This window comes from Eleutherodactylus coqui, chromosome 1, assembly GCF_035609145.1.
Source record: "Eleutherodactylus coqui strain aEleCoq1 chromosome 1, aEleCoq1.hap1, whole genome shotgun sequence".
In the NCBI taxonomy this organism is placed as follows: Eukaryota; Metazoa; Chordata; class Amphibia; order Anura; family Eleutherodactylidae; genus Eleutherodactylus; species Eleutherodactylus coqui.
Window position 1 is genome coordinate 336239607 of NC_089837.1, and position 72089 is coordinate 336311695.

A 72089-nucleotide genomic window follows, 5' to 3' on the forward strand; every position below is an offset into this window, starting at 1 on the left:
AATATTGCTGCTTTTTTTTTAACGCAAATGTCAATAGGATTTTCTAATGTTAAAAATGCATTGCACAAAAATTGCAAGTTTGTGCTTTGTAATTTTTGTGCAATGCGTTTTTAACATTAGAAAGTCCTATTGACAGTCGTGTTAAAAAACACAGCAAAATCGCAAGTGTGAAGGCACCCTTAGGCCTCATGTCCACGGGCCCGCACAGTTTCCCTATGCAGAATCCCGCAGTGGATTCCACCCGGCCCGCTGACATGAGGCCAAAAAATACAGTATACTCACGTGTCTGGACGCTGCGGGGCTCTCCTACGTCACAGCCGGATCTTCTTTCTTCTGCACGGTGGATGCGCTCGGGACGCCGGCGGCGTGCCGTTCGCATGCACCACACCTTCTTTTTTTTTTTCTAAACTCCTGCTTTCCGGCGGTCCGTGGCATGGATGCAGTGATAGCTGTGGACGTGCTGCGAATCCAGACGGCTTCCATTGGGAGTCATCCCTGCAGGAAAACCACGTAAAAAGGGAGCATGCTGCGGTTGTTTTCCCGCGCGTGCGATCCGCACACCGGGGGAAGATGACATCCGCAGGTATTTAATTACCTGCGGGTGCCCAATGATTCCCTATGGGGCGCAGATCGCACGCGCGGGAGACCCGTGCGGATTCTGTAAATTGATTTATACCGTGGATATGAGGCCTTATACTGTGCGGGTGGCTGCTTAGTACTATGCTAGCATACAAAGGGTGTCAGGTTACATGGTACGTGTAGTGCACAATGTAAGCTTGCAGCCTATTAGTGACATCATATTTCAGTCCAGCGGTTTGCCCTGCACGTCATGGGTAAACTGCACTGGCACCAGGGGACACTTGTAATACACCGTTATTTTTAGGGGAAGCTGTCATGTACTTAAAGCTGTCAAGTCTATCACTACATTATGCTGCCATCACAGTGAGGACAGCATGAAACACATGATGGGTTCCCTTTAAAATAAAGGTGTATGACAAATATGTTTTACATTTCCTGGCTAACGATCCAAAAGTAGATAAAACTCATGAGTTATTTTTGGCACACGAAGATGTATCGGTAATAAATTACTGTGACTTGGGCTAACATCACATCAGATTTTTAGTTCATTGTTAAAGGGTGCAAGCCCTGGAACCAATTTGACCCAAATGTGCTATATAGAGGACATAACATCTAATTCACCTTCCTGGCACAGAGGTATTTAATGTTTGTATAATCTATAAAGCGTCATCATTATCACATGAAGTATTTTATGACTATCTAATATACTTTGTGATTCAACCCATTTGCTGTACTTTTTGCTAGCATTTAAGGGTTACAGCTAATTCTGCAGACAGTTTGTTAAAATATATCCATGTAGATGTTGCCTTATGTGATAGAACATCCCAGAAAGAAAATAGACCAGGGGTTACAGAAGGAGTACAAACTGGCCCCTTATCTGGAAATACTACCAAACCCCAGAGAGCGACAGATCCTGAGGCGGTATAGGCTGAGTGCCCACATCCTGGGCATCAAATCGGGGTGGTACAAACAGAACTCCAAGCTCAAGGAGAGCAAGCTACACCAACACAGCGATGGGGGGCATGGAGGATGAGGCCCAATTCCTGCCACTGTGCCCCAGAAACTCAGGAGACTCTCCTGTCTCTTCCTGGACTCGGCTCTGTGAAGGAGGAGAGAAATTCTACTTCCTGCTGGGGAAAAAGAAAACACAGTGGCCACAGCAGCACAATATGTTGGTACCTGCCATAGACTGAGAGGAGCATGATATGCAGTGGACGTATATATCCTCTTCCACATGTGTCCCTATCCCCCAAATCTCTCACCCCTATCTGTCAATCATTATTCTCTACTTGCTTTGGCAATGCTAATGTGTTTCATCCTGCCAATAAAACCTCATTGCATTGAATTCAGTTGAATTTCCTAGACCAACACCGCTATGAAATCTTTTATGCATGAAGGACGATGTGAAATGAGATCTGTACTTTCTGAATGTAAACCAACATTTTTCTTTCACTGAAGCAAGAAGAGGCCGTGGATGTGGCAAGGAATTGACACGGAAAACACTCCTTGTGAAAAAATAAAAAATCTATCCCCTAGAAGGATGGAAACAAATGAAATGTATATGTATGATTGTAATATTGATATAAGTATGTGATTACAATATTAGAGCAAAAGGATAATGTATGGGGGAAAACTGAACACTTTGACGCAGGTTCTAGTACCCTGTTGTACCGCTTCTCCTTTTGATGCAGCATGATACGGACGGGCATAGAGGCTCTAGCACCCTGTTGTAGTGTCTCTAGCTTGGATACAAGATGTGATACCGGTGGGCATAGAGGCTCTAGCACCCTGTTGTAGTGTCTCTAGCTTGGATACAAGATGTGATATGGGTGGGCATGGAGGCATACAGGTTCTGTATGGTATCCTGAGGCCTATCAGTCCACATTTCCTGTAGCTGAGCCTTCAGATTGTGCAAACTCGTAGGCTGTCAAAATTGGTGTCCAGATGGTCCCATACTTGTTCTATTGATGATAAATCTGTCACCTGGGCAGCCACAGAAGTGTGACAGTACTGTGGATGCATTACTGTGATACCCTTGTTTGTATAGCCAAGCACTGTCCAGCTGGAAAATGCCTTTTGGAGGTCCTGCCATAAGAGAAACACATGTGACTGTAGGATATCCTAAATACATCACTGAACTGTCATTGTCCCTCCTACCACTACTAGGGGTGACCGACTGTCGTTTGTGATGGCCCCCCTAGACCATCACACCAGCAGTGAGGGCAGTGTGTCGCTCCACAGCAAAGGCACATTCACCCCTACGTCTCCAGACATGAACACAGCAGTTGTCAGTGTGCAAACTAAACCTGGAGTCATTGCTGAAGACAATCCAATTTCACTCTCTATAAGTCTAGTTTCGTCGTTCATGATACCACAGCAAACAGAGGCGACAGGGGGTGTCAAAGGCATCCAACTATCATGTATGCGGCTGCAGCACACATAAAAGTCCTTATCATAGGGAGGGAGTAAATAGAGGGCAGTGATGCACGCTCACCAGTATGTGGACTGTTCAACCAAAACGTACCACCTTCAAAGGCAATACACGTAATGGGCACCATGAGACCAAATGTCTGTCAGCGAGTCACCTGGAAATGGTTCCGACAGACACAGGGACCTGTAACGATGGTGCCATGTGTCTCTGAATGGCGGATAAAGAAACAGTTGCAGCTGCCTGTGCTTGTCAGACAATCCTCTCTACTGGTGGTCTGTCAAGAACATCATGAGCACGGCCGCCTTGTGTGTGTGCCTTCACGAATCCACTGGTCCCAACATCTCCTAACAATCTGGTCAGAGCGGCCCAGGTGGCGGATAATTTGTCGATACGATCATTCAGCTTCTCACGTTCCAATGAAGCACCTCCTCTCAAACTCTGTTAACCAGGCATCATCTCTTCAATTGCATTGTATAGGCATGTCTAGTGGTCAACGAGCTCTACAGAAGCCTCTGTGAGCCTTTGTATAGGACAAGGGTGGAATCAATTTTAGGGCCTCGGATGGCAAGACTGTTTATCTAATCACACCGCAACTCTAATCATTTGCATATCGGTCTGATATGATAATCACAGATTTGTAAATTGGAATAATTTTGAAATTATTACTAACCTTCTAATAAGAGAAAATGTGTTTTATGTAAGAAATTATTTCTGTCCATTTCAGCTCATGCTAAATAGTTAAATGTATTTGCATTGCAGGAAACCTGATTTCGGGTGCTACATCTAAAAGAAGATCCTTTTTAGGAACCCAGCTAAAAAGCCCTCCTACTACTAATGAAAGGCGTTTTGCATCTTTGTCATCAAACAAAAATGTTTGCAGTAAAACCTCAGACTGCTTCTTGTCTGCAATGGTAACATGAAGTTTCTGCGCATTGTTTTTTAACTTTCTAAAAATAACTGGTGGAGGAATACGGTGGGCAGTAGACTTGTTCTACAGGCGGGCAATACCCAACGGCTGTGCACCAGTCTGTATAAGTGTTTCCCAGTGTGTCATGATTTCCGGTTTTAAGTCAGAATATTGATCCACTAGGGGTGGCTTCACACACTGCATTTTTTGGAAAAAGCATTTGTAGTTTCTGTTTCGCTTTTTTGAGCCAAAGCCATAAGTGGATTGAAAAAGATTAAGAGCTATAAAGGAAGGACTTCTACTACTTCCTCCTGCTAAATAAAATAAATGAGGCATAGCTTTAATGATGGCTTCAAGCTGTCACAGCAGCTCTTAGTCATAGCATATGTGATTGTATGGATGCTTGAACCTTTTCTTGCTGTCTTTCCAATTCCAGTATGGTCTGTGTACCTGCTAGTGAGCTGGTTAATTTTCTCTATGGTTTAGAAAGTCCACTGCCAAATTCCATAATGGGGTATTCTGACTTATTTAAGTTGGGTTACCCCTCGTCAGAGTCCTACATGAATCAGCTTGAGTGTCTCTCTAGGACCCAGCCTGCACATACATTACTTGGACAGTCCAATCATTTTAATGAGGTGGTGCTCTATGGAACTTTTCACACTGGAGGAATTAGCCTTCAAGACGCACCACAACACAAGGTAAATCCCGCAAAACAAAATCCACAGGGCTACCTGCTTCAATCTGCCTGTAATTTCACACCAAAATCCACAAATAGACCTGCGGATTCTGTTGCGGAATTCCACAGCGGCAGCTTACGCTTCGATTTGCATCCTGATGGAATAATTCCACCTGTGTGAATGGCCCCTAAGAGAATCGAGACTCACCGTCAGGTTCATCTTATGGTTGGGGGAAAAAACTAAAAAAAAGTGATTGTCAAAAAGCAGACCCTTCCTTTTGCTCAGCAGTGTGAAACCATTATTTTTTTACATCTGAGTAACATATTCTTCATCTCTTTCTACTACTCTTGTATAATTTCAGACTTTCTTCAAAAAAAGTCCTAATGTGTGTGTCACGTGTGAATGCTGTGCATTCATTACAACTAGAAGGGGACTGTGCTCCTTCCATTGCTAAAATAGGGTTGTTCACTACATCAGTCTAAGGGGGACTACCCACTACAGGTTTTTTTTACAGTGAAATTCGCAGCGTTTTTTTTCTGCAGGGGTTTATGGGACTTGTAATGTTAAAATTGCGATTGCGCAAAATCGCAATTCACCGCAAAATCGTGATTTTAACATTACAAGTCCCATAGACCCCTGCGGAAAAAAAAACGCTGCAAATTTCGCAGTGAAAAAAAACTGTAGTGGGTAGTCACCCTAAGGGCTCATTCACATGAGTGTATATATGCTGTGTATTCACACAAACGTAGTATTCATGTGTATAGAGCCCATTGATTTCAATAGGTTTATTTATATTTGCATATTTCAGTCGCGTAAAAAAAAGTTGCAGCATGTGCTATCCTTGTGGGTATTTACTTACCAAAATACTGTATTAAGTATATGGAGCGTGTGACTATTCTGCACAAAAACGCACGTACATGCGTATATTCGCTGCATTTTTGCGCAGCATATTTATGCTATCGAAATGGGGAATACATCCGTGTGACTACACCCTTCAATCCAAAAAGAGAAGCCACATAGAGAAGAGGGAGGATTGAGCAAGGGTTGTTTATTCCTGAGAAGAATCTCTTAAAAAAAGATAACTATTGAAAATGGCGCCTATTGGCTAGGTACCCCCGGAGCCCACTACAAGAGAAAAAAGAGACCCCTATATAAAAGTATAGGGGTGATTGAATCGTTTTTGTTCTTTACAAAGCCGTACTAGGAAATGTTTTTAGGGCTGTTTCTATGAAACACTGCGGTTGTGGTGCTGCCAACATTTTTACATGGGTTTTTATATCCTGCATTTACTTCCATTAAAGTCAGTGGGGTAAACGGCACACAAACAGAGGGAAGAGCATGCTGGGCTTGTAGTAAAAGCAGTATTCACTAAAAATGTGACGTTCCTAAGCATTTACTACAAGCCCAGCATGCTCTTCCCTCTGTTTGTGTGCCGTTTCCAGGGGAACCTGTCATCACCTTTGAGCCTCAAAAACTACATTCCGCACTCAAAGGTGAGGGATCAGTGTGCCTGGCAATCTGTGTTTCATACTAACCGAGTGCCCTTTTGCAGTGCTGTGTCCCCGTGAAGGTTGGCACACGCCCATAACATGACTCTTTTCAGATGGTTCTGTATATGCACTCTCCCATTCATCTCTATGGGAGAACATGTGTGCAGAGTCATGTCCAATAGTCATGCTTTGTGCACTTGTCAACTTCGCTGGAGCACAGTGCTAAAAAGGGCACCCGGTATAAAGAGCAGCTCCCTGGATCCCCATATCGTAATTTGTGGGGCTCAAAGGTGGTAGCAGGCTCCCTTTCAGGGCTCAGTGACACGGGCGCATCCGGGCGCCGATGCGCCCGTGTTCCTGCAGTATAAGATGGCCACACTGCAGCTCCATTACCGGTCATGTGTTCTTTTTTCCGGCGGTGCGGAGAGTCGTCCGCATCTGCAGTGTGGCTGTCTTCTTCGTGCAGTAACACGGGTGCATCGGTGTCCGGATGCGCCCGTGTGACTGAGCCCTTAAAGTGAATTACAGTGTGTTGTATAATTTAGTAAAATGCCAATTCCAATATGTTTCAGTGTGACGTAACAGACTATGTCAGTCCACATCAGGAAAAGTCACTGGCTGTGAAAGATCAGGATGCTAGTATCCCTCCCATCAAGGACCGAGAGTCAGGTGCAGTAAAACTATGTCTCATCTGTAAGAACTTTAATATTTCTTCAACGCAGCATCAATCACACCTGACAGATGGTTTTATATTCAGGGTGTAGAACCTTTAAGAGTAAAATGCCAATACAAATATGTTAATATCTCTGTGTTTTTAATAAGAGAATTTCCAGTTGTCTCAGCTCAGTCTACCTCTGCATTTTATTGCAAATCTGTGCTAGAAACAAGTGTCACACAAACAAAATGTTACAGTAGTTTTCATTAATGATAGCAAGCTTCTGATTATCTATGGTGGCAACTAGAGTTCATATCAGCCATGGCTGAACAAGAATGCCTGAATAGGGGTTCTTATACACAGGCAGATTACCTGCCCAAACGAGCGCCAATCAACAATATAAGTTAATCAGGGCTTGTTTAAAGGGCTTTTAACACTGGCTGATGCAGACTGGGGAGGAACAATCGTTAATACAGAGGTCCGTAAGGGCCCTTAACTCTGGGAGGAGGCGCTGTTGGCTTACTATATCTACAATGGATCCACACTTTGTCAAAGCATACATTAGTAAGTTAACAACTTGCCTTTTGTAGTTGATTGTAGCATACTTAATTTAATGTCCAACCCCATTAAGCACAGCTAGCAGTGTACATCTTATGCGCAGGCTGTAAGCCTTTTCACTGAAATTATTCCTGGAGACTGAATATAATAGCAGAAAACATCTAAAATATAATTACTGTAATTATGCTTTAAGTGTAATTACCTCTGTCACCACATTCTTTTGTCTGCAACTTGTATAATATGTATTAGGGAACCTGCGTTACCTACTGCAGACCTTCATTTTATGCAGCTGATAGAGGTGAGATATTGGTGAATTTAACACCTACACATCACCTGTTGTTTCTACCTCTTGAATTGGGTACCTGCTTTGCTTACAAACACTTCTATATCTTAGGCTACTTGTACACCGGGTGACAGTTGACCGAAAAATCGCTTTAACAAGTGATTTCAGCAATGGTCATCCGGGGTAAAGGGTACTGAATGGGGAGTCACTCATTAGTTGCTTATTTTAAGGTCAAGGACCAGGGATTAGTGTTTTCAGGGTAGAGTAGACATTATCCCGAGTAAAATACCAATACATGCATATGATATAGGGAACGATTAAGGTTCACAAGGTCCGGTTGGAAAAGGGTTAAATGGTGCCGTATACATATGGATAAGAGGAAATTAGCAATGTTAATAAATAAAGCTGGTTCCTCACTGCTAGTCAATTGCTTTCCTCCTTAGTTTTTCTCCAATTGAGCCTATAGATTTATTAGTCCAAGGAAGGAGAGTAAGGGTTAACTAGTGACTGATAAGTCCTTACACTCCATATACATGGGGCCCAATTCAGACCCACTGCTGTACATTTCAAAAGACCAAACAGGAAAGCAGTAACTGTCTATTAAATGCTCCAAGTCAGCACCTCGAGGGTTAATGTTGCCCGTGTGATTAAAGTGCTGCTGGCAGCTGTTCCTGTGGCTCAGGTTTCCCCTAAATCACTCTGGGATAAGAAATGCCTAAGTGAACATCCCTATTGTCTAACACAGCACCGCTGTGATAAGGTATAGGCTAAATCGGCATCGGTGCAGCTGCCCGACAGAAGGTATCGGGCCGCCGTCTAACACTACACTTGAACTGACTATCTGGAAAAACATGTACTGACTCCTAAACTATGTCATCGACGCGCTTCTGCAATGTTCTAACATATACACTGCTTCATCAGGATGAGTTAACACATATAAGTGGCAGCGGCCGTGATGTCTGGCGGCATCCCAATAGTGAGTGCCGCGCGTCTGATACAGTCAGCGCTTATATATGTAAAGCTCCTCCTTTCCTCTCTCATCCTAGCCAATCCCAAATTCTGGTTGGGATTACTCATTCCCCCTTGCCTTCTCGCTATACAAGCTGAGTAGCAGTCTCAGCTGAGACACTTCAGCACTGGACAGCTCCCTGCTGTCGTGATGCAGGGCATTAGTGTATAGGAGAGAGGATCAGCACTGGACAGCTCCCTCCTCCCTCCTGGAGCCCTGTAAAGCAGTGTTCCCCAACTCCAGTTCTCAGGGACCGCCAACAGGTCATGTTTTCAGGATTTCCTCAGTATTGCACAGGTGATGTAATTCTTGTGAATGCCTCAGACATTGCCACAGGTGTTCTTACTATAGGATATCCTGAAAACATGACCTGTTGGTGGTCCCTGAGGAGTGGAGCTGGGGACCCCTGCTGTAAAGGATTCTGAAGGCATTTGTGCAATAAGGGGGTTTGATCTATGGTAATTAAGACCCATATTCCAACCTGATTTGTCTCCGCCTTTCTTCCAGGGGGGGGGGGGGGGGGCGGGGGTGGATACCTTAGAGGGATAATTTCAGTTAGTTGAGTTGACTGAGCTATTAGGTTCAGTAGAACCAAATAGCTGCGTTATTCTGCCGCAGATTTACGCTGTGGGGAATGCGACATAAATTCATCCGCGGGCAGTAGCCCTTAAGGGCCTGAAGGTCGTCCTGTGTAGAAGTACCCTTACACCAGAGATGCCACAAATAACATTGGCTGCCTTAGCTTTCTAGTAAATATTCTTTTAGCGGATATGCAGTAAAAGTCTGATTGGTGGACGCTGCTTGTTTGCTTCATGTCTCCCAAAACGATAATGGTGTGTGTTTGTAATCCCACCCTCACCAATCAGACCATTATAGCTCATACTAACCATCAGACCCCCTGCCTCAACACATAATTGGAGTTGATAAGGCAAAACTGTGATACACTGTATATAATATTGCTGAATATCTTTATTATAGGCTTTGATGATGATGATGCACTGCCTGGACCTCAGTGTTCACTAAACCAAACTGGTAAGCAATCTGTATTTAAAGAGACATTCTGTGTTTCATTTACTATGTAACCCGTTTCCCCAGCTAGTATTACCTGGTTTATTAATCTATCCGAAGATTCCTGGAGTCCTTCTCTTCAGGTGGGTCATGTGATCTCATTCTGACCCCCTGAGAATTAGTTTGTTTTTTATGCTGTGCTATTAGTAGGAAGCTATTTGTTTGAGTACAGGTAATTGGCTTTAAAACTCTTGGGAAACACTGGGGCTGATCATCCTGCTGGAAGCTGGGAGCGGAAGTGGCAGTCCTAATATCATGCATTGTCTCCTTTTGCATGTCCGCTTGTAGTCTTTCATAATTGCTGTGAATGTCATTCTTTATTTTGTCGTGTGGTAAAGTTGCCCATTCTTATTGACAAAACAGTCCTTACATCCTGCTAACGGCACATCTAACACAAGCTGCTTGTTTGAGTTCTTCCCAAAATGACTCAATGATGTTGAGGGCTCCCCTTATGACAGATCCATGTCTCTCCTGACGCTTATACCTGTTACTTTCCACAAAGCTCCAGCACTGTGTAATATTGTGATGCTTCTGTAACAGAGGTGATCATACTAGGTCTACGTAAATACCAGCAGAGTGGTCACCCCTCTACTGATTCTGATCCTAGAATGTGTTCATTAACCCTTTGCAATCCAATTTCGGATTCAGGGTTTCCTATGGGGCTTTCTCTTTCTGTCATTTTACAATGGCGCTATCTGCTGGCTAGAGCCAGTACTGCAGTATGTGACATGCCAAAGAAGCCATCGACAACAGAGCGGCTAGTAATATAAAGTAAGAATACCCTGCTGGACCTCTTCCGACATCCGAGCTGTACAGCCTTCAATCAGAATGTCTGAAGACGTCAGACAGTGGATTGGAAACGGTTAAGACCCTTAATCCCCCCAGCAGTTCAGGACGGGCTCTGTCCCTTTTGCAGGAAAAGGACATTATAATTTTAAACGAACAGAGCTTGTTCTACTTTAACTGTCTGTAGCTCTGTTTCTATCAGGGCTACCAGATAGAATATTTGTAGCTCTTACAGAATTGGAGCTATAGCAGTTTGAAATGGGTTTGGAAATACTAAAATTATAGATGTCATTTTTTCATTTAGTGTGGTGAGGAGAGAGGGAGGGGGGGGTGGCATTAATTTTTGTGTATGGTATCACCCTCTACTCCCACCACTAACTCCACCTCTCCCATCAATCAGAGAGCATTGTCATATATGGGCTTTTTACAACAAAAGGAGTGAAATTACTTTACACTGTTTAATACTACAGATGCTGCAGTCATTGCTGACCGTGGCATCTAAATGTTTTTATAGAAAAAAAATACAACTTTTTACCCCTTACACAAGGCTTTAAATACTGAAAAAATAACAAAATAAACCCTACTCATGATTGGTATTGCCACATCCATAACAGCCCATACTATAAAATATTACTTTATATTTCAATCACAGCAAATTCAGCAAAAAAAAAGGAATATCCAAAAAAGCTGTTTTCTGATCATCTCGCTTCCCCTAAATAGATATAAAAAAAGGAATAAAAAAATTGTATATACCTGAAAATGTTACCCATTAAAACTACACATCTGACATAAACAGGCCTGGTACCGCTGTCAGCTGATAATGCTTTGGTCCTGGAATGTGGCGCCTCACAAGGTATTTGTGTAAAAGAAAAAAAAAGGTTTTATATCGTGCAAAAGTGGTAAACCAAAATAAAACCTGTATAAATTTGGTGTTGTCATAATCTTTAGGTCTGTTTCACAGGGGCTACAAAATCGCACCATTTTGTAGCAATGCGATGTCGCTACAAAACGTATGTATGTGAAGCCCATGGTTTCCAATGGGCTCATCCACATGAGATATTTTGTAGCCTGAAAGGACCCATTGGAGACCATGGGCTTCACAGACATGTGTTTTGTAGCGATGTTGCATGGCAACAAAATCGTGGGATTTTGTAGCCCGCGTGAAACAGGCATAATGGCTCATAGATGAAAGGTAATATAACAGTAACATAATATTTATACCATGTCATAAAAATAAATCACAAAAAACAATGGGGAAATAGCTTTTTTTCTATTGCTTCCAGCAAATAAAAATAATAATAAGTTTTTCAATACATTACGTGTACCCAAAGTTGTTTTGTATAAGGCTGCATTCAGACGACCGTATATCGGCTGGGTTTTCACGCCCAGCCGATATACGGCGTCTCACTCTGCTGGGGAGGAGGCTGGAAAAACCAGGAGCAGTGCTCTGAGCTCCCGCCTCCTCTCTGCCTCCTCTCCACTCCCCTGCACTATTTTCAATGAGGAGAGGCGGGACAGGGGTGGAGCTAATTCATTAAATGTAGCCCCGCCCCGTCCCTCCTCCTCTCATTGCAAACAGTGCAGAGGGGCGGGGAGGGGGTGGAGAGAAAGCAGAGGGGGGGTGGGAGCTCAGAGCACTGCTCCTTGCTCTTCCAGACTCCTTCCCCTGCAGAGAGAGACGCTGTGTATCGGCTGGGCGTGAAAACCCAGCCGATATATGGTCGTCTGAATGCACCCTCGTCCTGTCAAACGCAAGGTGAAAAACAGCTACATTGATGAAAAAATGAAAAAGTTTTGATCGCTGGAACACAAAAAGGGATTCGATTTACTGGCCCCTAATGATAAAATTACTTATTTCACCAAGGGGTTAAAAATGCACTTAAAGGGGTTGTCCCGCGCCGAAACGTTTTTTTTTTTTTTCAACAGCCCCCCCGTTCGGCGCGAGACAAACCCGATGCAGGGACTTTAAAAAAAAAACGCACAGCGCTTACCTGAATCCCCGCGCTCCGGTGACTTCTTTCTTACCCGGTGAAGATGGCCGCCGTGATCTTCTCCCTCGGTGGACCGCAGGGCTTCTGTGCGGTCCATTGCTGATTCCAGCCTCCTGATTGGCTGGAATCGGCACGTGACGGGGCGGAGCTACACGGAGCCGGCATTCTACACGAGCGGCCCCATAGAAGACTGCAGAAGACCCGGACTGCGCAAGCGCGGCTAATTTGGCCATCGGAGGGCGAAAATTAGTCGGCTCCATGGGAACGAGGACGCCAGCAACGGAGCAGGTAAGTATAAAACTTTTTATAACTTCTGTATGGCTCATAATTAATGCACAATGTACATTACAAAGTGCATTATTATGGCCATACAGAAGTGTATAGACCCACTTGCTGCCGCGGGACAACCCCTTTAAAGCATATATAACTACAACAAAAAGTAAATTCAGTCAGCACTTCCTACAAATGAATTAAATGCACAGATGAACTTCTGCCATGGCTGTGACAATACAGTACAAATAGAAATGTATGGCAGCAGCACTTATACACATTTAATATCTGAATTAAAATTGCATAACTTATTACTAACTGCATAAAAATGCTAATTTTCATCAAAATATGTGAGCCCACTTGCCATATCAAGGTGACCTTTTTATAGGTGGTGCCCAACACTGACTCATCCCTCATTGGGCCTAAGACTCCAAATTTAAGGAAAATGGGATGCAGCTACAAGCTCTAATCAAAAGGCTCTGGACAGATGCACAAATAAGGTGCACAATAGATAGTGGAGTTATCAAGGAAGTCTGAAAGCTAGAGATGCAGCTTTTAAAAGAGGAAAACTGGTGAAAATGCAGAATTCAAGTCATATAATGGCCAGAAATAGTTTTATTACTCATACACAAAATCTTATTCTGAAAAGTCACCTGAAAAGTTAGGCATGCTTTAATATATCTGACATATCTTTTTCTGTCCCTGCTCAAGAAATTGAAATATACATCTGTTATGAGTAGACTATCTACATGTGTTCCATCGACAACATCAAGGCCTTTGACTGCATCAACCATTACAAGCTATGGAACGCCCTACAAAACCAGGGTGGATTGGCACATCTAATTAAGCTGATAAAATCACTTTATACCAATCAAGAAACCACAGTGATAAGACAGTATGTGGACACAGATTGGTTTGGGATTGGCAAAGGTGGCCGACAGGGCTGCATCCTCTCACCCTTCTTGTTTAACCTATATGTATAAGTGATCATGTGGAAAATAGACCTAGACACGCAAACCGGGGTGAAAATAGGTGGCAGAAACATCAACAATCTCCATTACAAGGATGACACAACTCTATTTGCAGAAACAGAAGGTAGTCTGAACCAGCTGTAAGATTTTAACTGAAAGTGAAAAAATGGGCCTCTAGCTAAATTTAAAGACGACAAAAATGATAATGACTTCAAAAAATAGCAATTAGGCCATAGAATGCGTGCAAGACTCATCTTCCTTTGTTCGAAATTGACCAGAATAGAGAATCTATGCCAGAGATAAAACATAGTATTTTGAGGCTAAGCATATTTTAGGTTGAGGCTAAGCGCGATGCTAAATATGGACAAAATCTGGAAAAGTAGGGATATCGTCACAGCAACTAAATGCAGGATAGTGCAAACCATCATTTTCCCCATAGCCATATATGGGTGTGAAAGCTGGACTGCGAAAAAAGGTGAAAGAAGGAGGATTGATGCATTCAAGCTGTGGTGCTGGCTAAAGCTGCTGTGTATGTCCTGGAGAGCAAGAGTAACCAATAGAGAAGTCCTGAATCGTATAAGACCCGATATATTACTGGAGAGGAAGATGACCTGGCTCAGGCTCATGGATTTTGGCCATGTAATGTGAGCAGAGTCACTAGAAAAATGCTTGGACAGGATAATGGCAAAAGAAGACCTGGCCACTAAAGGCCACGATGGATGATACTGTCAAAGCTGATACATGGGTATCACACAGCTGTGTGAATGACTAAACGGCAAACAACATCAGTAGAAATAGATTTGCACTAAAATTTGCATCAATTCCGGGTTAAATTATAGTAAATTTGTCAGACCAACATGACCCCACTCCTTCCGGCCTGCCTCTGCTACTTTTCTTGATACTTTTTCATGGTGGCAAGAGAAGTAAAACAGTTACAAATTACAGCATAAATGTGGGGTGCAGCAACATTTCTGACCTTTTATGCCAAATACTGGAATCATTATTTTAATAAATTTCCCCCATTGTGTTTTTAGTCATAGTTTTTTGAGAACTTCAACCCATGAAATTTGTGTCGTACAAAGAATTGGAATGTCCATGATTGCTGTACCATTATCTGATTTTATTACTGTTTAGACTAAATTAATAGTTTTTTAAATTTTAGTTTATTTTTAGGTTTTATGTTTTGCATTGAAAAGAAACTGAATAAATGAGAAATTAACGTCAGCAAACATATAGCCATCGCAAGTAACTTCTGATATTCACGGGAGGCTCAGAGAAGAGGAAAACCACTTTTATCAGAGGACACTGATTTCTTATGTAAGCAAGATACATTTTCTATGGCTCGGCTTTTCAAGCCTTTTCTACTGAGGCATCACTAGCCAGAATATGATATATGGGTGTCACTATTGGTTGTAACCCATACTAACATTTCTAAATTTCAACTTGATTTAACTTAAAGGGGTTGTCCAGTTTTTGACTATTAGGATAGGCCACAAATAGTCTGCTACCTGTAATCCCTTCTGATTAGTTATTCTCTGGGCCGGTGTGCTCATGCACTGAGCTGATTTCTGCAGAAAGTAGATGGTTCATTTCCCTACAATGAAGCAAAACTTTGTATTATAGGCAAAATTTCCGATTGAAGTGAATGGGAACGTTATGTGTAATACCAAGCTGGGCCACTGCAGTGAGAACAAAGCTGTCTACATTCTCCAGAAATCAGCTCAGTGCATGAGCACACTGGCTTGGCAAATACCTAATTATTAGAGGACCCAGATAGTGGATGCTTCATCTATTTTCTACTATTGATGGCTTATCCTAAGCATAGGTCATCTATATTTTACAACTGAACATTCCCTTTAAAAAGTGTCTCCTAAACGAAGTAAAACATAAAAACATGGACAAAATAGTCAGTGATATTGCTAAACCAAAGATTGGTGCAGGCAGAGAAAGGCCCTCATAGCATATGATCACTTAGGTGAACTGAACCTCACCTACAAATAAGGCCCCCCCACATAGTTTAAGAGCATGTTCTAGGATGTTCTCAATCCATTGTGTCTTCATTGTAGTTTGGGGAATAATGAGAAATATGTAATGATTTACCTTTTCTTGTTCTTTATGAAGAAAATGAGAAACTTTGTATGGTTTATAATGGAGCATTTTGTGGACAAACCAAATCAGCCCATATAACATTATCGGTATACATAGCATATATTGGAGGAGGTATACCACACACAGCACTGTTTATTTCGTAGCAGTAATGTTTGGTACTGCAGCTCAATCTCATTGAATTGAATGAAATTGAGCTGCAGAATGACCATGTGACCAATGAATGTGACATCACAGGCCAGAGAAGAGGTCGCAGTACTAAGCAAACCCGGCGGCCTCTTCAAACAGTAACTGTTGTCAGCACCCCACCTATCTCATATTGGTGACTTAAGGATAGGTCATTAATATTTAAGTCCCAGAAAAGCCCTTTAATGTAATGTACTCTTAAACATATGCAATATTTTACTTTACAGATACACAACCTCTAGAACTTTTTTAATAACATGAAGTTTTGCCTGAACAGACCTCTGTAAATGAGTAGAGTATAGAGATGAGCGAACGTACTCGTCCGAGCTTGATACTCGTTCGAGTATTAGCGTGTTCGAGATGCTCGTTACTCGTGACGAGTACCACGCGATGTTCGAGTTACTTTCACTTTCATCTCTGAGACGTTAGCGCGCTTTTCTGGCCAATAGAAAGACAGGGAAGGCATTACAACTTCCCCCTGCGACGTTCAAGCCCTATACCACCCCCCTGCAGTGAGTGGCTGGCGAGATCAGGTGTCACCCGAGTATATAAATCGGCCCCTCCCGCGGCTCGCCACAGATGCATTCTGACAGAGATCAGGGACAGTGCTGCTGGTGCAGGAGCTGCTATAGGGAGAGCGTTAGGAGTTATTTTAGGCTTCAAGAACCCCAACGGTCCTTCTTAGGGCCACATCTGACCGTGTGCAGTACTGTTGAGGCTGCTTTTAGCAGTGTTGCACAATTTTTTTTTTTTGTATATCGGCCGTGCAGAGCATTGCGTCCGCAGTCTGCAGTCATTGTACAGAGTATAGGGGCAGTACTGGTGAGGCAGGGAAAGAGATATTCAGGCTATATACGCAGTGGGCTTTTTCCAAAAAATTGATCGCCGTCATCCCACCAGAGGGAAACAGTATACATAATATTATACGCTGCCTACAGTATTCATCTGCTGGGGGTTGTAGTCCTAATTAATACGCAGCTAAGCGTTACAGCAGGCTTGCGCAAAATTGTTTCCTGGATCTGCTGTCTCTGCTACATGATCGCCGTCATCCCGCCAGAGGGAAACAGTATACATAATATTAAACGCTGCCTATAGTATCTATCTGCTGGGGGTTGTAGTCCTAATTAAAATGCAGCAAAGCGTTACAGCAGGCTTGCGCAAAATTGTTTCCTGGATCTGCTGTCTCTGTTACATGATCGCCGTCATCCCGCCAGAGGGAAACAGTATACATAATAGTATACGCTGCCTACAGTATCTATCTGCTGGAGGTTGTAGTCCTAATTAATACGCAGCTAAGCGTTACAGCAGGCTTGCGCAAAATTGTTTCCAGGATCTGCTGTCTCTGTTACATGATCGCCGTCATCCCGCCAGAAGTATACAAAATATTATACGCTGCCTACAGTATCTGTCTGCTGTATCAGCTCAGCATTTTAAAAAAATAGAAGCAAAATACTTAAGGCCTACTACTGGCCTTTGGCCACTTGACTGCTTCTGCGCTGTGAATTCCACTAGCTCAGTCACACGCACCTACGTCTCACTACAGGCGTGCGCAAAATTGTTTCCTGGCTCTGCTGTGCGTTCCGTAAGGAAGGTCAGCCTCCAACTTCAGGCCAATAAGCGGCACATTTAATTACAGCGTTCTGTTTCTGTACTACTGGTAATACAGCATGCTGAGGGGTAGGGGTAGGCCTAGAGGACGCGGGCGAGGACGCGGAGGCCCAAGTCAGGATGTGGGCACAGGCCGAGCTCCTGATCCAGGTGTATCACAGCCGACTGCTGCGGGATTAGGAGAGAGGCACGTTTCTGGCGTCCCCACATTCATCTCACAATTAATGGGTCCATGCGGTAGACCTTTATTAGAAAATGAGCAGTGTGAGCAGGTCCTGTCGTGGATGGCAGAAAGTGCATCCAGCAATCTATCGACCACCCAGAGTTCTGCGCCGTTCACTGCTGCAACTCTGAATCCTCTGGCTGCTGCTCCTCCTTCCTCTCAGCCTCCTCACTCCATTACAATGACACATTCTGAGGAGCAGGCAGACTCCCAGGAACTGTTCCCGGGCCCCTGCCCAGAATGGCCAGCAATGGTTCCTCTCCCACCGGAGGAGTTTGTCGTGACCGATGCCCAACCTTTGGAAAGTTCCCGGGGTCCGGGGGATGAGGCTGGGGACTTCCGGCAACTGTCTCAAGAGCTTTCAGTGGGTGAGGAGGACGATGACGATGAGACACAGTTGTCTATCACTCAGGTAGTAGTAATTGGAGTAAGTCCGAGGGAGGAGCGCACAGAGGATTCAGAGGAAGAGCAGCAGGACGATGAGGTGACTGACCCCACCTGGTTTGCTACGCCTACTCAGGACAGGTCTTCAGAGGGGGAGGCAAGGGCAGCAGCAGGGCAGGTTGCAAGAGGCAGTGCGGTGGCCAAGGGTAGAGGCAGGGCCAGACCGAATAATCCACCAACTGTTTCCCAAAGCGCCCCCTTGCGCCATGCCACCCTGCAGAGGCCGAGGTGCTCAAAGGTCTGGCAGTTTTTCACTGAGAGTGCAGACGACCGACGAACAGTGGTGTGCAACCTTTGTCGCGCCAAGATCAGCCGGGGAGCCACCACCACCAGCCTCACCACCACCAGCATGCGCAGACATATGATGGCCAAGCACCCCACAAGGTGGGACGAAGGCCGTTCACCGCCTCCGGTTTGCACCGCTGCCTCTCCCCCTGTGCCCCAACCTGCCACTGAGATCCAACCCCGTTCTGAGGACACAGGCACTACCGTCTCCTGGCCTGCACCCACACCCTCACCTCCGCTGTCCTCGGCCCAATCCACCAATGTCTCGCACCGCACCGTCCAGCCGTCACTAGCGCAAGTGTTTGAGCGCAAGTGCAAGTACGCCGCCACGCACCCGCATTCTCAAGCGTTAACCGTCCACATAGCCAAATTTATCAGCCTTGAGATGCTGCCGTATAGGGTTGTGGAAACGGAGTCCTTCAAAAGTATGATGGCGGCGGCGGCCCCGCGCTACTCAGTTCCCAGTCGCCACTACTTTTCCCGATGTGCCGTCCCAGCCCTGCACGACCACGTCTCCCACAACATTGTACGCGCCCTCACCAACGCGGTTACTGCCAAGATCCACTTAACAACGGACTCGTGGACAAGCACAGGCGGGCAGGGCCACTATATCTCCCTGACGGCACATTGGGTGAATTTAGTGGAGGCTGGGACAGAGTCAGAGCCTGGGACCACTCACGTCCTACCCACCCCCAGAATTGCGGGCCCCAGCTCGGTGGTGGTATCTGCGGCGGTGTATGCTTCCTCCACTAAACCACCCTCCTCCTACGCAACCTCTGTCTCGCAATCAAGATGTGTCAGCAGCAGCACGTCGCCAGCAGTCGGTGTCATGCGGCACGGCAGCACAGCGGTGGGCAAGCATCAGCAGGCCGTGCTGAAACTACTCAGCTTAGGAGAGAAGAGGCACACGGCCCACGAACTGCTGCAGGGTCTGACAGAGCAGACGGACCGCTGGCTTGCGCCGCTGAGCCTCCAACCGGGCATGGTCGTGTGTGACAACGGCCGTGACCTGGTGGCGGCTCTGCAGCTCGGCAGCCTCACGCACCTGGCCCACGTCTTTAATTTGGTGGTTCAGCGCTTTCTGAAAAGCTACCCACGCTTGTCAGACCTGCTCGGAAAGGTGCGCCGGCTCTGCGCACATTTCCGCAAGTCCCACACGGACGCTGCCACCCTGCGCACCCTGCAACATCGGTTTCATCTGCCAGTGCACCGACTGCTGTGCGACGTGCCCACACGGTGGAACTCTACGCTCCACATGTTGGCTAGGCTCTATGAGCAGCGTAGAGCTATAGTGGAATACCAACTCCAACATGGGCGGCGCAGTGGGAGTCAGCCTCCTCAATTATTTACAGAAGAGTGGGCCTGGTTGGCAGACATCTGCCAGGTCCTTGGAAACTTTGAGGAGTCTACCCAGATGGTGAGCGGCGATGCTGCAATCATTAGCGTCACCATTCCTCTGCTATGCCTCTTGAGAAGTTCCCTGCAAAGCATAAAGGCAGACGCTTTGCGCTCGGAAACAGAGGCGGGGGAAGACAGTATGTCGCTGGATAGTCAGAGCACCCTCCTGTCTATATCTCAGCGCGTTGAGGAGGAGGAGGAGGGGGAAGAGACAGCTTGGCCCACTGCTGAGGGTACCCATGCTGCTTGCCTGTCATCCTTTCAGCGTGTATGGCCTGAGGGGGAGGGGGAGGATCCTGAAAGTGATCTTCCTAGTGAGGACAGCCATGTGTTGCGTACAGGTACCCTGGCACACATGGCTGACTTTAAGTTAGGATGCCTTTCTCGTGACCCTCGCGTTACACGCATTCTGGCCACTACGAATTACTGGGTGTACACACTGCTCGACCCACGGTATAAGGAGATCCTTTCCACTCTCATACCCAAAGAGGAAAGGGGTTCGAAAGTGATGCTATACCACAGGACCCTGGCGGACAAACTGATGGTAAAATTCCCATCCGACAGCGCTAGTGGCCGAAGGCGCAGTTCCGAGGGCCAGGTAGCAGGGGAGGCGCAGAGATCAGGCAGCATGTACAGCACAGGAAGGGGAACACTCTCTAAGGCCTTTGACAGCTTTCTGGCTCCCCAGCAAGACTGTGTCACCGCTCCCCAGTCAAGGCTGAGTAGACGGGAGCACTGTAAAAGGATGGTGAGGGAGTACATAGCCGATCGCACGACCGTCCTCCGTGACGCCTCTGCCCCCTACAACTACTGGGTGTCGAAGCTGGACATGTGGCCTGAACTTGCGCTGTATGCCCTGGAGGTGCTTGCTTGTCCTGCGGCTAGCGTCTTGTCAGAGAGGGTGTTTAGTGCGGCTGGGGGAATCATCACGGATAAGCGTACCCGCCTGTCAACCGACAGTGCCGACAGGCTTACACTCATCAAGATGAACAAAGCCTGGATTTCCCCAGACTTCTCTTCTCCACCAGCGGACAGCAGCGATACCTAAACAATACGTAGGCTGCACCCGCGGATGGAAGCATTGTTCTCTATCACCATCAAAAACTGGACCGTTTAGCTTCATCAATCTGTGTATCATATTCATCCTGCTCCTCCTCCTGAAACCTGACGTAATCACGCCGAACAGGCAATTTTTCTTAGGCCCACAAGGCTCAGTCATATAATTTTTGTAAACAATTTTTATACGTTTCAATGATCATTAAAGCGATGAAACTTTCACCTGAACCAATTTTTATTTTAACTGGGCTGCCTCCAGGCCTAGTTACAAATTAAGCCACATTAACCAAAGCGATTAATGGGTTTCACCTGCCCTCTTGGTTGGGCATGGGCAATTTTTCTGACGTACATTAGTACTGTTGGCACACCAATTTTTTGGGGCCCTCGCCTACAGTGTAATCCAATTAATTTTTTGCCCATTTTTTGTACATTAAAGCTGACGTTACATCAGCTGTGCTGGGCACTGCAATGGGATATATTTATGTACCGCCGGTGGGTTCCAGGGAGCCACCCATGCTGTGGGTCCACAGGGAGTTGTAACTGCATGTGTCCACTTCTAAAGAACCCCAGTCTGACTGGGGCATGCAGTGTGGGCCGAAGCCCACCTGCATTTAACATGACATTACCTCAGCTGTGATGGGCAATGCAATGGGATATATTTACGTACCGCCAGTGGCTTCCTGGAACCCACCCATGCTGTGGGTCCACAGGGAGTTGTAACTGCATGTGTCCACTTCTAAAGAACCCCAGTCTGACTGGGGCATGCAGTGTGGGCCGAAGCCCACCTGCATTTAACATGACATTACCTCAGCTGTGATGGGCAATGCAATGGGATATATTTACGTACCGCCAGTGGCTTCCTGGAACCCACCCATGCTGTGGGTCCACAGGGAGTTGTAACTGCATGTGTCCACTTCTAAAGAACCCCAGTCTGACTGGGGCATGCAGTGTGGGCCGAAGCCCACCTGCATTAAACATGACATTACCTCAGCTGTGATGGGCAATGCAATGGGATATATTTATGTACCGCTGGTGGCTTCCTGGCACCCACCCATGCTGTGGGTCCACAGGGAGTTGGAACTGCATGTGTCCACTTCTAAAGAACCCCAGTGTGACTGGGGAATGCAGTGTGGGCCGAAGCCCACCTGCATTTAATCGGACGTTACATCAGCTGTGATGGGCACTGCAATGGGATACATTTATGTACAGCCGGTGGGTTCCAGGGAGCCACCCATGCTGTGGGTGCACACGGAATTCCCATTGTGGAGTTGTACCTGCCTGTGACTATGTATGAAAAACCGCGGTCTGACTGGGGCATGCAGACACCTTGACAGAATGAATAGTGTGTGGCACATAGATTCCCCATTGCTATGCCCAAGTGTGCAGCTTCCGATGGCGGTGGCACAGGATTATATTTCTCATTGCTTTTGTACAGCATTGTGGGCTATCGCCCCGCCCCTTTTAAAGAGGGTCGCTGCCTAGCCGTGCCAACCCTCTGCAGTGTGTGCCTGCGGTTCCTCCTCATGACAGACGCACTTATAAATAGACATGAGGGTGGTGTGGCATGAGGGCAGCTGAAGGCTGCGCAGGGACACTTTGGTGTGCGCTGTGGACACTGGGTCGTGTGTGTGTGTGGGGGGGGGGGGGGTTGGCAGCATGTAACCCAGGAGAAGTGGCAGCGGAGTGTCATGCAGGCAGTGATTGTGCTTTGTTGGAGGTAGTGTGGTGCTTAGCTAAGGTATGCATTGCTAATGAGGGCTTTTCAGAAGTAAAAGTTGTTGGGAGGGGGGGGGGCACTCTTGCCGCTATTGTGGCTTAATAGTGGGACCTGGGAACTTGAGATGCAGCCCAACATGTAGCCCCTCGCCTGCCCTATCCGTTGCTGTGTCGTTCCCATCACTTTCTTGAATTGCCCAGATTTTCACAAATGAAAACCTTAGCGGAGCATAGGTCCCATACAAAAATGCTCGGGTCGCCCATTGACTTCAATGGGGTTCGTTACTCGAAACGAACCCTCGAGCATCACGATAATTTTGTCCCGAGTAACGAGCACCCGAGCATTTTGGTGCTCGCTCATCTCTAGTAGAATTCAATACAACAGAGTGAATGCATCCGATGAATAGAACCATGGTGGCTCTAATAAAATATGCCACATGCGCCTCTGTGGAGGCTCCCAGTTCTCACTAATGCAGGTAGTAGTGGTGAGAAGGATTCATATTAGCATTATTGGCTGGCCTAAGTCGGAGGGTTCTGTCCTGGTTACATGTCATACAGGTTTGTATAATTTGCACATTGTCCTTATGCTGGTGTGACCTTGTTTCCACCTCCTTCAGTCAAGGTTGTGACATCTGTACGTCCGCTAGACGTGCTTGTTTCAGCTCCTCCACCAAATGGTCTGCCACCACAGCATATAACTTGTATTAAGCAATTTCGAAACTATAACACAAATAGAAAACATTAGCACATTGTCAATATCTGACATTGGCTGAGCACTTAGATTATAGATGTACTATGTAATTATAGTTCTAACCACTTTACTAATGTACATGTATTCATGTAGGTTCTTACATTACCTCCAGTGCCCTGTGTTTTGTGGATGTTAATTGATTTTTAATTAACATTAAATAAACTGTATGGAGGGAATGGAACTGTAATGTTGCTTATAATGCTGTTTTGATATTAAAGCCATGATTACTTAGTTTTACACAGTAGAGGTGCATTTAAGGTCTCATGTCCTCGGGCTCACACAGTTTCCACGTGCAGAATCCTGCAGCAGATTTGACCGGGTCCGCAGACATGAGGCCAGAAAATAAATTATACTCACCTGTCTGGACGCTGCGGGACTCTACTCCGTGCAGGTCGAATCTTCTTTCTTCTGCACCGCGGATGGGCTTAGGACACCGGTGGCGTGCCGGGTGCATGCGCAGTGCCATCTTTTATTTTTTTTAACTCCTGCTTTCCCACTGTCACGCGGCACAGACGCAGTGACAGCTGAGTTGCGGCCATGAGCAGGGGGGAGAGAGGGAGAGAGAGGTCTCCCCTCCATCTCTCCCTCGCCGCTGGCAGCCGAATCTTTGCTCCTGAGCGGGCAGGTACTCGCTAAGGGCAATGCTCGATGGAGCAATTGCCCTTAGCGAGTATGCTCGGTCATCTCTAATACTAATGCATATCTTTCCTCATAATTAGGTACTTTAGAGATCAAATATTTCAAAAGATTGCTTTGGTGGGGTTGTAGGATTGGTAAAACATAAAGGGGGCCTGACTTTGCCCATGGATTTGGCTAGTGAGTATGAGAATAGGTTCGGCTTGAATAAATAGGAAAATATATATTCATTGGATCTTTACCCAATTATGACCAAAACCCATCAGAGGCCACAGTGTTACCTTCATGAATTCCTGGCATCATGGCGCCCAGGATTTGAGTGTTGATGGCTTTACAGCGAATTATTTCCCAAATCCAAAAGAATTCTAACTTGCAACAATATAACTAGATCATATATAACTAATCAAAGCCAAAACAAGCAATATTATCACACCGTTCCCTCCCCATTTGTCTAAATAGGAATTAAATGCAATACCAGAGACTGCCAACAGGACGGGTTACTGTTGTTTTTGACAAAAGCAGAGCCTTTTTTTCAAATTAGTCACAGATTTCCTCTTTAGGCTTTATTCACATGAGCATATATTGGCCGCCATTTTCACAGTTGGCCAATATTCACTACTACCTGATGCATTAGATCAGATGGGCGATTTTCTGCCGCATAAAAACGCCAAGATAACGCATTTCGGCTGGGTGCTTTTATGTCGACCAGGAAAGATAGTCCTGAAACTATCTTTCCGTCCGGAATACATTGACTGCTGCTATAGACTCCTATGAAAGCCTATGACAGCTGCTGGAGAAGAGAGGTGGGAGGGAGTTTAGCAGTGTGACTGCTAAACTTCCTCCCCCTTCTCTCCTCCTCTCCACCCCTTGTTAGCTGTTTGTAATGGAAGGGCCGTGGAGGGGGTGGAGCTAGTTGCTAAGCTCCCTTCCTCTCCCATTGCTAGCTGCTGAGAGGGGGCGAGAGCTTAGCACACTAGCTCCTGCCCCATCCCACCTCCATCCCCTTGCCAAGAGCTGTCAAGGAGGAGAAGAGCTCTGCTAAACTGTCTCCTCCCACCCGACGGCATTGTAGGCTAGGCGAATATGTGCCAGGCCAAGGCACAAACATTAGATTTCTGCACCCGTTCACGCATTTTACATTGCCCGCGGGCAAACGTTAAAACACCAATACCCATGTGAATAAAGCCTTTAGTGAGGTTTATTCATTGCTTTTGCGGCAGTTTTTTGTACTTTATTAGACGAAGTCAGAAGTGAATTTGAAAGTCATAGGAAATATATAGAATATATAGATATATAAATATATAGAAGAACACAAACTTCTCCTTCCTGATGGATCTGCTTCTCTTCTTGGCTCAAATAAAAACTGTAATTTTTTTTCAAAACCAAACTGGAGTGTGAAGCCAGCCTTAGGGGCCTTTCACACGGGATGGGATTAGAACGAACGATGTAACCAAACCAGCAGCTGTGGAATTCCATGCCAAAATCTGGGGGTCTAAGACTGCGGGAATGTCTGCAGCAGGACCACACGGAAATTCCGTGAGATTTACGCAGCTTGAAGTCCTGCGGGTTTTGGCGCGGGTTTTCAAGTGGCTTATTCCGCTGTGGCCAGCTCTTCCCCACAGAGAGGAGAGATGGCCGCAGCGGAAACGGCGATAAGATTGACGTGCCTCGGCTTTAAATTCCATGCGGCATGTAAATTTCAGCGTGGCTTGGCCGTAGCAGACTGGACGCAGTATGTGGATGAGATTTTTGCAAAGTATCAATGTATCTATTATAAGTATCTATAGTGCAAGTATCTATAGCAATGTTTCCCAACCACACTTCCATACAAAATTGGGGTTCCCAGAAACACTTTCAGGGGATACACCGGGGATAGGAACGGATGATTACAATCTAGGGACAGTAATGTAAAATATATTGCTGCTATAAAAAACTATATGGATGATACACGATAAGCAATGTAAAATGAGGAACAGTTAATACATATGTATGTATGATATATGATTATGAATCTACTCCTCATGCATTCTACAGCAATGTGCTAATATTTATCTGGTTCTAACATACTGTGTTACCATGTGTCTACAACCAAACTAATAATGCAAGTTGAAGAAAAAGTCTGGACACATCATTTCAACTGGTGTAATAAGAAGAGAATTACCATCTAATGTGTGAAAATATTAATTGGGAGGGAGGCTGTATGATTTGGTGGAGGAGACTTTTTGGTGGTCATTTTGAAATCCTCCATATTGAATTCAGCTCAGGTTTTTCAAATGGGGGTCATGTGATATATCAGCCTTGGTTAGAACTTACTCAAAAGTACATTAAAATGTCAGTTTTGCCCTAACTTTACTTGTTTAGGAGTTAAGTGAGGGCGATAGTTTACAAAGTGCTTTGCATGACATGTTTGATGTGTCCATCCTTCTGCACACGATTAAACATTTAATCCAGTCTTTAAGAAAACGCAGAAGAACTGCAGATGGTATTTCTTCACAGTACTGGAAGATTGACTGTTTCAGGTGAACCACATTGCGTATCTTTCGGACACTGTTTCATATGACTGGTGAGGTCAACGGACACAACCTCCAGTGCTGATCCGATCATAACCCATCATGGATTGACTCATCAAAAACAAAATGTTTGCAAAAGGTTATGGTTTGGTGTGTTAATTGGGGGACTCACTTTATAAGGCCTTTCTTCATTGACTGATCACTTAAAAGGTGTTGTACTATATAAGAAGTTATCCCCTATCCATGAGATAGGCTCACTGCTGAAAGGAGGAGATTGAATGGAGCACTGGTCACACAAGCCTACCAGTGCACTATTCACTTTCAATGGAGCTGCGCAGATTCTCATGCAACACCTGCTTGGGTATTTCCGTTACCCCTATGGAAATGAATTAGGGTGGAGACCGTACATGTTTGGCCAGCACTCTCTTCAACCTGTCATCCCTGCGGGAGGAGAAGGTTCCCCTGCAGTGACAGGCAGAACTAGACAGGAGTCCCATTTTGGAGATCGTCGATCAGCAAGTTATCCCCTATCCTGTGAATATAGGGTATAGCTTGCAATCTTGGTACAAGCTCTTTAACAGTAAGAAGTACCTCCAGATGCTACAGGATACCATATTCTCATCTGTTCTCAATAAGAACAGTGAGTTGCCACGTTACTTTAAACAAGAGAGTGCACCTCCACACTTTGCTGTGGCTGTAGGCAGTTGGCTGGATGTGCTATTCCCTTGGCACTGGATTTGGCATATTGGTCCGTTAGAATGGCCTCCAAGGTCACTGGACTTAATGCCTTTAGACTTTGATCCCTGGGGCCATTTAAAGTCTCTTGTGTTCAGCTACACTTCAAAACAATTTTCATTTCTATTATTTTATAAAATATTTTTTTACCAACATTATTCACTCTTTTGTGAAAATAAGGCCTATACCACTAGATGGTGCTTAGTACCCCGATGATCCCAGTATGGCACCTTCAATGTTTCCCTCAATGTATTTCACTCAACAAAGAGCAGGAACATCAAGGTTTTTATTTCAGATTTGTATTAAATTAGTATTGACTTTGTTACACTTTTGACTTGTGTAGAAGGAAGCCTGGTCAGAATGGATGAGAAAATAAGGTTCCTTCTGGGCGTAAAAATGTGTAACAATGAATCTGCACCTTATCCTAAACAGGAAATTTATATTATAAAAAAGACATTAAAGGACAAATCGCAAAAGGTCATAAAACTTATCTCATCACCAGTATGGGTAAAAGTTGTTACAGTTTATGAAGATAAGCTGGTGATCCTAGTACAGTGATGGCAAACCTTTTAGAGACTGTGTGCCCAAACTGCAACCCAAAACCCACTTATTTATCGCAAAGTGCCAACATGTCAGGGGGCGGGGCTTACATTATTTTACCTCCGTCGTTCTAAAAAAGACAGGGCTGCTTACAAATAGACAGCGTGCAGATTTAGACTGCTTTTTGGAAGCGGAAATACTGCAGAACGTCCTCAGCAAAAAATTCTGTGGAAACTTCTGCAGCATTTCCGCATCCAAAAAAGTCAAAATCTGCACACTGTCTATTTTGAAACAGCCCTGCCCATTTCCGCCACATGTAAACATACCCCAGTGGTAATAGTGACAGCGGCCCTAGCAAAAATAGTGACCCCCCAAATAACCACAGCGATAATAAAGACCCTCCCTAGATGTAATAGTGACCCTCCCAGGGCACCAGCAATAATAGTGACACCCCCCCAGCGATAATAGTAACCCCCCCAGCAGCCCCAGTGATAATAGTGGCAACCCACCCCCAGGCGATAATAGTGACCCCCCCCTGGTGATATTAGTGACCCTCCCCCCAGCGGTAGTAGTGACATTCCCCCTTGCGGTTATAGTGACCGCCCCACAGCGGTCCTTAGCAGTAATAGTACCCACCCCAACTGTAATACTGACCCCCCCTACACAGGAGCCCTCCGTATCATAGTGACACCACACAGTGGCCCCCAATATCATAGTGACACCTGTGAGGTGTGATAGACATGATGATTAGTCAGTGTAAAATGTCTATTGATTTGTACTAAACTAGATGTATTACGCAGCTGTAGTGATTTAACTCTTAGAGGCTAATGACTGCATAATTTCATTATAGTAATTGCTGGACAATGGCATGGTGAAAGATGTGTGTTATAATGTTAGCCTAATATATATATGTTCCACAAGCAGCCTCTGAGAGTTAAAAGTCATAGTATTACATGTATACCTGTATTCAATACTGAGTGTTTCCCCAGTCCTTTCCCATCCCCCACACAGAAACTTCTCCATACTAACTTCTGCAACAAAGAGATACTTTCAGTTTTGACCTCATGTAATAGAACAAAGGACAAATGAGACACACAGTGGACTTTGGAGAGGGGTGGGGGATTCTATATGATCCGACAAATGAGAATCCTATATGTTACTGATGTAATCTGTTGCACGCCCATAAAGGGGCAGGTGTCATGTGTTACAATAAAAGCCTGAGGCTCTACACTTTGGAGAGACTCTCCCAGCTTAGACCAGCACTTGTGTCTGATCTGGTCGATGATGTGTGCATACTATACAATTTGGAAGCTACAGAATACCCCGAAACCTGCTGGAGGAAAATATGATCCAGTTCAGAGGTACTGAGGGGCGTGATAGTGGATGGTCGCTACATCGCCCCTAGGTTCCTGTATTATGCCTAGTGGGGCTGGAGGAAGTTCATGTCCCGCTGTTTGAGACCTGAAAGTCCAGGAGTTCAATGTAATCTCCAGCAAGTAGTTGCTGGAGGTTTTCCTTTAAAAGTCTTTGGGCCTGGATTTTTGGAATGGATGTCAGTTTGGTAGTAGGACCATCCATTCCAATTCCTCCACTCCAGGGTGTGTGCGAGGTCAATCAGCACAGGTGCTGAGGCTGAGCCAGCAGGAGGTGTGCATATAAATAGCAGTGTGCACTGACACAGGGGGGAATAAGATGGCTGCTGGACTCTGGCAGCCTGTGATACCTGCTAGAGGTGGAAGCCCTGCTGTGTGGTGAACCTGCTGAGCGTGACTTGGTCAGGCAGGGACTGCCTATGGACCTATTGCTAGACTGTTATTTTCATGCCTGAAGCTAAGGCTGAATTTTTGTTGATTTTTCTGGACTTAAATAAACGCAGGTCACGCCTGCACTGGGACTTTACCAACTTGTTTCCGTCTTTGACTGCCGCAAAACCCGCAATCTACCGAGCTGTCCTCCCAAACACCCCACAGCAGCCCCCAGTATCATAGTGACACCCCACAGTGGCCGCCAGTATCATAGTGACACCCCACAGCAGCCCCTAGTAGTAAGAGTGACACCCCACAGTGGCCCCCAGAATCATATTGACACCCCACAGCAGCCCCTAGTAATAATAGTGACACCCCACAGTGGTCCCCAGTATCATAGTGACGCCACACAGTGGCCCACAGTATCATAATGACATCCCACAGCAACCCCCAGTATCATAGTGACACCCCACAGCAGCCCCCAATATCATAGTGACACCCCACAGTGGCCCCCAGTAGTAATAGTGACACCGCATAGCGGCCCCCAGTATAATAGTGACACCGCATAGCGGCCCCCAGTATAATAGTGACACTCTACAGCGGCCCCAGTATAATAGTGACACCCTACAGTGGCCCCCAGTATCAAAGTGACACCCCACAGCAGCCCCCAGTATAATAGTGACACCCTACAGTGGCCCCCAGTATCATATTGACACCCTACAGCAGCCCCCAGTAGTAATAGTGACACCCCACAGTTGTCCCCAGTATCATAGTGACCCCACACTGTAGCTCACAGTATCATAATGACATCCCACAGCAACCCCCAGTATCATAGTGACACCCCACAGCGGCCCCCAGTATCATAGTGACACCCCACAGCGGCCCCCAGTAGTAATAGTGACACCGCATAGCGGCCCCCAGTATAATAGTGACACAGCATAGCGGCCCCCAGTATAATAGTGACACTCTACAGCGGCCCCAGTATAATAGTGACACCCTACAGTGGCCCCCAGTATCAAAGTGACACCCCACAGCGGCCCCCAGTATAATAGTGACACCCTACAGTGGCCACCAGTATCATATTGACACCCTACAGCAGCCCCCAGTAGTAATAGTGACACCCCACAGTGGTCCCCAGTATCATAGTGACCCCACACTGTAGCTCACAGTATCATAATGACATCCCACAGCGGCCCCCAGTATCATAGTGACACCACACAGTGGCCCCCAGTATCATAGTGACACCCCACAGCGGCCCCCAGTATCATAGTGACACCACAGTGGCCCCCAGTATCATAGTGACACCCCACAGTGGCCCCCAGTATCATAGTGACACCACACAGTGGCCCACAGTATCAGTGTGTGCATCTGGTCGGGGAGCTGCAGTACCCCAGCCGGTAATCACTGTAATGGTGAGAGACGTCACCAGAAAGCGGGACAAAAGGTCCTAAAGCAGGACTGTCCTTCCTAAATCGGGACGTCTGGTCACCTTAGTTTACAGCCATGTGATCCCGGCCTAATAGGGGTGTGAAGAAGAACACAGCATGTTCTATTTTAGGGCTTCTTCACATGGGCTTATGCGCGACTATGCTCGCAGTTACGGTGCATAGACACTCATGAACGTGTTTTCCTTTCTCGAAGTATTAAAACTCTGCGGTATAGCGCAAGATGAATAAAAATGCGTGAAGATTGGTCCTGTTGTATCTTTCTCCCACATAGTATTAACGGGCGAGAATCCTACTAGTGCAAATGAAACCGTTGAATCAATGGTTTCCTTTCGTCCCCTTATGCAGCCGTGATTATCATGGCTGGATAACGGGACAAAATCGCACCCATGTGTTTAAGGCCTTTACGGCGTATTGTGAGCAATAGAGCTCTGTTGTCCTCTATGGGTGTGTAATAAATGCTGTACATACCATTACATTGCGTATAAACACACACACACACATGCATCGTTGCTTAGCGACAGAGCGGGAAAGAAGAAAAAATGAAACCAGGACGGCTGCGGATGACAGCGTGCGTGATATGTTGTCATGTGCAGTCCAAAATCACTGCCATACACGGCGATATGTCGGGTCACACAGCGGTAAAATGCTGCGTTATACTGCATGCTTGTGTGAAGGAGCCCTTATGGTTAAACAGATGAGCGCATGCGCTACTACGTCCGTGGCTACGGAGTGTATTAGTGCATGAACTGTTTGTTTTTGACTATTCATACTCTGTGCTATTGCTGTAAGATAGGCCCCGCCCTATAATGTAGCATTAGGCCCCGCCCTATAATGTAGCATTAGGCCCCGCCCTATAACGTAGCATTAGGCCCCGCCCTATAACGTAGTATTAGGCCCCGCCCTATAATGTAGCATTAGGCCCCGCCCTATAACGTAGTATTAGGCCCCCGCCCTATAACGTAGTATTAGGCCCCGCCCTATAATGTAGCATTAGGCCCCGCCCTATAATGTAGCATTAGGCCCCGCCCTATAACGTAGCATTAGGCCCCGCCCTATAACATAGTATTAGGCCACACCCTATAATGTAGCATTAGGCCCCGCCCTATAACGTAGTATTAGGCCCCCGCCCTATAACGTAGTATTAGGCCCCGCCCTATAATGTAGTATTAGGCCCCGCCCTATAATGTAGCAGTAGGCCCCGCCCTATAACGTAGCATTAGGCCCTGCCCTATAACGTAGCATTAGGCCCCGCCCTATAACATAGTATTAGGCCCCGCCCTATAACATAGTATTAGGCCCCGCCCTATAACATAGTATTAGGCCACACCCTATAACGTAGTATTAGGCCATGCCCTATAACGTAGTATTAGGCCCCGCCCTATAACATAGTATTAGGCCACACCCTATAATGTAGTATTAGGCCCCGCCCTATAACGTATTAGGCCCCACCCTATAACATAGTATTAGGCCCCGCCCTATAACATAGTATTAGGCCACACCCTATAACATAGTATTAGGCCACACCCTTTAACATAGTATTAGGCCCTGCCCTATAACGTAGTATTAGGCCCCGCCCTATAACGTAGTATTAGGCCCCGCCCTATAATGCAGCATTAGGCCCCGCCCTATAATGTAGTATTAGGCCCTGCCCTATAACGCAGTATTAGGCCACGCCCTATAATGTAGTATTAGGCCCCGCCCTATAACGTAGTATTAGGCCACACCCTATAACGTAGTATTAGGCCCCGCCCTATTACGTAGTATTAGGCCACACCCTATAACGTAGTATTAGGCCCCGCCCTATAATGTAGTATTAGGCCCCGCCCTATAATGTAGTATTAGGCCACACCCTATAATGTAGTATTAGGCCCCGCCCTATAACGTAGTATTAGGCCCCGCTCTATAACGTAGTATTAGGCCCCCTGCACACAGCAGACACAGATTCCACCTGAGGAGTCCGGCACTGGCAGCAGCGGCGTCTGAGTGTACCTGCTCAGCCGCCATATTTTCTGTACTGCTTTTGGACCCGGGGGCTTGCCGTTGTTCACACGCAGTAGATTTATTTTTTCCTGTGCTGTCATTGCGGATGGTCAGATGGCTTCCAATGACTTCAATGTAAGCCGTTCGTGTGGAGCCCGCATGGAAGTGAAGCATGCTGCGAGTTTTCCTCCGCAAGTGGAAATCGCTATTGATTTCCGCTCATGTGAAGGAAGCAGCGGATTTCCTTGGGAAGTAAAAGGCGGTATTTGCTGCAAAATCCGTGGTTGGCGTCTGCACCGCAAATCTGCAGCAAATACGGCCCGTGGGCAGGAGGCCATAATGTGTGAGGGTCCTGATAGTGGAAACCATCAATGCTTTCGCTGCTGTGATTGTCACAGCCGCATAATGGGACAAAAATACAGCCAGGTTTTTAATAAGCCCTAAAGGAGCATGCAGGTTATGTGAGGGGCAGCAGCTGGCAGAGCTCAGTATGGACTCATCTCCACTGCATGGAAACCTAGGCAGATTCTGTGTGAAATCTCATCACTGACACCACAGAAGTACAGGGTGCAGCTGGCAGAGCACACAGAGCACTGCTCTACACACTGCTGCAGGGCGCGGACTCCGCGGCCCTAGGAGAAAAACGGAGTAAACTGCGGTCTTTTACAAAATGGCGGCCGCAGCTGTGTAATTGGGTTATGTGGTGTCACGTGGTGTTTCTCCGCCGCTTCCACGAGGAGCGGCCTGTGTGTATGGCGCAGTTGTGCGGTGTGTGGGCGGGGCGCTCTCCTCGCTGTGTACACACGGCTGTAGCTCTGCAGCTCGGCCTCTGCTGTTTGCACGAAGGTTAGTTCCTCGTGGGTGTCACGCGGTCCTCCGCTGGACCAGTGTGCTAACACTCTTCTGCTGGGGTCTGGCACCACCAGTAATTGCCAGAAGCAAGGTGTCTGCCTGCCCCTCGCCATGTCCACATGCCTCAGTGTCCAGGCACACAGCTGGGGGTCCCAGCTCCATAAGAGTGCAGCAGCCCCCATAACTGGACCATTACTCCTTTCTGAGTGACCCGCACGGTTATTGCGCCCGCAGCCAGCGATCAGTCATTCATCGCATAGAATTACCATTTTATGGTTGGAAAACCCCTTGAAAAGCTGAAATAGCGTGATTTATCCCAAATAGTGCAAGAGGAGGGGCTGCGGGCGCCGCTCACACTGCGGAGACGTCTTGAATCTGGTTGCAGCTCCTCCACTTCAGCCGCTCTCACACATGGATGCGGCAAAACTCTGCGATTTATTTTCTTTTTCGGGGGATTAGGTTCGCTAAATGACGAAAAATAGAGTAGACAACGCTCAAAAACGGCAGCACTGGACACTTAACACGTATCTGTGAGGCCCCACTGTAGTCAATGGGAGCGTTATGCTGCGATCACCGTGGCGTGCCAAACGCTGTGGTCATCGCGGTAATGCGCCTGTGTGAGAGCGGCCGTCCTCCTGTAGTAGGTGGGAGAAAACTGTGAACCGCACGTGGCGGATATTCGCCACCGGTCACTGTGCTGCCAACCTGCACATGGTGTCACGTCAGAAACGCCAGTTAGATTCTGTCGCCAATACCGAAAAAAGCGATTTGTTTCCCGCATCGCAGAAAACATCACTTCTGCGTATGACTCGATTTAAAAGAATGGTGGTCATGTGCTTCTCGCGGTGCACAAATCTCGTGCGCGAATCTCAGCCGTATGAAGCCGGCCTTCAGGCTTCTTCTGATGGCCGGGATTTTGTCCCATTCTGCATCAGTCAAAATCTTGGACGCAAAACGCGATGAAAGAAAACCACTGATTTCGCTGGTTTTGTTTTGGCTAGCGGGATACTAGCGTAATATTACTGCGTGCGAGAGAAGATGGGTCGGGCAGGTCCTGTCTGCTGATTTGTTTTTGGATTGTGCGCAATAGTACTGAGCTTAAATAGTCAAAAAGAATCACTGGTTCATCCGTAAACGTGGTCTGTAGCGGCGAGTGTATGTGCCTGTATGTTGGCGCCCTTACATGTGGAGTCTGATGCCAATATGAGCCTTGTGTGGTGCAGAGTGTAAGCTCTTGCCTACAACCTAAAGGTTGCAAGTTCAATCCCAGCGTGAGTCAGGTAGCCGGCTCAAGGTTTGCTCAGCCTTTAATCCTTCTGAGGTTGGTAAAATGAGTACCCAGCTTGGTGGGGGGTAATAAGTAAAAATTACCTGAAAGCGCTGTGGAATAAGTTGGCGCTATACATAAATGACAAGATTTATTTTGAGGGCGAGCACCCACTGGCGTTTGCGTTTTCCGCGGGGAAAAACGCAGCGTTTTCGCCGCGTTTCCCGCGTTTTTCCGCGCGCTTTTCGCGGCGTTTTTCGCGGCGTTTTCGCGGCGTTTTCGCGGCTTTTCCATTAATTTCAATGGAGAAAAATAGGGACACATATGCAACTGACAGTTCCTATGTTAAAAACGCAAACGCAACGCAAAAAAAACGCCAGTGGACAGGAACACATGTTATCTCTATGCCTGTGCAGGAAAAAACGCAAAACGCAAAACGCAAAACGCAGGTAAAAAAACGCCAGTGGGTGCTCGCCCTGATATGGCAACTGTTCTGTAACTGAGCTGGATGTGGAGTTGAAAATGTGCAGCATGCTTGTATGTGATTGTTGAGAGTTGATTGTTGGGGGTCCGTCAGTTAGGGACCCCCCACAATCTGCTGCTATCCAGCCCTATGTCAGATTGTTGGGATCCTGAATGACAGATCCCTGCGCTTCAACAGCTGATCACGGGGGGCTCTGTACAGCAGACCCTCGCCAATCAGCTATGGATGACCTATCATCAGTAATTAAAGGGGTATTCTGGTGAAATGAAGTTATCCCCTATCGGCCACTACATGGGAGGTCCTTGCGGGGCTTCCGCTCCGACCTCTGTTCATATTTGAACCCAATAGAATTCCGTGCGAGGTTCCCAAATGCGCACAAATTGGAAATATGCTGCGCAATTCAGTAAAAAAAAAAGGACACCTCATTAGGCTAAATAGCCTTTTAAATCACGGCAGGGGTGTGCCGCGCAAAATACAGTACTATATGCCAAAACACGCTCAAATCTACCTCATCAACCTCGTTCACATTGCGAATACATTGCGCTGAAGCATGCGTAATTGCGCGTATGATCGTCTGAAGCTGTCCTTACGGAAAATGACTTGGGGAGCAGAAGAAAAGAACTCATTCACTTAAATGGATTGATTCACATGAGCGATCTTTCTCTAGAAAAATCGCTGCCTGTCCTATTTTTGTGCGATTCTTCCAGAATCCCTCATCATTTTCTATTGGAGCGTTAAAAGAAATTGCATCGCAATCGAATTTTGAGCGAATGAGATGCGTTTTAGTGCAGGTTATTACAGGGACCACAAGAAAAAAACTAGGAAATGCAGAGCTGAGAAAAACGTATGCCGAAATAGTGAAAAAATTGTATGGAAAACAATTATTCAGTGCCCAGAACCGCACTGGCATGTGTGAATACGGCCTTAGTGACAGTAATTGTGTAACTGATAGGGTGGTTCCTATCTCATAAAGGTTTGGCATATGGCTGGAATATGACATCATTCTATAATTGGGTGGGGGGTCTGACCTCTGGGGCTTCCACTGATCCACCAGGCTGCATTGGTTAGTAGGGTGCTCCCCTCACAGCTGCTCCTGGCCACTTGGCTGTGCAGGGAGCTGCAGCATTGAATGTTCAAGTGAATGAAGCCCCCTGAACAGCCGGTGGGTGGGGGCACTGCTGTGAAGGGTAAGCATAGAAGGGGACACAGCACTAAACTGGCAGTTCGCTTCATTCACAGAATTGTTGGGATACCAGAGGTTGGACCCCCGATGACCATAAGGCTGCTTCTACATGGGCGATTTCCTTGCTATGTGACAGTGCTACAAATCGCATGTATGTACAGCCCATGCCTTTCTATGGGTTCTTCACACAAGCGATGTTTTGTAGCGAGCGACATTGCGAGACTACAAAATCGTGGTATGCTATATACAGCTGCGATTTGCAATTTTTTGTAGCCCATGTTTCCCTATGGAGCCTTCCTTACTGTTGCATCGCATTGCACGAACGCGTTTTTTTCGTGCTGTGCGATGCAACTTTTACAGTAGGAAATCCTACTGTAAAAGCCATAAACTAAGCCCTAACTGCAGGGGAAAAAAAAGAATACCTCACCTTGGTAGCACTGTCGGCTCTGCTGCATCTTCTCTCCAGCACTGGTCTTCAGCATCTCTTCTAGCCGGGGATTGAAAATCCCCGCCTCCTGGAAGTGCTGCCTCTGATTGGCTGAGTGCCATGACGCTTATCCAGTCAGAGCCAGCGTTCGATGGACCAATCAGCCATTCATCGAGCGCTGGCTCTGATTGGCTAAGCAGGGTTCATACGCATCATGAAATACCTGGAATTTGATGAAAGTCATGGAATACCTGGAAATGTCATGGAATTTCTTATTTGTCATGGAATTTTTTCTGAGTAATAATAATAATTCCTGAGATTCTTGTTTGTTTTAGTTATGTTTGTCCAAAACAATTCATTCCATTACGATCCAGTATTGTGTTTAACACTAGAGGCCAAAGGAATAAAGAACTAAAAACACACAAGAATCTCAATACTCAGCCTTAGGGCTTATTCAGACGACCGTATATTGGACGGGTTTTCATGCCCGGACAATATATGGTGTCCCTCTCTGCAGGGGGAGGAGGCTGGAAGAGCCCAGAGCAGTGCACTGAGCTCCTGCCCCCTCTCCGTCCTTCGCCACTATTTTCAATAGGCAGGGGCGAAGCTAAGTTGCGAAACTTAGCTCCGCCCCTGCCTTCACCCATTGCAAGTAGTGTCGGAGAGGGGGCGGGAGCTCAGTGCACTACTCCTGGCTCTTCCAGCCTCCTCCCCCTGCAGAGAGGGACACATGAAAACCCAGCCGATATACGGTCGTCTGAATAAGCCCTTAAAAATACAAAAAATATTTCAGATTTTGAAGTTTTTGTTCTCTTGTGGTTGATGATTTTTTTATTTAAAAAATGATTTAACTGGAAATAGCTTGACTCAGCAGGGTGTGTCTCTTGTTATTTTTGTAAATAAAACAATAAAAAAACAATAAGGGCGCTTTCACTCTCATGAGAAAAATCACACTTTTTTTGAGCAACGCAAGAGGGAGTGAAAGTGCAGAATTATGAAAGTAATGATTTTCAATGGTTTCTTTTTTTTTTGCGATGTTGCAAGAAAGAAAAATCATGGCATGCCCTATCTTTCTGCGTTTTGCATTTTTTTAATCTCGCATGTTTCCTATGGAGCTTCCTTTTTATCGCATCGCAAAGCAGGAACTTGCGATTTTCGTGTGATGCGCTTTTATCATTAGGCCTGTTGACTTACGCGCTAAAAAATTGCAGCAAAATCGCTTGAGAAAATCGCGAGTGGCAACAATATCGCCAGTGTGAAGGAGCCCTTAACCTTTGATTGCGTGTATTTCAAGTTGCGCGACTGTCATTGAAAATCAATATTTTGTCAAGGAAAAGTCATGTAAAAGTTTTTTTGAAAACCTGTATGAACCCTGCTAAGCGTCACAGCATTCAGCCAATCAGAGGCAGTGCTTCCCGGAGGCGGAGATTTTTTAATTCCTGGCTGGAAGAGATGATGAAGACCAGTGCCGGGGATCGTGAAAAAGATTCAGCAGAGCCGGACAGCGCTTCTAAGGTGAAGTATTGTTTTTTTTTTCTGCAGTTAGGGCTTATTTTTGGGGTAGGGTGCTTTGTAGCGCCACAAAATTGCGGTAGCGCAGTGAGAAAACGCAGCGATATCACATGGACCACCGATGCGATATTGCTGCAATTTTCCTGTGTCGCCCATGTGGAAGCGGCCTAAAGTGATGGCCTATCCTGGTGACATGGCATCACTTAACAAGATGGGAATACTTCAGAGAAAACTATAGTTTCCAGTGTGACTCCTCTGGCTACTGTGTATGGGACAAGTGGCTACCAGAGCTACTGCATGCAGTAGACGATTGGTGTGATGAGGGTGAGATTAGGAAGTGGTGGGTGTGATTGTTTGTCTTCTGGAGCTTCTCTTTATAATATATCTGAGGTCCTGGAAAACTCTTTAAAATCCGCAGTGTCTGACTCTACTAATTCACCGTCTTGTCTTCTTCTGTAGAACCATGTCCTCCTCTAAGGTGATCTTACCACCATATCCAGTGCAGATCGGTTCAGTTAAACACTACTCTCCTGAAAAATATCTCCAAGAGTATGTACAGTGCGGTAACTATGCAAAAGTGAAGAAAATGCTGAAAAAAGGTAAGGGTTTTACTATAAGGGCGCCCACCCACTGGCGATTTGCGTTTCTCTGCGTTTTGCGTTTTTTCTCAAGAGCAATTAGAATTGAATGTACTCCCACCCACTGGCGTTTTGCGTTGCGTTGCGTGGCGTTTTTTAACATAGGAACCAGCAGTTGCATATGTGTCCTTATTTTTCTCCTAATGCACCCATGAAAGTCAATGGAAATTAATGGAAACGCCGCGAAAACGCCGCGTTTTTCACGCACGGAAATCGCAAACGCCAGTGGGTGGGCGCCCTAATAGTGTGCTAAAAGATAATGTAACTGTAACCCCTCGTACAACACTGGTTATTGCTTCACCGATTCTCTGCTTTAACCCCTTAATAACATGGCCTTGGTTCTAAGTGGATTAAAGTGAAAACAAAAAAAACAAACTTCCACCATCTTTTGTTGCGTCTTGGTTCTACGGCACACAAACTGCAACAAAAATGACATAATAACTTTATTTTATGGGTTAGTACGATTACTACGATACCAAACTTGTATCGTTTTTGTACTACTTTTATTTTTTTTTCAAATATATATTTTTTAAATATTTCCAGCCGCCATCTTTTGCCCGCAATAACTCTTCATTTTTCCGTGGACGTAGTTGTACAAAGGCTCATTTTTTGGAACACATACGACTTTTTTATCGCTTTTTATTGCATTTTTTCTTGGAGACAGGGCCACCAAAAAAAGCGCATTTCTGAAAGTTTTTTTCTCCCCTTTTTCAGACGACGTTGATCGAGCAGGAAAAATAATGTGTTACTTTGATAGATGGGATTTTTATAGACGCAGCGATACCAAATATGTATTTTTGTTTTTTAATTTAAATTCTTTTATTGTAAATATGTCAGAATTTTTATTTTTTATTTTTACTTTTATTACTTTTTCAACGATTAGTAAAACTTTATTGTTTTTATGTTTACTTCTTTTTTAATCCCCAGAGGGAACCAACTAACGATGGTTTGATTGCTCCTGCAGTATGATGTAATGCCTTAGCATTACATCATATCACGATCCGGCTGGCAGTCTATCAAGCCACCACACCAGAATGGCTTGATAGGCAATCTGACAAGACAGCCCTGGGGCCTTTCAGAAGGGCCCTGGCTGCCATGACACCTGCACGGCTCCCTGCGATCTCCTCAGAATTGACAGCGGCATCTAGGTGGTTAATAGCTCCTCTCAAACGCACAGCTTTTCGGGGCTTTTGCGGCTGGGTTCAGCTGTAATAAACAGCCAGCGCCCACGCTAAATGAAGGGAGATCGCCCCACGATCTCCCTTCATACATACCACGACCCCGCAGGAGGTAACTGTACGACCTATAGCAGGACGGGGTTAATCATGAATTATGTCTTATATGCATGGTAAAGGGCGCACAAAGCTTTATGGCAATCTCTACAGTCCCAAATTACGGAGTTGCAGCAACTCTTTGTGTGGTCATATTAAAGGGGTTGTCCCGCGCCGAAACGGGTTTTTTTTTTTTAACCCCCCCCCCCCCCCCCCCCCGTTCGGCGCGAGACAACCCCGATGCAGGGGTTAAAAAAACAAATCGGAGAGTGCTTACCTGAATCCCGGCGGTCCGGCGTCTTCATACTCACCTGCTGAAGATGGCCGCCGGGATCCTCTCTCTCTGTGGACCGCAGGGCTTCTGTGCGGTCCATTGCCGATTCCAGCCTCCTGATTGGCTGGAATCGGCACGTGACGGGGCGGAGCTACACGGATCCGGCATTCTGCACGAGCGGCCCCATTGAAGACAGCAGAAGAACCGGACTGCGCAAGCGCGGCTAATTTGGCCATTAGAGGCCGAAAATTAGTCGGCACCATGGAGACGAGGACGCTAGCAACGGAGCAGGTAAGTATAAAACTTTTGATAACTTCTGTATGGCTCATAATTAATGCACAATGTACATTACAAAGTGCATTAATATGGCCATACAGAAGTGTATAGACCCACTTGCTGCCGCTGGACAACCCCTTTAAGTCTCTGTGCAATATCATATTCTCCCTTACAAGTGAAAAATACTTTTGTAATAAGGAATGGGACAAAGCAATTTTTCTCCTACAAATACAGGGCACCAGACGGCGACCAAAATGGTCCCAATTGTACCTTAATTTAACAAATGGCAATAAGATTTTTCAATCTTGTTGCCATTTGCGACTAGTGCTGCTGACACAATGTGCGGCCAGGCTGTAATACCAAGATATATGTTTTGCATCTAGTACATGTGTCCTGAGGCATTGATTCTAGCAGATGTGCCTATTGTGTGGCTTTTCTGCTAGAATCCCCATGCCCGATTCTTATATTGCCAGAGTCTGGCGAATCAGCACTGCTTTAGGCCTCATGTCCACAGGCAGGTTTAAATTCTGGGATCTGCGTGGTTCCCACCCTGCCTGCAGCATTAGGACATTCCGGATTTGTGTGGGTCGTCCGGCGCCTCCTCCGTGCATGTGGGCGAGCACACCCGGAGTGACGGACGGATGGCTTTCATTGACTTCAATGGAAGCCTCCAGCGCGGGTCCCGCAGCAAAACGCAGCAGGCTGTGATTTGTTTAATCATATGTCCAGGCTTCCCCACTATAATCATATACAATGTATGTAAATACAGTTCTGATTATAACTAGTATAATACTGCTCCATATGTACAAGAATATAACTACTATAACACTGCTCCATAATGTACAGGAATACAACTACTATAATACTGCCTCCTATGTACAAGAATACAACTACTATAATACTGCCTCCTATGTACAAGAATATAACTACTATAATACTGCCCCCTATGTTCAAGAATATAACTATTATAATACTGCTCCATATATACAAGAATATAACTACTAGAACACTGCTCCATAATGTACAAGAATACAACTATTATAATACTGCCCCCCATGTACAAGATTATAACTACTATAGCACCGTCTCCTATGTACAAGAATATAATGACTATATTCCTGTATATAGGAGGATGTATTATAGTGGTTTTATGCTTATATGTAGGCGGCAGTATTACATAAGAAATAAAGCAATGTTGTGTTAAGGCAGCAGAAATACTGTCTTAAACTCCCATTCATGATGTGAAGGTTGCAGGTTCAATCCACGCGTAGTTCAGGTAGCCGGCTCAAGGTTGACTCAGCCTTTGATCCTTCCGTGGACAGTAAAATGAGCACCCAGCTTGGTGGAGGGTAATAAATAAAAATGACCTGAAAGCGCTGCGGAATAAGTTGGCGCTATACATAAGTGACAAGATTTATTTATTTTTTTATGTTCTTGCAGTCCTGCTGTACCATCTAGTTTAGGGTATCTGTGCTATTGTGTGGCTAGATTCTGCACCTTTAAAAGGAGAAGATTCACTTTGCTATAAGGTGACTGCAGAAATATGGAAATCTTAAGATATTTGCAAAGAGATTGAAAATATATGATGTGTTTCTCTGCAGGCATCTCTCCTGATGGCACAAATTCCCAGGGGCAAACGCCTTTGTTTGTGGCGGCATTGCTTGGACTGCGAAAAATAGTTGAATTGTTGTTGAAATTTAGATCCAACCCCAACCAGTAAGTATACAGTAAAATGGATTATTCTGGTTGTAGAGATATACATATAGCACAGATCTGAGCTATGCTACAGTTACATTAACCTTCTATTTATTGGGCGACCTCATCCATGTGAACATCACGGGGGGATCTTCATTAGACAACCCCTTTTAGCATTATTATTTCATCTATATATATAGTGTAAGGACTAGTACAAACAAATATAGGACCGAAGGTAGAGCCACAACCTGATCCCATTCCGGATATGTACACAAATAATAAGTAAATGAACCCTTTACTTTTTATATAAATTGGCATCATTTCCTAAACCTTCAAACAGATCTATCCACTCATGTGTTCAATATAAAGTCTATAAGCCCAGGTTTTGCATCTATATCTGATATTTAGTGCATATCCGGTGGAAGCAGATCTGCAATAAAATCCGCTGTGAATTTGCAGTATATTTGCTGTGGGTATTCCCCATCAGATATGTGCCGTGTGAAGGTGGTCTTGGGGTAATGCTACACATGGCAGATTTGTGAACATTTCTCTTATTGTTCCATACATCTGAATAGAATTTGTAAAAACATAAGCAAATGTATGGAACAGATATATTTATTTACAGAAATATCTGCCACAGATTTGCCACATATGAATGGAACTGCAACATCCCAATATTCTCATACAATATACACATGGCTGTATTCCAGCTCTTCTTTGTATGGTGCCGTAATAGGGCTGCCATAGAGTTGCACGGACCCTCTACTGTCCTGTTTGCTTCCAGTTTCATATGTATGCTTACCGAGGATTCTGTGGCATGTTCCATCAGATCCATATGGAAGGATCAATGTTCCCCCATAAGTATTGCTTCTAGAGGAGAGAATCAGTATACACATGAATTCCACAAGGAGCTTGTCTGGCTGTGTGCTAACAAACCGTACAGACTGTGCTTAATGCTCTGACATTCTTACTGGCCCTCAGGGTATTTTCACTTATAGCGAGAATGCTTCTGATTCTCCACATCGCAATTTGCTGCGGGAAGTCAACAGCATTTTACGGTGCGGGTAGTGTGGATTGGATTGTAAGAATTCTCATCCGCATGCTGCAGTAAAAGTCTGTAGCGGAAATTGGTTTGACCTTAAATCCACACCGTATCATTTCATGCCGCTTATTTCACCCTTTGCACTCCAAAACTGAAATCTGCGGTGAAATGGCAGCGTTTCTACAAATGACATCTGCCCAATGTGTGTGCTTCTTGCCATTGTGGATTCTCTAATGTGGAAAATCTGCAGCAGGTTTGTCTCGTGTGTCCGTACTTTAACAATGTTCTAATGGGGGATCGAAAAAAGTTTGCCTTGGCCCCCCTGCAGCCTAGTCCAACGTTCACGGAGGGCTTCTTCACATGAGCGTGATTTCTGCGGCCATGATTTCAATAGTTTCGTTTTCATCAGCGGCATTCTCTCCCATTAATAGGACGGGTGAGAAAAGATAGGACTTGCCCTATATTTCCTGCATGTAGTATTAACCCCTTGAGGACATGGCCTATTTTGGGCTTAAGGACACAACGATTTTTGGCAGATTTTTATCTCCATTTTTCAAAAGCCATAACTTTTTTATTTTTCCATCGACATGGCCGTATAAGGGCTTGTAGCTTTTATTGGGGACATTTTTGGGTATATAGACTATATTGTAAAACTTTTATGAGTTTTTTTATGATAGCACGGAGAAAAAACACATCAGTTCTGCCATGGATTTTTTTTACAGCGTTAATCATGCAGCATAAATGAAAGAATACATTTTTTTTGGTACGATAACGATACCAAAATTCTTATATTTTTTGGAGGTTTTTTCACTCTTCCGCAATAAAAACCCTTTTTTTGGAAATCTTTTTTTCTAAATCGCTGCATTTAAAGTCTTATAACTTTTTTATTTTTCTGTAGACGGAGCTCTGTGAGGGCTTGTTTTTTGCGAGCCAAGCTGTAATTTTTATTGGTACCATTTTTGGGTACATAAGTTTTTTTAAAATTACTTTTATTGCGTTTTTGGGAGACAAAATGCTAAAAATTTGCATTTTGCCTCAGTTTTTTAGGTTTTTATTTACGCTTTTTGCCGTGCAGTGTAAAAAGCACATTCAACTTATTGTATACGACGATACCAAATATATGCGATTTTAATTAAAAAAAGATGTTATGCTGTGGAAAAAAAGCACAAAAAAGGGTGTTTTTTATTTTTATTTTGACATTTTTACTGATTTTATGTCCCTGTGGGGGACTTGCACTATACCAGCTCTGATCGCTATAATAAGGCATTGCAGGACTTCTGTTCTGCAATACCTTATCGCTTCTTACAGCGATCACAGGCACTGGCAATACAGGACGCCGGAATGTAGCATCCTGTTGCCATGGTAACCTGTCTGGCTCTCTGCGATTATATTGTGAAAGTCCGATGACGGTGACCCTTGTCATGCCGCGATCTATATAGAAGGGGTTAACAAGCGGGGGTCACTGCTCTGATGCAGCCACGCTGTTGCAGGGGGAGCCCAGCTATCCGTGACAGCTGGCCCCTGCTGCCAGATAGCCCAAAATCTCTTATGATCTCACACTATCCCTAGGGCGTAACTGTATGCCCTGTTGTGCTCAGTACCCCTCTGCCAAGTTTGAAAAGTCCAAGAAGAAAAAAAAATGTTTCTGCACAACTATGCTCCGTAGCCGCGAGCGTAGTTGCGCATACGGCCGTCTTATTTTGCCCTGATTCTTATCAATGCTTAGTAGAGATCACAGTAGAGGGTAGTCTATAGTGTGATCTTTCCCTGAGGGCCATTTATACGGGCCGATTATTGCTTAAAACCCGTTCACAAAAATGAGCGATAATTGTACGCGTAAATGCCAAAAAATCATTTACCGTTCGCTCACTCTTCGTTATCGTTGACTTCCAGTCAGCATAAAAATCATTGCTGGATCGCGGGCTTCTCACTGAGTGTAAAAAGCCAGTGAGAATCCCACGATCCAGCAGGGATTTCTGCCTGTCTACAAGCTCCGCACGAGCGCTAACAACCCTACTGGTGACGCCCGCGCCTGTGCAGTCCTTGATACGACTGTCGGCTCGTCTAAATGGGGCATTAGCCTTGTTCACTGGGGCTGCGTTACTACAGCTTTCTAAGTGTACAAGTACAAAAGGCAATCAGATGTCCATATCTCCTCTGTTGTATGTTTGCAGCCGATGCTTTGATTGGAGCACGCCGGTCCATGCTGCAGCATTTTCTTGTGACCAGTTGATTATGAGTAGGATCATTGATGCAGGAGGGGACTTGCGACTTCATGATCAGAAATCAAAACAACCCTATGACTGGGCGCTCTTGGCTGGAAAAGATGAAAGTGCTCAGGTTAGTCAAATGAATGGTTTGGCTTTGTAGGGACTGTACATATAGTACATCTCATTGTATTTGCCACTCAGCTCCGAAATATCATATGGGTGCTTTGGGTTGCCATCCTAACTGCCCATATGATAATCCACAGCACTGGTGAAGCATTCAGTTGCCAATCATAGTCGGTGGGTGTTTACACAGGCGATTATCATGCACGATTTCTGTGCATTGCAAGATGAACAGAAATTGTGCACAAAAAGAACCCATTATTTTATATTTATATCTCAGCATCTCCTTTTTTTGAGCGACTCTGTTCAAGAATCACCAATTATTCCCTATGGGAGCAAGAAAAAAACTGCATCATGCTTGCATGAAACTCACATTTACATACAAGTGTCATTTTTCTATTTTTACTATTGGATCAACATTTGATTTTTACACAAGTGCAGTGCTGCATTTTTTATTGCAAATCACATTGCACTTGCATAAAAAATAGCGGGTTTACAAGTGAGATCAGTCCGGGTTTCTTGGATCTATATCACACTTGCTCACTCAGTTAAAGAGGAGCAAGTACTACTGTACAGCCATCCCTCTCTAACTCACTGAGACAAAGCAGGGACATAGTAAGAATTGATAGTGAAGTAGGAACTGCATGACTACGCTGCCATATAGCATAGAAGGAACACTGCTCTGTACCCTCACAAAGTTATGGTGGCCCCTCTACACTCCCATACATTTATAGTGGCCCCTCTACACTCTCATGCAGTTATAGTGGCCCCTCTACACTCTCATACAGTTATAGTGGCCCCTCTACACTCTCATACAGTTATAGCAGCCCCTCTACACTCCTCCCATACAGTTATAGTGGCCCCTCTACACTCTCATACAGTTATAGTGGCCCCTCTTCACTCTCATACAGTTATAGTGGCCCCTCTTCACTCTCATACAGTTATAGTGGCCCCTCTTCACTCTCATACAGTTATAGTGGCCCCTCTTCACTCTCATACAGTTATAGTGGCCCCTCTTCACTCTCATACAGTTATAGCGGCCCCTCTACACTCTCATAGTTATAGTGGCCCCTCTACACTCTCATACAGTTATAGTGGCCCCTCTTCACTCTCATACAGTTATAGTGGCCCCTCCACACTCTCATATAGTTATAGCAGCCCCTCTACACTCCTCCCATACAGTTATAGTGGCCCCTCTACACTCTCATACAGTTATAGTGGCCCCTCTTCACTCTCATACAGTTATAGTGGCCCCTCTTCACTCTCATACAGTTATAGCGGCCCCTCTACACTCTCATAGTTATAGTGGCCCCTCTACACTCTCATACAGTTATAGTGGCCCCTCTTCACTCTCATACAGTTATAGCGGCCCCTCTACACTCTCATAGTTATAGTGGCCGCACTACACTCTCATACAGTTATAGTGGCCCCTCTTCACTCTAATAGTTATAGTGGCCCCTCTACACTCCCATACAGTTATAGTGGCTGCACTACACGCTCATACAGTTATAGTGGCCCTTCTACACTCTCATACAGTTATAGTGGCCCTTCTACACGCTAATACAGTTATAGTGGCCAGTCTACACTTATTGCATCACCAAGCACGAACTTGCGATTTTTGTGCGATGCGTTTTTAACATTAGAAACTCCTATTGTCTATCTCGAAAAATGTGTGAGAAAATCACAAGCAGTGCAATGTTTATGCAAGAAAAAGCATCGCTGATGTTCAAGACATTTCATGAACGCAATTGCGATTTTGCTACGATTTTCTCTCTGCAAAAATCGTGATCGCCAGTGTGAAGGCACCCTAAGATGTTTACATATCTCAAACAGCCCTTGCTCAAAGAAAGTTGTCTAATAGAGCATATGGAAAGAAGTTTAAGGCCTCTTTCACATGGGCGACAGTGATATCGCCGCAAGAAAATCAAAGCGAAATCGTGATTTTGTAGTGTTCTTTAGTGAGTATTTTCAAGGGGGTGAAATACAAGTCCTACCATGAGCTCCGCCGCAGGTCTCCTCCAGCAGTTCTGCGGCACTTGTCTGTAGTCTTTAGCCAGTACTTCCTGGTGAGGGGCTCAAAATCCCTGATTGGTTCTCGAGCGCTGCAGCTCAGCCAATCACTACAATAGCTGTGATTGGTTCACCGAGTGCTGCACTGATTGGCTGATCCGCGACGCTCGAGAACCAATCAGAGCCAGCGCTTTCTGGAGGCGGGATTTTTGAACCCCCTCACCAGGAAGCGCTGACTGAAGACTAGTCAAGTGGGTCAGAGTTTCGGGAGGAGAAGTGCGGCGCAGTGGACAGCGCCTGTTAGGTGATGTATTGTTTTGTTTTTTTTTAATGCACCTAGGGCTTATTTTAGGGACCAACAGTAGGACTTACTACTGTAAAAGTTGCATGGCACTGCGTGCTTAGCAACACAAAGGAAGGCTTTATTTGAAAAAATGGGCTGCAAAACATCGCAAATTGCGGCTGTGTTGAGCATGCAGCAATTTTTTTTCTGGCAGTGTTGCAGGCTACAAAACATTGCTAATATGATACATGGGATTTGTAGCATCGCGAGAAAATCGCGCGATTTTGTCACCTGTGTGAAAGTGCCCTAAGGGTGGAGCAATCCCATCAATGTTTCTTGCGGTTTTCTCAAGGACTTGTGCTTCTAGGTGTTTGTACCAGGATTGTAATGGGGCAACAAATAAACCATAAACTGCAGACATTGCAAATAACTGTTCTATTTGTGATTGTGTAAATGTATGATACTTCTCTTTTTTTTTTACTTCAGATGATTGAATTTATTGATCGCTGTACTATTCGCATGCAAGCTTTAATTCACTTTTATCCTTTGAAGCCCATGGACATTGATTCATCGCAAGACCTTAATAATAGAGCATCATTTCTTAAGCTGTTTTCACCAAGCTATACCTACCTTATGGTTTTATGTTTAAGCCTATCCACACATTGAGGATATCTCGCATTCTGGCCACAGCAGGGTTTTAACAGAGATGTTACACTTTTTTTTTTTTAATTAAAGTATTTTTTATTAAACTTTTTCACCTTTTGCATATTTTAAAACATTTTTTTTAACAAATCTTTGGTTTCCCCTCCCTCCCTCCCCCACCCCCTCTCACCCACCCCCTTCCCCTCACCCCCCTCCCTCCCCCATCCCCCCTAAGATCTCTCTCTCAACGTTCTGTTCTTTGGGTAAACTGTCTCTGAATGAACACAGTGTTGTGTCGTAAACAATAATAACAGTTCATGTAACGTATATTTGTTTTCTTCTTTGGTCTTCGTGTTGCTTATCTTCTTGCTGTTTTCTTTTATTGATTCAGGGTTAGATTTTTTGTTGCATTCGAGGGGGGGTCATATTTCTTTTGCCCGTTGCCCGGTCTCTCTCTCTCCAATCCCTCCTTTCTTAACTTTTCCCTATTACTCCTTACCACTTTATTTTATTGTATATCGAGTCTGTAATTTGTTCTACATTTCCCAATAAACTTTATATATATCCATTACATACGTTGTTATGTCTTAGTAAATCCCCGGTTTACTGGTGCCTCCCCACACGGCTCACCACTCCCTATGTATTTGATCCAACATTACTGCTCTGGGCGTGTATCCATCTCAGCCATATGTCCTGATATTTTTGACTGGTCTTACGCTTAGTGTAAATACTCCTTTCCCACGGTAAAATTTGGTTGACCTTATTTTTGAATTCTCCCAGCGTGGGTGGTTCTTCGTCCAACCAGCGCTGGGCTATTGTTTTTCTGGCTATATACAATAGTCTGGCTACCGCTAGTTTTTCATGATCATCTAATGTTAGATCCTGTATGTATCCCAGAATGCACACGTATGGTGTAAAGTCCATACGTATGCCAAATGCCGCGTTAATTGCATTTCTTATTCCCATCCAATATCTGTGCAATTTCGGACATCGCCATAGCATGTGGATTAGGTCCGCCGTGTGGGTTTTGCACCTTACACATATCGGGGAGGTTCTCATTCCTATATTGTGTAAGAAGGCCGGGGTGCGGTACACTCTGTGTATTAGAAATATTTATGAGACTCTGTGTGATTCGCTCAGAGATAACTTGGGTGTCATTTGTAGGATTTCCTCCCAGTGCGACTCCTCAATGGGCCCTATGTCTGCCTCCCATTTTGCTCTTGTTGATAACGGGTTGTGTGCATTGACCGTGTCCTGTATGTGGGAATATAGTACAGATATTTTCCCCGCTGTGGTGGTGGCTTATCCTATTATGTCCGCTACTATATTTATTACCATTGTTATTTCCGCCGTGTTTTTTTCCGCTTGTATAGCGTGTCTAAGTTGCAGATATTTGTAAAAGTCACTATTGGGGATGTCGTGGTTTTGCCTTAACTGCTCGAAGGTTTTTAGTCCCCCCCCCCTCCAGTATCTGGTCCATTCTCCTAACTCCCCTGTCTTTCCACCCTTGGAATCCTTTTAGCTTGTTGATTTCTGGCAGGTGCGGGTTATTCCATATGGGGGTATGTTGTGTGCAGTTTTTTATATCAAGCATGTTTCTGGTCTTCCACCATATTTTATGTATCAATAATAGCGTGGGGGCACTTTGACCGTTTTTTTTAAACGCTCCACGTTCCAGGGTTTCAAACAAATGTGATCCGTTAAAGAGATTTTTAAGGATTCTGAAACTAGCGTCGTGTGTTTCTTCTGTCTCCCATCCCCTGAGATGTTGCAGCTGGGAGGCCATGAAGTACGAGAACGGATTGGGCAAGGCTAATCCTCCCTTTTCTTTTGAATTGTATAGCAGTTCTAATTTTATCCTAGGTGTCTTCCCTCCCCATATGAGTTCTCTAAACAGTCCCTTGGCCTTGTGGAAAAATTTTTGTGTTATCCAGTGTGGGGAGTTGTGTATTAGATACAGTAATTGGGGCATCCATATCATTTTTATAAGATTCACTCTTCCTATGATTGTCATGGGTAGTTTTTTCCATATGTGAAGTTTTTGTTTCCATTTTTCCATAAGTGGTTCCAGGTTTATTTTCCCGTACTCACTGACCTCTTTCGTAATTTTAACTCCCAGATATTTAATTGTTGGGGTGCATTTCAGGGTTAATTCTCTGTTGGCAACTTGCATGTCTGGGGTGTCTATTGATAGTATTTCGGATTTGGTCCAATTGATAGCGAGTCCTGAGAAGGCTCCAAATTCTTTTATTGTTTGCATCGTGGTTTCTAAAGATTTTTCCCTGTCCCCTAAAAATAATAACATGTCGTCTGCATACAAAGCGATTTTCTCCTCCATGTTTCCTCTTATGAATCCCACTATTTCCTGGTGTGACCGAATTTTGCATGCTAGGGGCTCTATTGCAAGTGCAAACAGGAGTGGCGATAGTGGGCATCCCTGCCTTGTCCCTCTATGTAGTGGGAATGTTTCTGATGACCCCCCGTTGATGGACACATCCGCCTCCGCTCTAGCATATAGGAGTTTTACTCGTCTCACAAATATTGGGCCACAGCCCATTTTTTCTAGTACCTTCCACAGGTATTGCCACTCAACGCTATCAAACGCCTTGGCCGCGTCCAGTGAGCATATGATTCTGTCTCCGGTATTATCTACGGGTATTTGTAGGTTTAGAAATACTCTACGGATGTTCGTAGCCGTTGATCTTGCTGGTATAAACCCACTCTGGTCTGGATGCACCAAGGTGGATGCCACTTGTGATAGCCGCTTGGCTAAAACTTTTGCTATAATTTTGACATCCGCGTTTAACAGCGATATCGGCCTATACGAGTCCATCAACAGGGGGTCCTTTTCTGGTTTTAACAGAATTATTATTTTTGCTTTTCGCATTGTTTGTGGTAGTTCCCCTTCCTTTTCCGCCCCCGCCCATGTCTCCAGGAGTTGTGGTAATAAAGTGTCTGCATGTTGTTTGTAAAATTCTATTGGGAAACCATTCTCCCCTGGGGCCTTGTTATTTTGCATATCTTTTACTGCCTCTTGCATCTCCTCCAAGTCTATTGGTGTATCTAGAAACTCTCTCTGTTCCTCCGTCAATTTATGTGTTCTTATATCCGCCAAGTATTCCTCGATTTGTTCTACCGTTTTTTCCAGTTTCGAGGAATACAGAGAGGAGTAAAATTCCCGTGCAATCTCTCTTATGGATGTTGCGTCCCTGACTATCTCGCCTTGTGCGTCTTTTAGTTCAATGATGTATGTGGGGCTGGTTTGTGCTCGGGCTATAACTGCCAGCATATGTCCCATTTTTTCTCCCTCCTCATAATATGTCTGTTTCCTGAACCCATTTTTAGTGGCTGCCGTTTCTAGGACGTATTTATTAAGGGCCTCTTGGGCCTGTTTCCATAGGTTGAGTGTTGTTATAGTTTTCTCTTTTATGTAATTTTCTTCTGATTCTTTTAGTTTGTCTCGTATTTTTTGCCCTCTTTCTCTATGTCCTTTTTTTGCCTGTGTGATTTGCTGTATGTATACCCCCCTCATATATGCCTTCATGGCCTCCCAGCAAATCGTCATACTTGTGGTATCCTTATTTAATATGAAGTATTCCTCTAGTGTTTTTTTCACTATTTCCTTGTTTAATAAGTTTAGCCAGTGCGAGTTCAGATTCCATCTTTTTTGGGAATGACTCACAGTGTTACTGTGCTGTATGTCCAGACGTAGGATGGAGTGGTCAGAAACAACTCTTGGTAGATATTCTATCGAGGTTATATCTCTATATATCTGAATATTCCCTACCGCTAGGTCTATTCTAGATAAGCATTGGTATGTGGATGAGTAGCAGGAGTATTGTTTGTTTGTGGGGTGCCGTGTTCTCCATATGTCTATCAATGATATCTCGTTTATTAGTTTACCTAGTGGTGTCAGGTTCCTTTCTTCGTTTGCGTTTCTTGCCCTTAGTCTGTCCTGTGCAGGGTTAATGACCGAATTAAAGTCGCCTATGATAAGGACTGGAATGTCCGGTTTATCTGTTATGAAACCTATAACTTGCCTCATTATCATGTTATTATATGGTGGCGGGATATATACTGAAGCTATAATGCATGTGTAGTTGTAGATTCTGCAGTGTAGGCATATAAAGCGGCCTTCTGGGTCAATTTTTCGTGAGAGACATTTAAACGGTATATTTCTGTGTATCACTATGCTGACCCCCCTGGAATACCTCGTGTGTGTGGAGTGGAAGCTCTGACCCATCCCCCCTATTTTGAACGTGTCCGTATTTTCTTTTGATAAATGTGTTTCCTGCAAGCATATAATAGCCGGGCCTTGTTCCTTGATGACTTGCAGTACTGCTGATCGTTTTGTCTGGTCACTCATACCTCTCACGTTCCACGATACGACCCTTATCCTACTACCCATTTTCCTTGTTTTTTGTTTTCCGCAGGGTTATTATTTTCTGGGCGCCTCCACCCCTTTTTGTTTTTATGAGTGAGACGCACTGGGAGGGTCCCCATCTCTGTATTTGTGTCTCGCCCGTGTCGCCCCGTATATGTGTATGTGTATTACTGTTTGTTCTCCGCATAGGGCTTCTCCAGTAACATTTTGGTTTGGTCCCCCACATCCCCCAGTACAGACATTTATCCACATTTACTATACATATTTTCGTTATTTGCAACACATTTATCATTTGTACATTTACGTTGACATTTCTTCCCCTTATCCCACCCTGAATCATTTTTCTATCGTTTAACCTTATCCCTTTTAACTGTATCTTATCTAATATTCCCCTAATATGCGAGAGAGAGACCAAACAACAGACACCCCCAACATGTAACTCACTGATCCGTTGTCTCATCGGATCGGGGTACCAGTCCTCCATTCTCCTACGCGATGCATCCTGTCGTCCCAGGAGCTCCTTTCAGAAATTTTCGGTTCCCTTTGCATGAACGTTTCTTTAGGTGCAGCCTCTTCATGGTGTCTTGCGCGGCGATCTTCCCCTCCGAATCTGTTCTTCATTTTGATCTATCCAGGCACCTGCATCTTTTGGGTTTTCAAAGAATTGTGTCGTGCCCAGCGCCGCCACTCTCAGTTTAGCCGGGTACAGCATCCCGTAGGGCACTTGTAGGTTTCGCAGTCGTCTTTTTATTTCTACAAATGTTGCTCGCTTCTTTTGTATTTCCGTGGAGAAATCTGGATAGAAGGAGACTTTCACGCCATTATGTTGGATTTCACCCTTTTCGCGGGCCTTTTGGAGTATGGTATCACGGTCTCTGTAATGCAGTACTTTGATGAGTATCGGTCTGGCTGGAGCCCCCAGGGGGAGGGGTCGTGTCGGTACACGGTGGGCTCTTTCGACTGCAAACATTGCAGTTAGAGTGTTTCTTCCGAACAGTTCGGGCAGCCATGTTTCAAAAAATTCTGCAGGGTTTCTTCCTTCCGTCTTTTCTGGGAGGCCCACAATCCGCACGTTGTTCCTTCTTGACCTATTTTCTAGGTCGTCTACCTTGTTCTGTAGATATTGTATGTCATGCAGATTTTTTTCCACGTCTCGCTGCATCGGCTGTATTGCGTCTTCTATGTCGCTTATACGTTGTTCAGTTTCTGTCAGACGCTCTGATATTTTCCTCATATCTTGCCGTAGCAGGTTTACATTACTTTGCATCGCCCCCATCTGCATATTAAGGTTGTTCAGTGATGCGTTGCCTTTAGTGATTTCGCTGAATATTTCTTTCAACGTAGGCTCCCTGGCGCACCTTTCGTCCTCCTGCCTTTGATCTTTTTTGGCGGCATCTTCTGCACTTTGGGAGGTGTCTCGTATAGTGCTTTCTGAGGTGTCTGCGTGATTTGCGCTGTGCGTGCATATGCCTGGGCTGCTTGCATTATTCATGCTGTCTTCTGTGTAGTGTTCGTCTGGATTGACACTGTTTGCACCTTTATTTTTGTAGTTGGGGTTGTCTGCCTGACTTGTGACTTCCTGCTTATTTCCAGCATGATCTTGTATAGCATGTAGACTATTTTGTTTTTCCTTGTCCTTGCTGTGTTTAGCAGGGTCCGTTGTTGTGTTTGCTTTGTCTGCTCTTTCCTTTTGACTTTCACTTTCTGCATGTACTGTGTCTGCAGTTTCTTCCTCCCCTCCTGCTCCCTCCGTTTGTGTGCTTCTCTGTGGGCTCTCCCGCTCTCCCCTCTGTTGTTTTAGGCTTATGGAGTCCTGTTTTCTGCCCCCCTCCTCCCTGGCATACCTTGCCAGTTTACGTGCTGTGTCTGCACTGTTTGTGCTGGGCCGCGGTATGAGCGTTCTCGGCTCCCTCCCTCCGGCGCCATGTTGTTTCTGCCTGCCGCCGGCTTCATCTGCCTTCCCCCGCTCCTTGCCTCGCACCATTAACTCTGCTGCTGTCTGTTCTGTCTCCGGAGCTTGCTACTGTGCCTCCGCTGCTTTTTGATTGCCTTTCGGTGTCTCTGGGTCCCGTTAACAGGATGGGAATGTCGGATCTTGCAGGAGCTACTCTGAGATGCGACTATCTACATCTCCGGCCAGGCTCCGCCCCAGAGATGTTACACTTTAATGAAATGTGATTGTTCTGAGTGAGAGAAACCAAGTAATCTTGTAGATGTGATACCTTTTAATGGCTAACAAAAATGCATGATGTTATAGTGAGCTATCAGATCTTCTGTGGACCCTTCATCTGGTCCATAGAAGATCCGAAAGCTCACTATAACATCATGCATCGTACTATGTAATGCACGGAGATTCCGCCTGGCGATCATGTGACCGCCGTTTGTCCCCTGACCCCAGCTGATACATGATCGCCGGGCCGGGAGGCTGAAGGGAGATTGTGGAAGTATTACTTCCGCATTCCGCCCGGCGATCATGTGACTGCTGTGTGCCACCTGACCCCCGCTGTCACGTGATCGCCGAGCCGGGAGGCTGAAGGGAGAATGCGGAAGTTATACTTCCGCATTCACCCGACAGTGATGTGACCGCCTGCACCCTCCTGAACTCTTTCAGATCAGGAGGGTGAAGGAAGAATTAATTTTTTCTCATCCATTCTCCCCAGCTCCAATTTATTTGGAGCTGGGGAGAATGGATGAGAAAAAATAAATGGATTGGAAACTGTTAATGCACCTCTTCCCCAGCGGTCCCCCGAGCAGTAATAATGCATCCACCCCCAGCGGTCCCCCCAGCAGTAATAATGCACTCCCCCACTCCCAGCGGTCCCCCCAGCAGTGATAATGCACCCCCTTCCCACCCCCAGCGGTCCCCCACCTGTAATAATGCTTCCCCTCCCCGAGACCCACATACTTACCCCTCCTCCTCATGGAAGCGCTGCTCGTCTTCTGTCTGATCGCTGGTGCCTCCTCCCCCTGCTCTTGTGGAACCAAGTAGGAGACGTCGGGGGACGGGGGAGGAGGATCCCGGCTGCACACTGACTTCACAGCGCGCTGATCAGTGAATGCCTTCAGGGGAGCTGCGCCCCCTGCAGGCATTCAGTAATGTGGTGAGCAGCCGATTGTGACGCGTGCCAGCAGGGAGGGCTCTGTGCGCCATAGGTTCGCCACCACTGGTCTAGCAGCTTGTCTCCCCGGCACTGTACTGAAGCTCTTTCAGCAGGCGAGGATTTGAAAGGGCTGCGTCTGATTGGCTGAGTGCTGTGACCAATCACAGGCAGCGCTGATTTTAAATCCCCATCTGCTGAAAAAGCTTTAAAGCAGTGCCGGGGACCAAGCGGCTAGACGTGGAGAGGTGAGTATATATTTTTTTATTTTTACACAAGCTAGGCATGATTTTCTAGGAAGGGCTTATATTTGAAGCCCTTCCCCCAAAAATCACTGAGGTTGGTGCCTGCAGCACATTGCTTTCAATGGGGCCGCCGGCAGCAGCGGCGTCCCCATTGAAAGCAAAGGGCATGGAGCTTAGTTCACACGTTTTTTTGTACGCACGGATGCTTGCAAAATGCTCGTGTGAATGAGGCTTTAGGACGCAATCATTTTTTGGGGATTTTCATCTTCACTTTTCAAAAGCCATAACTTTTTTTTTTCTGCAACAAGCCACAAGAGATCATGTTTGTTGCATGGTTAGCTATAGTTTTATTGATACGATTTTAGAATACAGCTGGGATCAGAGTTATTTATCTCTGATCCCAGCTGTTGCAGCTGGCTCCCACCGTGGATGGCGAGGGCTCAGCTCTTTAGCCAGCAGCGTCTAAATTATTTATATGGATGGCATTTTGTGTGAACCTTCTAGTAACTTCTGAATTACTATAGTAGATCTTACAGAGGTTGCCTGCCCTTGGTTTAAATTATATGGTTTTTAGATTGGCAATCAATGTCAGACGGAAGTTTACATAGTTTTCCGCAGTACATATTTGGAGCAGTTTAAGAGGAAAAAAAAAAGTCATCCCCCTCTGCTAGAGGTCCCCTACCTTTTTGTACTTTGAGACATGTATGGAAAACCAAGAAATCACAAATTTGCTAACACTTTCTGATCTATCTATTTTAGTGTGAAATGTAACACTAGTATTCTACACTGGGGCTGTTCGATCATGTCTGCAATAATGTTAGTTCCATCAGATTAGAGCTGTTTAGGATGATGTAAGTAGTAATGTATTTGGGGCCATGTGTTGGAGCAGGCTATCAGTCGCCCTACAAGATGTAAATAGTCAGCATTTGTGACATAAAAACAGAATTTAGTTTTCTGCGTCATTGGGGGGAAAGCAAGACCTTCCGTATAGATCTTGCCACTAGAAGGTGAAACTAAGCAAAGAGAGAGTACTGCCCTTTTACATGAGACATTCTCGTTTGCTGGCATCATCACGAGCTCATTCACGCTCGAGCAGTGTATTTGGACTGCACGATTCTCAATGAGAATATCATTTGTATGTGAAACACTAAATGGTCAGTGTTTAAACTGCCCTACAAGTGAACGAGCCAGCGCAGATTTTTATACCACCTGAAATTGAACAATGAGCGAGGACCTCACGATTCTCGTTTGTCATTCCGTCATCAAAAAGGAACCATTATCAACAGTTTAGCTCGTAAGAATGATTTTGTAAACATAATCGTTCGGTCTAAATGCAGCATTCATCTCTCCTACCAGCTATACCCCTCCTGCAGATAGTGAACTAAATCAGTTTTAGCTTAGTGCCCCTAGGAGGCAGACCTCCTGCTTTGCAGGTCTTCTCCGCTTTTGTTATTTTAGCTTATTTTTGCTTTTTTACCTCTAGCTGGGATTCAGGGATGAGTCAACTTCCCTGCTTACTTGCAAGTGGAGGGTGCGAACAGTGCTGCATCTGACACATTGTTGCTCCCTTCCCAAGAAGACAAAGTGGAATAGCGCAGCTATAACTACCCTGCTTCCTGTCAGCCTTTCAGTCACCTGAATTTCCTGCCTGCTCACCCTAATTCCAGCAATCTCTCACCCCTAGTGATAGTCGCTTAAGTGGTGACCCTGTTGGTGCCCTAGAGAAGCCGAAGCGAAAAGGATGAATATGGGGTGAGTATGCTGGACTCAGTATTTTATCCCATCCCACCTTTTCATTACCCCTCTCCCAGCCCACCATGTATTCTAGGGAATCTTAGGCCCTATTATTCCTCCCCTACTTCTGTTGGCATCACGGCCACCCTCCTTTCAGGTGTCCCTAACAGTCCCTTTGCAGAACTAGAAATCCATCTTTTGTTACCTCTTGACACTTTCTGTCGTTCCCTTCTTCATGGTAATCTGCTGCTTGGGAATTGCTCTCTGTGTCTCCTCAGGCTCTGCCAGCATTGTGATTCCCCATCGCCGCATGGTCCCCTAATCTAGACCCAGGCTTTTCGGGCCTAGTAGGCCGATATTAGGAGCTGGCACTTCCCAGCAGGTGAGACTGGATGTGGTGAGAGCACATGTCCAGCTTGGCTTCCCTGTTCCTGGAATCCTGCAGCACTTGGAAACCCTTCTCCTGCTACGCACCAGATAGATCAGTGGTGGCGAACCTGTGGCATGCGTGCCAAAGGCGGCACGCACAGCCTTTCCTGCTGACACGCGTTGCCGCTGGCTGCTCACCACATTAGTAAATACCAGCAGGGGCCGCAGCTGCCCTGCTGGCATTCACTTACTGCGCTGCTAGCACCGCTGATCCTGGCCACACTGTGACTTCAGTGTGCAGCCAGGATCCTCCTCCCCTCCCCCGATGTCTCATTTTAGGTTCCGAGAGAGCAGGGGAGGAGGCGTCCGGTAGCACACTGACGCCACAGTGTGTGCCGGGATGCATATTAACTTTTTCCACACCACTTCTGCCCTATTCAGCAATTCCAGCAACCAGATTGGTTGTTTGGGTTGGCTGATTCACCAAACAACCAATCAGGTTGCTGGAACTGCTGAATAGCGCAGAAGTGATGTAGAAAAAGATAACTTGCTACCGGATCAGCGCAGATCAGCAACGACGGGTAAAGGAGGGGCACAACTTCCATGAGGAGGAGGGGGTAAGTGTGTGGGTCTCGGGTTGGGAGGGGGGGTGTCACTATCATAGTGGGGGCCGCTGGGGGGTGTCACTGTCATAGTGGGAGCCGCTGGGGGGGGGGTCACTATCATGCTGGGGGCCGCTGGGGGGGGGGTCACTATCTGCTGGGAGGGGGGTCACTATTACCGCAGGGGCCGCTGTGTGTGTGTGTGTGGGGGGGGGGGGGGGGGTGTTACTATTAATACTGGGGCCGCTCGGGGGTGTCAATATTATCGCTGTGGGAAAGGGGGTCAATATTACCACTGGGGGGGGGGTCACTAGTATCACTGTGGCCACTGGGGGGGGGGCACTATTACCGCTGTGGCCGCTGTGGGATGTCACTATTACCGCTGGGGCTGTTATGGGATGTCACTATTACCGCTGGGGCTGCTATGGGATGTCACTGTTACCGCTGGGGATTCTGTGGGATGTCACTATCACTGCTGGGGCCGCTGTGGTATGTCACTATTACCGCAGGGGACGCTGTGTGTGTGTGTGGGGTCACTATTACCGCTGTGGGGGGGGGGGGGTCACTATTAATGCTGGGGGGACGTCAATATTACCGCTAAGGGGGAAGGTCAATATTACCGCTGGGGGGGGGGTCACTAGTATCACTGTGGCCACTGGGGGGGGGGGCACTATTACCGCTGTGGCCGCTGTGGGATGTCACTATTACCGCTTGGGCCGCTATGGTATATCACTATTACCACTGGGGCCGCTATGGAATGTCACTATTATTGCTGTGGCCACTGTGGGATGTCACTATTACTTCTGGGGCTGCTATGGGATATCACTATTACCACTGGGGGTTCTGTGGGATGTCACTATCACCGCTGGGGCCGCTGTGGGATGTCACTATTACCACTGAAGGTTCCGCGGGATGTCACTATCGCCGGTGGGGCCGCTATTGGATATCACTATTACCGCTGGAGCCGCTATGGGATGTCACTATTAGCGCTGTGGCCGCTATGCGATGTCACTATTACCGCTGTGGCCACTGTGGGATGTCACTATTACCGCTGGTGCCGCTATGGGATATCACGATTACCGCTGGGGGTTCTGTGGGATGTCACTATCACCGCTGGAGCCGCTGTGGGATGTCACTATTACCGCTGGGGGTTCTGCGGGATGTCACTATTACTGCTGGGGCCGCTATGGGGTGTCACTATTACTGCTGGGGCTGCTGTGGGATGTCACTATTATCGCTGGGGCCGCTGGGGGATGTCACTATTACCGCTGTGGGATGTCACTATGACCGCTGGGGTATGTCACTATTACCGCTGGGGCCACTGTAGGATGTCACTATTACCGCTGGGGCCGCCGTGGAGTGTTACTATTACTGCTGGGGGTTCTGTAGCATGTCACTATTGTCCAGGCTTGCATCCTGCGTACGCCCTCATCTGTTTTCGAAGGGGCAGTTTTCTTTGCGGCTTCGAGCCTCTCGGGAGCTCACCGCTTTCAATTACAATTATTTTCCTCACCAGAGGGATTCCTTGTTTTCATTTCGTATGCTCCAGTATGGAGTCTTCAAGACTCTTTCTTCGTGACCCTTTCTCCAGCACCTTCTCCCCACTTTCCCATCTCGTCTCGTAATAACTCGCTCTCCTCTTCTGGGAGTGGTAACGCCTGGATGGAACAATAGGATAAACACTTGCAGCATCCTTAGCCTCGTTTCTTCTCTGGCACTGGTCACTTTCCATTGAGCTGTTGCCGCTCTAAGAGGACATTCCCTTCCGTCATTTCTAGGACAGAATTCACAAGAATTCTGCCTTGGGATCATCATTTACGTTCTTCTTTGTACTCTTTGGTCCTTTCAGCACCAGACCTACTTTGCTCATTCTCCCTCTGCTCAAGGCAGCTCGAAGCAATCTGCCGCAATGTATATCATCACTAGCCAGCATACTGTAGCCAGCTTAGCCCCACATAACAGCTCTCCTGCTATTCACATGCAATGCTGGAAAGTCAGTAATAACATAGCTTTCCTCACCGCTTACATCCATGGGCAGAGAACCGGAGAACCAGCCTCACCTGTCCGGAACATAGCTGTCCAGAGTATAGACTATGCTATTCTATGGAAGGTCTAGATACATTTCCTTTTCTGCTGGTAGCAAACTGGAGAATGCACAGTGCCTTTCTCTCCTATTCTGTTCTTCAGCCCTTTAAGTTCAAGTCTGTCTTTTCAATCCACTCGTAATCATTGCTAATCTGTAACGACCGTTGGTTAGTCTATCCATACTGATTAAACCAGAAGCACCTCCTAGTCATCCAAATGCTTAATAGGCTTCATGTTCTCTTAGTCCTACAAAAGCCCTACCTGGCAGGCATCAGTGGACTTATATGAGCTTAATGGGATCAGGTTGCCCACTCTACCTTTTCTTTGTCCCACCCCTTGGGTACTGAGCTAGAACGTCTTGCTGTGTCCCCAATGACATAGACGCGGAAACAGGGTTTTTGTTACTTACTGTTAAATCTCTTTCTTGTCACATTCATTGGGGGACACAGCACCCACCCAGTCGGTGTCTTTTTTTACTAGCGTTGCCGGTCCTTTTCCAATCATAAACTCTCAATCTGGCCTGGTTTTCTTTTTTAATCTAGGGCTTGTTCTCTGGTTATGGTCTGTATTGATGGCCTTCATGTGTTATGTACAAACTGCTTATGTCCAAACTCTTTTACCTCAGTGCCTGCAGGAGGGGTATAGCTGGTAAGAGGGACTAACTCTTTCTTTGCTTAGTGTCGCCCCCTAGAGGCAAGAGCTATACCCCAAGGTCTTGCTGTTTCCCCCAATAAAGGTGACGAGAAAGTGATTTTATGGTAAGTAACACAAATCCTGTCTTTCCTGCAAAGCAGAGACTTGCATTCCCAGATAATGTTTACTGACATTTGTGTTTTTCCATTTATTTTTTTTTTTTAAACATTAGATTTTTTTATTAATTTTAACAAACATACAAGTCATTGGTACATAGTAGCATAAGAGATTTGCACATAATCAACGAATATTTAGTATCAGATTCAGACTGTGCTATTTGTGTTAGTATTTTGATTAAGTTACTTTACTACAACAATTGGTAACATTCCACAATTTTACAATCAAAATATGTAACTAGTATGGTAACCACTCTGTGCTATATAGGATAGTACTCTATTGAGATTTTATTGCACATTCTTATATCGTGGTTATGGTATAGTCATGTACTATTTTCTATAACTTACACTTAGCGTAATCGTTGGTGTTTTTCCATTTATTGAGAAATAACAGGTCCCTCTCCAAACCCAACAAGTCTGAGAAGATTTCCGCAAAGAAAGCATGCTGCTTTGGCTTTCGACAGGTAATGTTGTGAATGAGCAGTGATGTATATGTTGCATCTTATGATGTAGCACATTAAAGGGGTTGTCTCGCGAAAGCAATCAGGAGGCTGGAATCGGCACACGTGATGGGGTGGAGCTACGCAATGACGCGTAGAAGGGGGCGGAGCCAGAACGCCGCTGCTGCCGGACAGACCCGAAGGCAGAAGACCCTTCTGCGCAAGTGCGTCTAATCGGGCGATTAGACGCTGAAGTTAGATGGAGCCATGGAGACGGGGACGCCAGCGCAGGGAAGGTAAGTGAATAACTTCTGTATGGCTCATATTTAATGCACGATGTATATTACAAAGTGCATTAATATGGCCATACAGAAGTGCTTAACCCACTTGCTTTCGCGAGACAACCCCTTTAAGTATTTCTGTGCCATACTGTGAAGTGTTTCCCCCACTCCTTCTCCCAATTCATCTCCTTTAGGGCACCTTCCCATGGGCGAGTTTCCCGTGCAAGATTGGTGTGTTGTGAGATACACAAAACTCACATAAATTTACAACTAATTATTTAAATGGGTGTATTTACATCGACGACTTTTCTAATTTTCGCAGCATGTTCTATTTTTCTGGAAGTCTGCGGCAATCTCACTCATTATTTCTATTGGGTGAGAAAAAAAAAATCGCATTGCACTTGCAAGTACTTGATTTTTTAATTTTTCCTAATAAAATACACACATTGTAAAAAAAAAAATCAAGTACCTAGAGGGAGTTGTTGAAATAGTATGACACTATCTATGTGTGATTGTAATGCAAGTGATTATAATATCAGAGAAATAGGATAATTTATTGTGGAAAGCTGACCCCTTGAAGGGAGGCTCTAGCACCTGTTGTACTGCCTGTAGCTTGGATACAAGATGTGATACTTCCGGGCATGGAAGCTCTAGTTCCCTGTTGTACCGCCTGTAGCTTGGATGTAAGATGTGATACGGGCAGGCATGGAGGCTCTAGCACCTGTTGTACCGCCTCTAGCTTGGATACAAGATTTGATACTGGCAGGCATGGAGGCTCTAGTAGCCTGTTGTACTGCCTGTAGCTTGCATACAGGATGTGATACTTCCGGGCATGGAGGCTCTAGTTCCCTGTTGTACAGCCTCTAGCTTGGATGTAAGATGTGATACAGGTGGGCATGGAGGCTCTAGTACCCTGTTGTACTGCCTCTAGCCTGGATACAAGATGTGATACTGGCCGGCATGGAGGCTCTAGTTCCCTGTTGTACCGCCTCTAGCTTGGATACAAGATGTGATATTGGCGGGCATAGACGCTCTAGTACCCTGTTGTACTGCCTCTAGCTTGGATACAAGATGTGATACTGGCGGGCATGGAGGCTTTAGTACCCTGTTGTACCGCCTCTAACTTGGATACATGATGTTATACGGGCGGGCATGGAGGCTCTAGTACCCTGTTGTACCGCCTGTAGCTTGGATACAAGATGTGATATTGGCGGGCATGGAGGCTCTAGTACCCTGTTGTACCGCCTCTAGCTTGGATACAAGATGTGATATTTGCGGGCATGGAGGCTCTAGTACCCTATTGTACCGCCTCTAACTTGGATACAAGATGTGATACTGGCCGGCATGGAGGCTCTAGTACCCTGTTGTACCGTCTCTAGCTTGGATACAAGATGTGATACGGGTGGGCATGGAGGCTCTAGTACCCTGTTGTACCGCCTCTAACTTGGATACAAGCTGTTATATGGGCGGGCATGGAGGCATTCAGGTTCTGTATGGTATCCTACAACTAGGATTAGTCCACATTTCCTGTAGCTGAACCTCTAGGTCATGCAAACTTGTAGGCGATAAATCTGGCGACCATGCAAGCCACGGACGTGTGACAATGTTGTGGAGACATTCCTATGACCTTCTTGCTGTGTGCGGCCGAGCATTATATTGCTGCCTCTTGGAAGCCGCCATAGCAGACAACACATGTGGCTGCAGGATGTCCTAAACATATCGCTGAGCTGCCATTGTCCCTCCTACCACTACTAGTGGCGACCGACAGAGGCGATGGTGGGTGGGTGTGAAAGGCAGTACATGTAATGGGGTGCCCTTAGACTAAGTGTCCTTCAGCCAAGCGCTCCGACAGACACAGGGGCCTGTACTGATGATACCGCCTGTCTCTGGATTGCAGACAATGAAACAGTTGTTGCTGCTTATTTTTGTCAGATGATCCTCTCTACTGGTGGTCTGTCAAGGGTGTCTTGAGCCCGGGTTACTTGGTGTGCGTGTCCTCGCACACATCTACTGGTCCTAACAGTCTGGTCAGAACAGCCCAAGTGGTGGGCAATTCGTCAATACGACCATCCAGCTTCTCGCATTCCAATAAAACACCCCCTCTCAAACCTTGTTAACTTGGCGTAAGCTCTTTGATTGCATCGTAGAGGCGTCTAGTGGTCAGCAAGCCTTAGAAAATTGAGCATATTCAGCGAAGCGTATCGCACTTGCAGAGAAAATCACAATTATACAAGAGTTACATTGGTCCAAGTCTCTCGGACCGATATTGCACTCGCCTGTGTCAATAGAGCATCATCACTTGCTTGAAAGGTCATGTGTTTGTTAGGTGTTCTGTAGATGACTGGACGGCCCCTTGTGCTGGATGTCCTGCAGTTTGGCCAGATTAGACTGCTATCATCTTGTGCCGCATGAAGTGAAGGTGGGCTGGTATAAAGCCAGCATTATTCAGAACAAAAACTGCTCACATTTAGAAAGTCCGGTCATTTTGGTTTTTTTTGTCCAAAGTAACGCATGGTGGGCGCTGAATTAACCAATTTTCTATGAATACATGTGAATTTGGTGCAGGTGCTGTAGAAAACACCTCTGTCCTGTATAATTAATCTGATCCGGTTTGATCCAGTATATTGTACCTGTCATATACATTTGTGGCATATTAGACCAAATTAGATAATGGTCAACCAAGAAGATAGGAGAACAAGCTCTATTCATGAGCCCTTGAAATCCACATGTTTGCACCATTTTCAGCTTTATATCTCCTTCTAAATACTTTTTATGGCTTTTCTATGTATTTGATGTTTCTCGCAGCATTATTTTTCTTCTGACTTTCAGTTTTGTGTGCGGGATAATGGCCAAGCTGGATTTATGCTAACTTTCCCTTTCATGGAAGAAAAAAGCCTTCTGCGGGACGAAAGCAAGCCTACATTCTCCTATGCTGCTGGACCATTCATGACGATGACAAAGTAAGACATTACAATCTCCTTCTATCATCTTTTTCCGCAGTCCAGCTTTCACATCTGTACATGGCTATGGGGAAAATGATGGTTTGCACTATCCTGCGTATAGTTGCTATACCCATATCCCTACTTTTCCAGATTTTGTCCTAGTAGCATCACGTTTCACCCCAGTCCTATCCTACGTTTTATCTCTGGCATAGATTCTCAATCCTGGTCAATTTTTGAACCAAGAAAGATGGCGTCTCGCACACATTCTGTGGCCTCGTTGTCAATTTTGATTTGAATTCAACCATTTTTTGCAGTCATAATTTTTGTCTTTAAATTCAGATAGAGGCGTATTTTATACTTATACTACACCAATCTTAAAGAACGATTCCAGTGAAAACATATTTTTCCATCCCTACACTACTGATTGCCTGTCACACTCTGGACATCTCCTCTGTATATTGCAGTTGCTTCCATGCAGTGCAGCCTTATGTTTGATACTTATCAGCCACCATATTCATGTTTAGAGTACTCCCTGCCTTCTCTGTATGCTGTGCTAACAGTCCCATGATGCATCAGCTCAGCATCACATGACCAGCTAGTGCCCGTACCATCTCTGCCTGTGATTATCATCTATATCTATATATTACCATCTATACCACTATATTTTCCTAAATCTATGAATATACAGTTTGGAGGATGATCTGTGATCTCCTATATAATAACTGTGTGAATTCACAGGAGCTGAATTATACTTTTACTATCCTTTATACCATCACAGATATAGAATTTAAAATTTCACTTTTATTTAGAATTAATATATAAAAAGGGTCAGGGCCTACTAACAAAACAAAACATAGAACATATAACACAAGACAGACAGATCCACGCCAGTGGAGTCCCGGGGAATATAGGGGAAGGAGAGAGGATCTCAACAACTCCCGTATATTCTTTCCCAGAGAAGCACCAAGAGTCTTTATTTAAAAGACTTTTATGTGTAAGAAGTTTAGATGAATGTCTTTTGGTGTATTACACTTTGTTAAATGGTGCGTTTCTTGTACTTTTTTTCACCATTTCTCTCATGAAAACTCTCCAAGACAATAAAGTGAGAGTTTTATTGGTATAGCTCGTGTACAAGAAATTTCTGTTATTACGTAGATATAGTTGTTGCTCGAAGGATGAGAGCTTTTTATTTTATTGCTCATATAGAGAACTTCTGCTTTTGCTCAACAATAAGAGCTTTTTTAGAGTTTGTTTTTGCTCGTATAGAAAGCTTCTGCTTTTGCTCGACGCGTTTCTGTATCGGAAATGACCGATAGTTCATCAGGAGCTGGGCAAAAAAATATGCCCTTGAGTGAGCAGAGAGGAGTTTACTAACTGAGAAGGTATAACAGAAGAATAACTCAAATGTGTCTGTCAATATTTCATAAAGGGAGATGCTCCCAATTGCCTTATTATAATATATTGCTTGACCCTAACAATATTCGGGTTCACCAGCATACTCTACCCATCTATAGATCAATACACCTGGATCTAAGTTAGCTCACAATTAGAAGCTGAAGGTAGACATGGGGGGTGTGTCACTCTGGAGTGAGAAATCTTAAATATGCACTATGTGCATCGTGTGGGGATAATGCACACGATCCGTATAAGTGCTACCTGCATCTGTACGGAATAACCAGGTTTTACTTTGGTATTTAGCATAAAACCATGAACCATACGCTAGGGCTGGTGGCTACTAAATGAACAGCCACCAGGTTAAATACCTATTGGCCCAGCCGGTTAAAGGGATATGCGCACAACATATGCAGGCACTATCAGAGTAGAATCTATCTTAGGTAGCCCCCAAGGTCTCTGAGAGGTCAATCTAGACCAGTGAGTCGTCTGCCAAGACTAGTAGCTTCACATGAATAGGCTGCCAGATTGTAAATTCATTAATTCAATCTGGGACAATGCCCAAGTCTAGCCTAGCTACTGTTAGTAACTGCCACAATGGCACAAAGCAATTTTAGGCTAGCTATACTAGTCAGCAGAGCGAGAGAGATAGAGTAGAGTAAGGCAAAGAGAGATTTTAGGAGTAATCTCCAGCAGCGCCTGCGGCTCTGATGGTGAGCTTTAGGCATCTGAGGTCTCTCTGAGTTGCTCAGGTTTAAATGTCCCGCTAGCTCCTCCCATCTAGGTGTGGTTTTGATTGGGTAGCCAATCACGGGGAACAGGGGTTGTAACCAATTCTCATGTATTAACATCAGGTTTGGAAACATAATGCTGGGCTGCAGAGCATTGCTGGCCAACAAATCCCCTTAAGGAGCCTGAGCAAAACCTGTATGGATCGGGTAAAATAGTGGATCGCCGGTCATAGCGATTCCTAGTTAAACCCGATCTAAGTGTCTGGAGATTGGGACTTCCGCGTTCCACGGTGGAACGCACGCCTGTAGCGTCATCACGTGGCGTCCCATCCGTCCCCCACCATGACGCTTCCGCGTTCCAGCATGGAACGCAAGCGTACGACGTCATCGCGCTGTATCCCGATTGCCAGTAACAGAAGAGCGACGTGGCCTGGGAGTTACTACATGATAATTGTAAGTAGCGTCATCACGTCCCGCCCACTACTACTGCCTGATGAGCATAAGATAATGGGATATTCATATAGTACAGAGGGGCATGTTGACGGCGCGACTTGGGGGCGTGTCCCAACCCCGGTTACCACATCAACTATAGTTAGGGGGCGGTCTTGAAGATGACATTATCAGATCCCGCCCACTGTTGTAGAATGCTCCGAAGCTACAGGTCTACTACGTTTGCACAATAAATGGGGGCATTGTGATGGAGGGGCATGCCTTCAGGATGTATCAAGCGGTACAATAGGTTGATCGTTGTGGCCCCGTTGTTGCCATATTGGCATAAATTAGATAGCTCTACACCAAGTTTGGCATCACCCGAGTGTTATCTGAATATATATTCAACATGTGCAAACCGTTAATGTTCCCACAGTGGAGATAGTTTAATAAGTATCCTAATAGATGATACTTGTTACTGTGGGAGACATATGCATCCCTATTTCAACGTGTGTATTTGTGGAGAGACAAAAAACTGCTGAAGGAATATATTCATTTCTATAATGATATAGATACTAAAATCCTCTTCTTGATCATTAGAAGGAGGAAGTTTCATTAGTATTTGTTGCCAATGTATTAGATATATAGATGCAAAAATGATGCAGGCTAAATACTGAGGATAAAGTGATATTATGTTTTAGCATCAATACATGTTCAAGCACTCAGCAATAAGTTGGTTGTTTGGTGGAGATATGAAGTACAGTAAAATGCCGTCGTCAGGAATGGTAGGAAAGATTGAACGCATTAGGTAGCGGTTTAAAGAAAGCAGTTAAAGTTTAGGGTGGCATTAAGCCCTTGAGGGGCCAAGGTGTCCAGGCGAAAAATCCATGATGCCTCCTTTTGAAGGAGTCTTTTGTCGATGTGGCCTCTTCTTATGTCAGTGCGGATCATTTCGATCCCTTGGAATTTCACGGCATATTCGTCTCCTCCATGGACGGTCTTAATGTGGTCTGCTAGTGGTGTCGATTCCCCTCGACGGATGTTCCCTACATGACCTAATATACGTCTGCGAAATTGTTGTAGTGTCTTGCCGATATAGTTCTTCGGACAAGTACACGAAGCCATATAGATAATGTTTTTTGATCGACAGTTGATGAAGCATCTGTTGACATAGGATTTTTTGGTACTGGCGCTGACAAATGTGTGACTCTTTAGGATAAACGGGCAAGCCACGCAGTTATGGCATTTGAAAGTTCCCATAGGTTTATTGCTATTCAGCCAATTGGGTTGCGTTGGTGCAGGGGCCAAATGGCTTTTCACCAAGTGGTCTCGTAAGTTGTGACCCCGTCTAAAAGTGATTGCCGGTCTTGGTGGGATCACATCTATAAGATCAGGGTCATTAGTCAAGATACTCCAATAATGCTCCAGGATGCTTTTTACGTCTTTACTCCCCGTATCATAGGTCCCGATGACTCGAGCAGTGTTAGATGCTTCTCGTTGGCGTGGAACCAGAAGAGTATTCCTTTGTTGTTCCACTGCATGAAAATATGCTCTATCAATCACCTCTGCAGGATAGTCACGACTCAGGAATCGCTGTTTAAGTTTGCGACTCTCGAGTTGGAAATCCTGTGTGTCAGAGCAATTCCTCTTCAGTCTAAGGAATTGCCCTTTCGGGATACCTTGTTTCAGGGCTAGGGGATGAAAACTGTCCCATTTAAGCAGACTATTTGTCGCTGTAGTTTTTCGGTATAGCGTTGATACGATTGATCCATCGTCTTTTTTGTGGATAAGAAGATCTAGAAAAGCCACCGTCTTTTCATTGATCTCTGAGGTAATTCTCAGATTCAGATTATTAATGTTGAGGGTATTGACGAATTCTTGGAACGCTTCTTTCGTTCCTTTCCACAAGATTAGGATATCGTCAATGTATCTTAACCATAAGACGATGTTGTCAGACCATTGATCATTGCTGTAGATGTGTTTTTCCTCCCACCAGCCCAGGTACAGGTTGGCATACGATGGGGCACAGGATGTCCCCATCGCGGTGCCCCTGAGCTGGTGGAAGTACTTTGTGTTGAATAGAAAAAAGTTATGGGACAGAATGAATTGTAAAGCATCCAGGGTAAACTTGTTGTGGGAATTGAAGTGAGAGCCCCGTTGACTTAGGAAGAATTCTGTGGCTTTAATTCCACCGTCGTGTGGAATCGAACTATATAGAGATTCGATATCTAACGTGCCCAATAGTGTATCCGGGCTCACTGAGGTGCCATCCAGAAGTCGCAAGACATCCATAGTGTCACGTACATATGACCTCAGGGATACAACGAATGGTCTTAGGATGTGATCAACATATACGCTCAAGTTTTGGGTCAGATTGTTTACTCCGGAAACAATAGGTCTCCCACGAAGTGGGATAACACCTTTATGCACTTTGGGTAGTGCATAAAAGGTTGCGGTTGTAGGATGGAAAGGAAATATGAAGTCAAATTCTTTCTCAGAAATAAGGTCTCCTTCTAGTGCTTTAACGAGGAGTTCTCTCAATTCCCGCTGAAACTGAATAGTTGGGTCTGATGTAAGCGTTCTATACGTTGCTGTGTCACCTAATAACTGCTCGCACATATCTTTGTATTGCTCTCTTGTCATAATTACAACGTTACCGCCTTTATCAGCCGGTTTAATCACCAACTGATCATTCGTTTTCAGTTGTTCTAGGGCTTTGCTCTCTTGACGTGTCAAATTAGAGCATTTTTTGATTGGTTTAATCGATTTCAAATCAAATCATTCAAATCAAATATAACAAACAAAACAACATCAGAAACAGATATTAGTTCCTCTGACGTATCAGATAACGAGAGGGCAACGAACACGAGGAGACCATATAGAGCTCCAAGACGTAACCGCCACCCACAAACGCAAAAGGGACGAGGAAGGTCAGGACAAACAGGGAATTTTTTAGATCAGCCAATTTCACACTATTTCCTACGGGGGAGACGAGACCAACAGGGGCAGCTATGAATTATAATACTAGAATGACACCATCCTATGAGTCACCACCTCTCAGACCCATTACAGATAGTGACACGAGTGATAAACTCCAAGTGGTGAACCTGTCAAATCACAAGCTGACAGATCTGGAGTGTCGCGTGTTGGAGAGGGGGCTGTCCTTCGTCCCCACGACCCGTTTTGACCCGTTCGTGTGGGCGAAGGACATCTCCCTCTTCACGCGCAAACTGCGGTGGCATAAATATTTTGCAGCCAAAAACCGTGAAAGAGCTAAAGAGTTTGGTCTAGAGGTCTCTGACCTTACTGGACTGGACATG